The 63638-nt window shown below is 49.4% G+C and overlaps 2 protein-coding genes across 2 annotated transcripts; both read left to right on the forward strand.

The window, feature by feature from the left end:
- Positions 1 to 11239: 11239 nt before the first annotated feature.
- ZRANB2 (zinc finger RANBP2-type containing 2) lies at positions 11240 to 22322 on the forward strand (the record flags this gene model as incomplete). The annotated part of the gene is made up of 10 exons (XM_079535533.1): positions 11240 to 11295; positions 11540 to 11592; positions 11691 to 11799; positions 14643 to 14725; positions 15840 to 15916; positions 16474 to 16611; positions 17026 to 17198; positions 19566 to 19652; positions 21501 to 21665; positions 22206 to 22322. 10 exons carry the CDS (start codon positions 11240 to 11242, stop codon positions 22267 to 22269), a joined length of 1005 nt encoding a protein of 334 aa, XP_079391659.1. The 3' UTR covers positions 22270 to 22322.
- Positions 22323 to 25064: 2742 nt separating this feature from the next.
- On the forward strand, positions 25065 to 32565 carry PTGER3 (prostaglandin E receptor 3; the record flags this gene model as incomplete). Its single annotated transcript, XM_079535739.1, has 2 exons — positions 25065 to 25889; positions 32278 to 32565. 2 exons carry the CDS (start codon positions 25065 to 25067, stop codon positions 32563 to 32565), a joined length of 1113 nt encoding a protein of 370 aa, XP_079391865.1.
- Positions 32566 to 63638: the final 31073 nt, after the last annotated feature.

The raw sequence follows: 63638 nt of genomic DNA on the forward strand, positions 1-63638 counted from the left end.
ACCTCAGAAATAAATCCAAAGACTTTCAAAGCCATATGGATGGTTTATTTTTGTCTTGAGTGTGTTGCCATGCAACTTGGAGAGGCATCGGCTCCCTTGCAGTGATTGCCATGAAACTTCCATCCAATTCACTTCATTGTGTTACTTGATACGAGTTTGGGATGACCTCACATCCATCTGCCCGTATTCTATTTAGTTCTCTTCCTTCTAAACACGCAAACCAGAACATCTTGACCTTTCTTTTAGAGTCGCTTCTCCTTGGCAGTGCTATTGAAGGCAGTGAAGCTAGACTACTGCTTATGAGGACTATTAAATCTCAAGAGTACTCTTGATTCTTATTTTATTGATGTTACAGCACCCTGCTCCAGAAACCAAAGAGATTGACAGGATCTTTGGGAATAAAAATTGGTTTTCTGAGGTATTTGGATCCAGCGAACAAAGAATAATGGTCCGGTACCTTGAAAATAAATGACAGTACACAATCCTTAAAAAAAAACAAATATTGAAACGGAGGAGCAGGAGATGGCTTGTTCTCCATCCTGAGAGGCCTCCAAATCAGAACTGTGTGTCTCTCACAAATAAGTGCACCCCTGAAGAAAGTGTTTGGATGGAATGCAAAAGTCTGTGGGTGTCAGTTGGAACAGCCTGGGCCAGAAACAAGGCTGGGGAAGAGTGCTAGCAGGGGACACTGATTAGGAACAGTCACCAATAAAATCAAACCTATTCAGCATCCAGGAGAAGACAGGCTGCATGAGAAGAATGTTTGCCAGGAAAATTATTCTTACACGAAACAAATATCAGAGAAAAGGGAAGTGAACTCTCTGGTAAATCCTTTTTGTAATGAGCTGGGACCAAAGGGCAAACTGCAGTGCATTTAACTCTGCTGTTCAGTGCCATCACGTGGATCTGCACCACACCAGCAGCAGCTGCAGAAAGAGAAGCGGTTACCAATCTATTAATTGGCACTTTAAGTGGACAGGTTCAAGCACAGTATGCCTTGTTTCACAGAGCATTCACTGGGGAACTGCTATCGTAATCCATGGTTTGTGGTTCCAGGTAGAATATGTAACGTGCATGAAGGTGGTCCCTGTAAGAAGGTACACCCAGCACCTCTAATGAACCTGGAGAGGGAAGGGCAGCTTCCATCTTCTGGAGACATCGGGGAAAGCTGCAGCTCTGCTAAAGGCTGAGAGCAGATCCATAGCATCACAGCAGCAAATACTCCTAGGTCGTGCATCACCTCTTGGCGCTGCTACTGCCAGTGCTCCATTTCCTAGGCTTGTCACAGAGCTTTTCCCCAGTACATCCAGCTAGTTTTTCCTGCTTCAGCTGTGTCCTGGAAGAGCATGGTGTTATGCTTAATAATCAGATGCTCCCGAGCTACAAAAAGCATCCTGAATATACAGTGAAGCTGCTAACTACAGTGACTTGGTTCTGATGCACGGCTTCTTTCCGTGGGGAGAGCTCACAGAAAGCACTGCTGAGGCTGCTGCTTGGGTCTATTGCTAGGAAAGGAGGCACCCAAACAATGCCACCTCCTGGAGCCTTTCCTTTTTCTTCTTTTAATTCAGTATATTTTAATATGAGATAAAAGTCAAGCTTAACTGTCTCTCCAAAATGTTTGTTCGAGAGCAACATCACAGAACAGGTTTAGGGACAGCGGGCAGCCAAGCAGAGCTGCATACAAGGCTGCGTGTCAGCAAGGGGAGGCGTACAGGAGAATGAGTCTCTGGTTGTCATTTATTATAAATTCCAGTGAAAACAGAGAGCAGAATTTTGATTTCTCCTTTCGGAGCTTATGTAGAATTTTAACCGGGGCTTTTTATTAAAAAGCAGTCTGAGTTATGAATCATTCATGGCAAACGAGTGACTCCCACGCCTTGGCACGACGACCCGCGCTTGGCTCGTTCACCGGCAACAAATAAAGCGGCACTTAATGAACCCAGACAGGTTATCCTGATGGCTCTGAGGAAGCAAAATCAGGTGCATTTTAGGATTCAGAAAAGATACATATTTTGTCAGGATCTCATTGGTTTGTTGGTTTTTTTTTGTTGTTGTTTTGTTTTGTTTTTTGTTTTTTTTTTTCTTTTTCTGAATAAATGAATGGAGTTGTTTTAACGTAGTGTTAATGCTGGGAGTGCTGGGTGAAGGAATTCAATTGAAAGCCTGTCATTGGGTGCTCTTGTTTCACTGACAAGAGTTGTCATGTTCCTGGGACACCTGACATGCAGAGCACCAACTGATAAATAGCTTAAAGATGAAACTGTCAGTCACCATTACCTCGCACCAGCAATTATGGGAGTGCTGCCCTGGGGAGCCTGCAGAAGACCCCGCGCCCCTGCTGCTCCAGGAGCAGCCCCCTCACCCTGGAGCCATTCACAGCCCGTGCGTGGGCTCTGCTGAAGGCTTGCTGGCTGATATTCTGGAAATATTTCTTCTGTGCTTACAGCCCAGAAGGGGCCAGATAAGGTTATGACGTTCAGAGTAGGAGCTGATGAAGGAGAGGGGAAAGGTAAGAGAAGACAGGTATAGCTTCAGCTTGGCGGGGGAAAAAAGAGCTGCACGCACTTAGTCCCAAAGTTTTAGGTTGGATTTCTCCCGGGAGATAATTTAAATCGAAGATTCCAGCTGCAGATGAATTTTATATTACTCAGAAGGAAGGTGATGCCAATAACCTAGTTTGCCACCCTCACTCTCCAGCTGACAGCAGGGAACATCTGAAAGGCAGAGCTGCTTGGAGAGGATGCTGATCGACTTTCATACCATCCCTTGGATTTGTCTCATTTCTGGCTACTTCTGGAGACTCCGAGAATGGCTGTGCTATAACCATAGCAACAGTTTTTGCACAGCATTCAAAATCTCCGCTGTTAAGAAAAAAGCAGAGGTGCTAACTCAATAAGGACAAAGTGAGTTTCTACCAGCGTGAAGTGGAAGCAGCTGGGTTGTGCAGCCCCGTTTTGTTTCTGCTGAAGCTGGGGCTGGAGCTGCAGGCAGCACAGCAATGAGGCCGGGGTGGGAGCTGCTGGGCAGCAGTGCAGCTTTTGCCTCATCTGCAAAAGCACTAAAAAGCACTACAGCACCTCCAGAACCCCCTTCTGTGTACGTATAAATATATATATTTCAGAGCATTGAAGTTACACCTTCGCTCCATTTCATCACTCACTAATAGGAAGTTTGCTTTGAATTCAGTACCTGATGGAAAGGTGGGATCAATACATTTCAGAAAGCTTTCGGAAGAAAGAACTCTTCTTGCTTGCAGAGGTGCAGAGCAACCTGTGCACCAAACAGTCAATTTGTTTGGCAGTCAGCACATGGAAGTGCCCAGCTTCTGACAGGGCACCCAGCATCTCACAGGTGTGAGCTCTGAGTTTGCACTCATTTGGCTTGGATTGGTTTGGTTGGAAGCATGATGTGAACTGGAAATGCCCTTTTAACTCCCTATTCTATTTGTAATTGAAATTTAAGGACAAACCAAGTTTATTCAGGAGTTTTCTTCTCCAGTGAAGGGAAGGAAGGAAAAAAAAATAGAATTCCTCTACTTTGTGGCTATTCATTTCTCTTTAAATAGGACACTTGTCAGAATGATTTTCTGTGTCTTATGTTACTGTAATTGAGTGTTCTGGAAAAGGAAGGAGACTGCCTTCACTGAAATGTGCAAATTTGTAGCAGAATTGACTGTAAAAATGAGGACACCAAAATGCTTTTTCATTTGGCTGGTAAGCAGAGATGTATGAGCAGTCATGAATTGTCTGATAGCAAAGGGAGAACCGCGATTCTCCTTGGGCATGGTGAGGATCAGGTTGTGTGAATGTGCCTCTCAGAAATGAGCTGCAAATGCTGGAGGGCGCTGCTGCCCGTTCCCTGGGTGTGGGGGTTCAGACCCTGGCCTGAGCCAGGTTCAATTCTTTCTTGTTTTCTTTTGTGAAAACAAAATCTGGAGAAGGAGCCATGTATTTCATTTCAGTGAGAAGCAAATCAAAACCATAGAAAAGAACTGCAGCTGTAAGAGTACTATTCTGAAACTGCAGGAGGGGTTGCAATCCTAATTCTGACTTTTCAGAACTCTAAACTGGTGTAATTCAGTGTCCATTAACATAGGTACAGTTGAGAACAGCAGTACTGTACCTTAGTAGCAAAACTTTGAGGTTCATTCTTCTGTTATTGACCCTTTAAAAATATACTACTGACATGTTTCCACCAAGTGACACGTGTCAATGGATTGGATTCTCTGCATGGCTGGGAGTGGCTGCAAACCTCTGCACCCCCAGGCACTGCCGTGCTCCTTCAGAGCAACAAAATTCAGCTGAACGTCCGCAGCACTGAGCTCCATGGCACCCTAATTAGTGATGATGCTGCGCAGCACAAGCAGAGTGGAGCAGGATGATCATGGCAAAGGTTAATCACGCCTTATTTGCTTGACAGTGACTCCTTCAAGGATGAACCTGGCTTTAAAAAAATACGTATTAGATCTTCCTTATGCATGCCTCACCTTTCGTTCCGAGTCGACTGCACTTGCCCATTAAATGCTTTCACTCGTATTGAAAATAAGCTTTCATGAACCACGGTAATTATAGCTGTCAGTGTGGATAAGGGGCGTTACTTATTCTGCACCTCACCTACATGGTGCTCAAATATACTTTTTGAGCCATGATAAAGATTGGCTTATTTACGTACATGCTTCTCAAACATCACCTTCAGTAGGCAGTGGGTGCTGAGGATGCGTGCTCTGCTCCTCTTGCTGGGAGCCTGATGTTCCTTTGTGGACACACAGCACAGACCTGCCCACAGCATCCCTCTGACCACCTCACATCACTGCACCCCAAGGGAGGGTTGAGCCCTGCAGCTCCCTCCCAATCTCACCACCACGATGCACCAGGCACAGCTCCCTTTCTCCAGCAAGTCCTTTCTTGAACCAAAACAACCTTTCCGTAAGTTTCCCAAATTCCATCTTAAATTATTTAGAATCTCTTTCCCCAGCTTTTAATTGAAAAACTGTAACAGACCTTTATTTCTTGGATGGCTAGGTGCCTTTTTCTAATTTCTATCAAAAAGTACTCATAGAATCATAGAATCACAAGGTTGGAAACGACCTGCAAGATCATCTAGTTTAACCACCCTCCCATTCCTATTAATACCACAATCTACTAAACCGTATCTCGTAGCTCCTCATCCGGGCGCCTCTTGAACAATTCATAACTATTTGATCCTGCCATTTGTCCTCTAACTCAGAGAATCCTTCTCCTTCATTTATATTTACCATCTCTGAATGGTAATAAGGAATCACCACTGCTTTTCTCATCTTGGCTAGGGCATGGCAGGTTCTTTTCATCTCCACCCATCAACATTTAATTTCCCCTATCTATTGGCTTCACTGGACCTTTCAGCAATTAATATTCACCTTTATCGTATTTGCTCTTAGGGGCAGCTTTTTCTTTCCCCTGCTCCTCAAAATGTCCCTCTTAGAACTGCCCAGCTCCCTCACGTTGTCTGATGGGGGATCCCATGGCCACGTCCTGCTGCATCACATCTGGCTCACGTCCTCTGCCATCTGCCATCTGACCTTCCTCTCACTGCCAAGCTCAGCTTCTACATCAAGATCATCTACCCTTTCAGTGGGGCTGGTTAGCTCCCCTGGCAGAGGAGAAAGGCCTCACCAGTGGTGTCTGACTCGTGTGATGAGCTCTTGCCTCCAGCCAGCAGGGAGCTGGTTCTGTTCAAACATCCCCAGTGTGGATCTGTGAGGATCACTGTCTGGAAATACATGGCCAATCTCCATCCTGGCTTTCAATCTCTTCGTGAACTGCTCCAAAAATGCATACATTGAATACATATGCAAATATGCATATTACATTCTGGTTCCACAGATCCTTTGCATCCACCACCAATGTGTAGTTTAGAAATAACATTGGAGTTTTAATAGATAGACTGGGACAATGAAAATGGACTACGTGCTATGGTTGCGCTTTCATCCCCAAACACTACCTGGTGCTCTTCCAAACTGGGTCCAACTAAAAAAAAAAAAAAAAAAAAAAAAAAACTTGGGAAAATTGTATGAATTTTAAATTAAAGAACATTTCTCTGAGTTGTTCTGAAGGAAAAAAAATAATGTACTCCATATCCCCAATTATGTCAGCTCTGACGTCAACTTGCCAGATCTAGCTAACTATTCAGAATATTCAGCTGCTGTTCTACAAAGTCTTCCAACACTTGGAGATACAGCACCAGGACCAGTGCAGCTCATGGACCTGTAATGTCCCCTTCCACGCAGGAGGAAATGCAGCTTTGCTGGATAGCTTACTTCTCCTAAATGATATGGTAAGATCATACTTTATTTTAAATCTGCTTTGGAGATTAAGTTTAAAAACTCAACTATGTCTCCTGTGGCTCTAAAAAAGCCCTTAAACTGTATTGCAAATGTCAACACAATTGTGGGCAAATATATGTTTGGATTTTCCTGTCAAAAGAGTGACGTGCATCATGAGTCCCTATTTATTTCTGAGAAGGAGCTCTGGAACTAAAACAACTGTCTGACAGGTAAAATCTGCTGGAGGAAATAACGCATCTGTATCACAGCTCTGAGTGCAGGGAAGGATGCTGTCAACACCACCGAGAGCACAGTTACAGGATATATTGTTATTGTGTTGGAATAAAAATGTAATGATGAAATATGATCCATTTTCATAATCCCTGCACATCTGTCCATTGACACTCCACATTATTGCAGAATTACAAACTGGTGGTGGATGTGGAGGCTCAGAGCACAACACGCAAGGTGTCAGGCAATGGCCATGCACAATTTTCCTTTTAAACCTGAGGTGGTTTCACACACTGCTTTGGCAAAATATTCCCATTTTTTGCTTTAGCAATGACATGTAATAATATGTAATATGTCACAATGGCATAGTTCCAAAGAGGATACAAGGTTTCACAACATGGGGATATGGTCACGTTAAACTTATTTCATTCCATTCAGCTTCTCCACCACACAGGAGGAAAATATCCAGGTATGACCTACGTGCACCTGAGGAGCATCTGTGACCACCTCTACATGACATCCATGTGCATCCATCAAGGAAATGCAGTCCAGCTTCAATCAAACAGCAAGCCAAAAGAAATCTGAAGGACAACACAGATATTCAGAGTTACCTTCATATTTGGAGAATCGATCTCAAATTAATAAAAATGAAATTTAACTCAGACCAGGTGCAAAGTATTAGACTTGAAAGGGAGAAATCAAATACGCAAGCCTTAAACTGGAACAACATGTAGAGCACTGCAGAAAACACTGATCTGCACTGAGTCATAAACAAAGCACAAATTCATGATGTGATGATTCTCCTGGAAGAAATTACCTCCGTGTAACCTGCACAAGGAGGAGCACTGCAGGGCAGCGAAACGGATTGGAGCTGCGTCAGCACGGTGCCAGCAGCAATGAGGCAGGCAGACCCTGCTGTGGGGGAGTTGTATGGGGGATCCGTGAGTGCAGAATGAAGATCTGGGGAACACAGCCTACCAGGAAAGGTTTAAAAGTACGTATTTGTTTCAAATATGGAAAAGAGGAAGGGTTCCTTTCCAGACGCAAGAGAACATCAATAAAAGAGAACAGAAATCAGGGAGGTGGATGCAACAGCTGATGGAAAGGAAAAAAGAGGAAACATTTGGGACTACTACTCGCTGCTTGGCTGCAAATGAGAGGCTGGGAGGCAGGGCAGCCCACAGAGCACGGCTGGGGAACCTCGGGCTGTGGGTTGAGCTGAGAGCTGCCAGAGCAGTGCCTGCAATCAGCAGAACCTCCAGCAGCAGCAGTGGGCAAAGGGGCCTCTCCAAGTCCCCAGTAATCACACCCTTGTATGTGTGAACGAGCATTGGCCAACTTCACTCTCAGCAGAACAAACACCTCAAGTTTTGCTTGTAACATTCATACTGTGATTTTACATACTCCTGGTGAGCTCAATATACTCTTAATTATTAAGTTATTAAATGACAAGCAATGTTTTACCCTCAGTAAAGGTCACATTTGAAGAAAATCTTTCCTCCAGCGGCACGTCAGTTGAGTGACATGACAGCACCCATCATCTGCTTGAAAAATTCTATTACAAAATGTCCGTCAGTCATGAAAATTGAAACAAACTTTGGAAAGCAAACTCTCCAAATGCTTGGCATGTCCTAAAACTGCTTTCCAGCACAGCAATCTTTGTAATGCATTGTACATCACAGACCTGCGAGTGTCTTGAAGAGAGGACAGCATTTGTGCTTTTCAACACAGGGACTGCATTTTCACTGCCTCCTGCTAAACAATATCTGTCAAGTTATGATGTTCTCTAAAAAAGAAACAGTCAAGCGCTATTTCGTGTACATTTTTGTTTACGTCCAACTCCATCAACACAAACAGATTTTCACAATTGTTGGATTTGACCTGATGGAAGCACATCGCTCGCATTTAACTCATAAATTTGAAATTGTTATTGCTGCTACGTCTTGGAGAGCATCAATAACTATTGAGTGCTTTAAAGTGATGCTTAAAATCCTAGGTGCCCCATACTGCTTAATAAAGTGTGGCACGCAGACACTGTACTTGGAGGCCACAAAAACAGAGTGAAAGAGCAATGAAGCACGGGCAACCTTCCTTTAATTACCTGGCTTTGATCTCAGCTGGCCTTCGTATCATTTAGTTTTTCTTCAAGAAAACTGATATTCCCTGCTGGTTGGTGGGAATCTGCTGTTTAGAGACAGGCCAATTAAGTCGTTTTCTATACATTTTTTCATGCTCAACTGTTCAGTTTCAGTATGTTAAACTGAAGGGCAATGTATTTCTCATTTACTTCGTTATTATCAGTCCTTATGTATACTTGAAGCCAAAATGTATTATGACAGAAACAGGAACGTAATACAAATGTCCACAAAGTGTCTTGAAATGAGAAGTAGATATTTTAATGGAGCTTTGCATAAGAAACATAAGAAAAGAAGATGAGCATATCAAAAAACTTCAAGCAAAGCTAACTGGTTTATTAAGAAAAGGGGGTATCCTACATAGTCACTGAGCTGAGCTGGCTGCCTGGTCACAGTGCCCTCCAGGCCTTCAGATCTGGTCCACTTGGGTCTTGCTCCATAAATTAATTAAGATATTCATGAATTAAATAAATTTATTCATCAATTAAAAAATAAGCCGTGTGTTTTTTCAGTCCCCAGTTGGCTTTTCAGTTTTTAATATAAGCTTTGAAGTAAATGGGCAGGACAAACAGAAGTTATGGCAATATTCCCTCTGCATATTCAGGCAAAGGTCTGATTTCCAGAATGTGGCTGACTGCATCCCACCTCTGCCTGGCCAGAGGCTTCTCTGGGGAACTTCCTTCAGAAGAAGGCAAACACCACTGAAATATTCTTCTCATTATTTTTGGGGGAAGTTTTAAAACATTTAAGCCTCAAATTATTACCAGGTGAGTTGCGATTTTGCCCATGCTTATTTTTAAAACAGAAAGTGCCTCTTCTGATTCATTTCTTGATGTAAAATTCAAGATTTACGTGTCTTGATTTCCCTTAAGAGAAATCCAGGGATACGGAACAAACTCCTGCCCCTGAAGTCATCCACAGGGGGCTTTTTTAATGACCTGAACAGCACGAGGATTTTGCTGCTCAAGTTAGAGCGGTATTCTCTGTTCTCATGTTAAATTTTGTTGGCCAGAAGTTGATCCCCGCTTGGCCCAGGAGCCACACAAAGGTGATGAAACCTGAGCAGGTTCTGCCTTCACTCCTTCAGGGCTTCAGGGAGACCCCAAACCTGCACTGCAATGGACCCATAAGCAGCGACCTCAATGGGAAACCAGGATTCCAGAGCGGCGTCTTTCCTAAGCACGTTGAACTTCAGTCCAGTTCTTCTCTAGGCCAAGATGCTGATTTTCTTCTAACATATTAGCGTTGCACAGCCTCTGCTTTTGGCTTTTCCCCGTCCTGCAGAGGAAGGAACGGTGCCCTGCCTGCAGGAGGTCTGGGTGAATGCACGCTCTGTGAGATCCGGGCACACCCTGGCAGCTTCACCTCCTGCACCATGTGCAAGGCAAAGATAGTCCTGCATTCAATTCCCAGCACCGATCACACAGGATGACAGCGATGCTGTTTGTTTTTGTTTGTTTGTTCTTTTCGGGGGGAGGAAATAGCTCTATCAATATATTAATATTTAAATTCTCTGCCTTCAATGTCACAACAAAGCAGATCTCTCTTTTTCAATAGCAGCGGCTGGGAAAACGATCCGCGTTACCAAAGTGCCACCTGCTGTACAGCATCCGATGGCGACAGTGCATCTCCCTCCCCAGGCGCTCAGGGCAGTAACCGGATTCTCCAGATCTTTTATTTGCTTTCATTTACTCTGTTTCACTTTTATTTACTTCGTTGTAAGGATCTGCGCTGACGAAGCGAACACAGAAGACGTGTTGCCACCTGTGTCGCAGCGCTAAGACCGATCCTCCTTTTCAGCTCGGACTGACGGGTGCAGTGAAGGCTTGCGGATCAGACCGAAGATGGTTAATGTGGGTTAGTTTTTTTTCCTGCTGTGTGTGCCGGAAGGCGATGCTCCACGGACCGTCCTGTGCCGTGCACCCAGCTGCCGCTGAGAGCAACGGGCGGGCAGAGCAACGGCCGGAGGGATCGCACGGCCCCAGGCAGCAGCTTTGGGGTGCTCGTTAAAGGTTTATTGCAAAGAAATAAAATAAAATAAAATAAAATAAAAAAGCATTTATTTGGAGTTTTAGCACTGCGTTCACGCACTCGCAGCTCAAACCGTCCCGGCGTTCTCGTGGGACGTCGTTACGTTGCTCACAGCAACCGCCGCTCCCGGCACGAACGAGACCGCAGCCGCTCGCCCCGCGGACGCACACGGGTACCGGGCGGCTACCTGCCCCGCTACCAGCCCCGCTACCAGCCCCGATATCCGCCCCGATATCCGCCCCTTCCCACGCCGCTCCGCCGCTCCCGCTGACGGCGCCCCCCGCGGCCCCGCGCGCACGGCGGAAGTTGCAGGCAGTCCTCCGCGCCGCTGGGGGCGCCCCGTCCTCCGCGTCCTCCTCGCGCGGCCGGGCTGAGGCGGCCGAGGCGCTGCCTGACCGGAATCCCGCCCGGCGCGGGCACGGCTCGCTGAGGCCGCAGGGCGCAGGCGCGGCGGGCGGCCCGGCCGGCTCAGGACCCCGGTCCTCTTCCTCCTGCGCGGCGGTGGTGGCGGCGCTCGGCGGGGCTGTGCGGGTCCGAGATGTCGACCAAGAATTTCCGCGTGAGCGACGGGGACTGGATCTGCCCCGACAAGAAGTGAGCGCCGGGGGGCGGGCGGCACAGGCCGGGCCGGGGCTCGGGGCTTGGGGTGGGCCCGGCCCGGTCGGAGGCCGCTGCTGACGTGTGTCCGTGTGTCCGTGTGTCCGTGTGTCCGTGTGTCCGTGTGTCCGTGTGTCCGTGTGTCCGTGTGTCCGTGTGTCCGTGTGTCCGTGTGTCCGTGTGTCCGTGTGTCCGTGTGTCCGTGTGTCCGTGTGTCCGTGTGTCCGTATCCTTGCCGCAGGTGTGGGAACGTGAACTTCGCCAGGAGGACCAGCTGCAACCGATGTGGGAGAGGTGAGCTCGGCCTGGCCCGCGCCGTTCCCTCCTGAGAGAAAAACGTTGGAAGTTTGTAATCGGCCGTAAACGTGAGCTGTCGGTGTGTTTGCTTCCAGAGAAAACGACCGAAGCCAAAATGATGAAAGCCGGAGGGACGGAGATAGGGAAGACCCTGGCAGAGAAGAGCCGCGGCCTCTTCAGCGCCAACGACTGGCAGTGCAAAACGTACGGAGCGGAATGGCAGCGCCTGCAGGGCAGCGTCCAGCTTGTGGGGATGTGATCTAAGGGTGCTTATAGGGGCCGCTTCTATTTAACACCTTCATTAACCGTCTTGGTGAGGGCATTGAGTGCACCCTCAGTAAGTTAGCAGGTGACACCAAGTTGGGAGGGAGTGTTGGTCTGCCTGAGAGGAGAAAGGTACTGCAGAGGGACCTGGATAGAATGGATTGATGGGCCAAGGGAAACTGTGAGAGTTTCATTAGGGCCAAGTGTCAGGTCCTGCATTTTTGTCACAACAACCCCAGGCAGCCCTATAGGCTTGGGGAGGAGTGGCTGGAAAGCTGCCTGACGGAAAGGGAACTTTGTGTGCTGATGGACAGTCGGCTGAATGTGAGCCAGCAGTGTGCCCAGGTGGCCAAGAAGGCCAGTGGCATCCTGGCTTGGGTCAGGAATGGTGAGCAGGACTGGGGAAGTCATCTTGCCCTGTACTCGGCACTGGTGAGGCCTCACCTGGAGTTCTGTGTTCAGTTTTGGGCACCTCAGTACAGAAAGGACATGGAGGTGCTGGAGCAGGTCCAAAGAAGGGCAACAAGGCTGGGGAAGGGCTTGGAGAATGTGGCCTATGAGGAGAGACTGAAGGAACTGGGGCTGTTTAGTCTGGGGAAGAGGAGGCTGAGAGGAGACCTGATTGCTCTCTGCCAATAGCTGAAAGGTGATTGCAGCAGAGCGGGGCTGGTCTCTGCTCACTGGTGACAGAACGAGGGGAAATGGCCTCAAGTTGCACCAGGGTAAATTTAGGTTGGATATCAGGAAGAACTTCTGTACTAAAGTGGTTGTTGCCCACTGCAATGGGCTGCCCAGGGAGATGGTTGAGTCACCATCCCTGGATGTGTTTAAAAGCCAATTGGATGTGGTGCTCAGGGACATGATTTAGCGGAGGGTTGTTAGGGTGGTGTGGTCATGGTTGGACTCGATGATCTTTAAGGTCTTCTCCAACCTGAGTGAGTCATGCAGGCTGGTAGTGAAGGACGAGGGAAGGGCTTTAAGTGAAAAGATGGGAGGTGTAGGTCAGAGGTGAGGGGAAGACCTTTACTTGGAGGCAGTGAGGCCATGGCACTGCTGCCCACAGCTGTGGGTGCTCCAGTGCTGGAAGTGCCAAGGCTGTGGGTGGGCCCTGGGCAGCCTGACATAGTGGCTTGCAACCCTGCTTGTGGCAAGGGGTTGGAATGAGGTGGCTCTTAAGGTCTTTTCTAGCCTAAGCCATTCTATGGTTGTGAGAGTTGATACTGATGGGAAAACAGTGCTAAAACACCCAGGTATTCCATTAAAAGTGTTTTACTGTGAGGACAGCGTTCATTTCTGCTTGGCAAACAGCAGGTCCTTAAGTAACATGGCAGGAGAAATGTAACAGAGGAGAGAAAAAAACAAAATAAAAAGCTCTGATTTTTCTTTGGTAATCCAAGATGCTTCCCAAGTTTGGAACAGACATAAGTGGAATTGCATCTTCTTTACAGTATGATAGCTTATTTTTAATATTCACTGAGTTTTTAGTGAGTAAAATTGGACACATAGTTCACTACGTAGATGATTTTGCAGGCAATCGGTTCAGAATGTGAAGTTTTAAATCAAAAGATGATTAGTAAAGCACTTTTTTTTAAAAAAAGGAACTTCCAGGAGGGCTTTGACGCTTGGGATTTGCTTGCTGACAGAGCCTTCTAACCAGTGAAACCTGGCTGTGCTTGGCTTGCATATGCTGTGACCCAAACAAAATACCTGCTCAGTAAAACAAAGTGCCAGCAGCAAGCACATCCATTTACACATACTGTTGCAGCAGACTTTCTGATAGTGAGAAAATATGAGAGGCGAACGCCTGCGTGTCCGTTTGGCAGCCTTGGGATAGCTGAGTGTTTAGGAGGCCCCTCTTCACAGCGCATCCTGTGCATGCAGGCAGGGTAGCAGGGAAGGCAGCAGCTGCCTCAGGTCAGGCCCAGCTTTGCTCAGTGCTGAGGGCAGCAGTGTGTGTGAAGGAATCCTCTCAATTGCTTGTTCATGGCTGCACCGGGTCCTGCAGACCACCTGCTCTGCTCTTTGGGATTGAGCAGCATCCTGATGGTAGCTTTAAGGGTAGGGTAAATGTGAGTGGTGTTTTGGGGCGCAGCAGGACAGGAAGTGCAGAAACTGTAGCTGTGCAGCAGAGGATGACAAGGCTTGCTGGCCAACAGCGTTCTCCTTGTATCACCTCCATTAACTCCTCAGAACAGTGAATGCCACTAGTGAGAAGTAATGAGAAATTTGTATTATTTCATTTTTCAGTGAATGGTAAACCAGGACTGTGGTGTCTCACCATGTAGCTACACGAGCACTGGCCTTCTTTCCCTTTTTTTTCCTTTTAGTGGCAATGGTATCTGTTTCCTCTTTTTCCTTGCATACTGGAATGCGAATCTGATAGCACCAGTGGTTCCTTTAGCAGTTATATCCATAAAGGATGCTTGCAACTGCTTTGCCTTTAGCTGCTTCAGAATCATTTTGTTTAAATATCTCAGCTAAAATATAACTTTAATTGTATGCTAATGCATTTTGGGCAGTCTTCTGTTATTTCTTTTCCCTTGGTTTGCTTAGTGTGGTCCACATCCCATCATCTTCATGCTGTCAGTGTACTCACAGACTCCTTGGTGTCTTGGTGGCCATCTGCCTTGGTCTTAATTATGCCATGTTAGTGACTGCAAACCACTGCTGCAGCTTGTCACTTTTGCAACTTCTTAGTGTCACCTCGACACTTAAACTGTGAAATTTGAAATAAATTGTTTCTTATTTATACTTTTTTTTTTTTTTGTTTCCCCCCTCTGAAGATGTGGTAATGTGAACTGGGCCAGAAGGTCAGAATGTAATATGTGTAATACTCCGAAGTATGCTAAGTTGGAGGAGCGGACAGGTGAGTTGTGTATGGCCTTAAAATACTGCAGTTGTTGCAAGAGACTTCATTTTATAATTCAGGGTGATCTGATTTTTTTTCCCCACAGTATAACTGCTTTTTCTTCTGTGAGTAGATCTTGCACTTCTTACACTTTCAGTACACAGAAAGTAAAGCATGTGGTGGTTGAATTTGGAAAATCATCACATGTTTGGCTTAAGCCACAATATTTGATTTTTATATTGAGAAGCTTGGAAGGAGTAATGCTACATTTTCTTCATCTCCACGAACCCTAGTATATGCAGTGCCCATTTCTTAGTGAAGATTTGGTCAGTGATGCATTTTAGGTTCCTTCTGCTCTAACAGCACAGCCCAACCGTAACTAGAACAACGGATATCCTTACAGTGTGGGCATAACACGGATTCATTTAAGAAATAGAAAGCAGGCAGAGAAGAGCACAGCTTATTATTCAAAAAGAAAGGGAGTATTTCTGAACTCCTTACAAGTTCAGGTGTCCTTCGGAGTAAATTTGCAGCTGCACGTGGGGCACAGCACACTGCATGCAGCTGTGGGAAGTTACAAAGTTAGCTGGCATCCAAATCAGTTTGAGTTCTCTGCTTGCATTATGAAGAGGAACAGAAAGGTTCTTGGCACCTGTGCCATTTAATTCAACTACAGCACGGTCTTGTTTGTGTTTGCCTCCTGAGGGTCTGTACGATTTAATGCCACAGAGCAGTTGCAATATGGGAGCAGACTGCTGTGCCCAGGAGCCACAGTGGGGGCTTGGTGCATGTGAGGGCTGGACGTGGCAGAGGGGCTTCAGAAACAGCAGCTGGGGAGCAGTTATGGAGCACTGCCTTCCCTGCCATGTCCACCGACTGCTTCCCTGAAGTGGCTGCTCTGTTGTCTGTGTCATTTGTGTTCTAATCACTTCTCTCAGTTAGATAAGCTGAGGGGCTATTTTTAATGAACATGTAGGGATAACCTTCTTGAGCTCGTACTACATTCTTGTGGCGTGAATTTGTGTTGCCACTGAAGACTTCTAGAAACTGAAAGCTTGTTGTAAAGTTTGTGCTTAACGTAGATGAATTTGGTACATCCCAAAAGACTGTTTTATTTTACCACTTTTTAAAGGGTATGGAGGAGGATTTAATGAACGAGAGAATGTTGAATATATAGAACGTGAAGAATCAGATGGGGAGTATGATGAGGTAAGATGAGATAATGTGTTGTTTGGGAGAGATGTATTGTGTGACCTGTGCTTGGGATTCCTGTATTTGTTATATTTAGTTCCCTGATGGGGAAAAGTGCTAATGAGTAACACCTCGTGGTGCAGCTCTGTCAGATGCTCGAGTGCAAAAGCTTTGAGCTGAAAGTAAATGCATCTGTATTATATTTTGAGGGCTGAAAACTTCAAATTAAACTGTTGCGAGCTGTGTTTTTCAACGTGCTTAATTGGTTTCAAGAGAAGGCATGTTTTCAGACATGTTTAACATTGTTATGTAAATATACTCCATAGACATAAATGCAACAATATTCTTTTATTAAATTTGGGTTCCCAATGATTTTGTCTGAAAGCAGTAATTTTATCTGACAAACATCTCCCTGAGAAGTCTCCTAACTGACATTTCCTTGCGCATCTCCCTCAATTTGAACAATACCTTATTTAAATCGATGCATATTTATTTTCTCAAAGAAATCTGAGGAAGGAGGTGGCACTGGGAATGACTTTTCATAAATCACATACTAATGCAATGCAATTTCTTAGTTTGGTCGCAAAAAGAAAAAGTACAGAGGAAAACCAGTTGGGCCGGCATCTATCCTGAAGGAAGTAGAAGATAAGGAATCTGAGGGGGAAGATGAGGAGGATGAGGATGGAGATCTTTCCAAATACAAATTGGATGAGGTACTGTGTTTCATTTTGTGGATTGGTTGGGGTTTTTTTGTTTGGTTACTGTAGAGTAGTTTAGTAGTGGGTGACGTTTGGTTGGTATTTGATACTTATACACAATCATAAGGTTGTGTAGAGGAGTAGCTATCAGAATAACGCCTGCAGCTTCTGGGAAGTATCTGCATGAGATCTGTGCTGTTCTGATGGCTGCAATCGAGGCTGGGTAATTTTCTTTAAATGAGAAAAAGCACTGAAGTTTGTCTGAGATCAGAATTCAAGAGTTTGAGGTTTAAATTGGAGCTTTTCAGTCTGGCAGCCTTACAGAGGGAATGTTCCTGAACTTCGAGGCTTTCAGAATTACTTCAGGTTTAGCTATAAAGTGGAACGTCATCAAATAAGGGAACTGAGTTTTGTATCGGCGTTTTCCAGGATGAGGATGAAGACGATGCTGACCTCTCAAAATATAATCTTGATGCCAGTGAAGAAGAGGACACTAATAAGAAAAAGAAACCCAATAGGCGCAGTCGGTCCAAGTCTCGATCTTCCCACTCACGATCTTCATCACGCTCATCCTCTCACTCAAGCTCAAGGTCTAGGTCCAGGTAAACGGGTACAGGTCAAGGGTAACGCCAGGCAAAATGTCAGTATCTAACTTCTTTATTTACTTATTTTCTTGATTGCCTTACAGTTTTAGTTTAATAATGTTGACAATTTTATGTACAGAATTTGCACAGGTAGATGATGTTCTGTTCTGGCCTTCCATGGTTTCTCAGTAGGAAGGCCCTGTATGTCTTGCTGCTTGCTTAAGTGAAGTTAATATTTCAATTGAAATCTTCAAATAAATGACTGAAAAAAGCTTATCTTCCAGTTTATTTTAGACTCGTTAGCCGTAAGCAATTCAATGAATGTGCTTTTTCTGATGATGCTGAGTAGAGTTTTTGAACAGAGAAATAGAAGAGTGAGATTGTTAAAGGAGGCAGAAGGGGGCAGTGATGCAGTCCAGACAGATTCAGTAGATGGACAGAATAGAAGCTATCCTGGAAATAAAAACAAGAAACTTGAACTTTCAATACAGTGGTAGTGCAGTCAGAATAATACTAAAGATTTATGAGGAGGATTTTTTTTCTTTTTATGATGCAGCTGGCAAGGCAATAGAGCAGGTTTCCCAAAGAAGCTGCGGATGCCCCATACCTGGAGGCAGTCAGTGCTGGGTTGGATGGGCTCTGGGCAGCCTGCTGTGCTGGAAGGTGGCTCTGCCCCAGCAGGAGGTTGGACTGGAGCATCTTGAAAGGTTGCATCCAACCTGAGCCATTCTGCAGTTCTGTGATGTTGATGGTGGAGTCATGAACCAGTGTCTGCTGGGTAGATTTAGGAGCTCACTTCATTATTTAAATTTAATAACATATAAACAATTCAATGAATGTTTGGTAATCACATTGTGATCAATCTCAGCTGCCTTGTAATTAATACAACCATAATACTGATAGGTTGGAAACCTGAAATTGCTGCCAACTCATAGAACCATATATAAAGATTTTATACATGAAGTTCAAGTTTCTTCTAATCTTTGTAGCTTTGTAACTGCACCTCTCTGTTCTAACCACTCTGATCACTGCCCGAGTTCTTCATCCCCTCACACTAACCAGATATGAGCCATTCTCTCTGTTTTGTCCTTCTCCCTGCTGTTACCATGCTTTTTTTTTTTTTTCATGCTGCCTCTTCTATGAGAAATGTTTTGGGGGGAAAAAAGAAAAACCTGTTCTCAGCCTCCTGGCTCCCTCAAATGCCTTCTTGACTAATTGCCATATGGCTGCAAGGAGCAGCACTTTGAGTAACACTGACTGAGCTGAATGCCTGTCAGCTATTTTGGTAAACGAAGTGAGCTGTGTAGGAAGTTCCCATCACTTCTTTGAGGAAGTGGCTGCATTGCCCTTATGTGGGGAAGTTGCATTATGCTGCTGGTGTGGGCTGCACTCAAGTGCAGTCCTTTGGTTTAGGTGGGAAGATCAAAGGAGGCAGAAGTGTTCCATCTGGCTGTAATCTTCATAATTTGCAAATGTTAGCAGTGAGGCAAAAAGTAGTTTAACTTAATTAAATTTGTTAGCAGTCGATCAACGCTTGTAGTTACCAATAATTTATTGGCAGTGGGTTGGTTGTTTTGGTTGTGGTTGTTTTAAGGTTGAAATGTATATTTTCAGTAGTTTAAAAGGAAATTTTCATGGTGCTTTTGTTTGGCAAAGCAAAATGAAAAAGACATGGTAACAGTACAAACTGGGAGATGGGCAGCATGTGTCTTCTGTCTGAAAAGATGATAAGGATTTGATTGCAAAGCCTTCTTTTCACAACTGTTACTGCAAGTCGGCTGCCATTTTTGCATATCTCTTGTTATTTGTGCTTCAAAGAAACTCCATCAACGTGGCAAACTTGAGAAGCTATCTGAGCAGTTACAAGTAGTGTCAGCCCTGTCTGCATTTCAGCCCAGAATAAAATGACTGCTGAGTTTTTAAATCATGGAGAAATTAGTGCAAAAACTGAGAACTGTTTACAAACTGCCTGTGAGAGCAGAGTTAGGCAGTTTGAGTCCTAGTACTCTTACCTCATTTGCTTCTCACAGAAAATGGTTTCCAGCTAAGGCACAAATTAAAACCTCAGGCGTCGATGTCATGAAATCATGGTTGTGCAGTTGCTTGACTCATTCTGCAAAACAGCTGCAACCCTGTGTAATTCCTGCACCTTGTTGCAGGAAACGTAATGAAAAGCTGAGCTGTGAGTTACTGAACGCACCGTGTGAGCACGTTAAAGTTGCTCTTGGCAAATACAGCGTGCAGATATCGGGAGGCAGGGGGAAGCTGTCAGCATCTCGTGAATGTAATCCAGTTGTCTTGACACATAATTGTCTCTGCTGTGTACAGCAGTCGTTCTGCTGAGTGCAAGGCAAATACTGGAAAAAATCTTCCATGTTGTTTCAGGTCCCACTCAAGAAGTTCTTCCAGTTCCAGATCAAGATCTCGTTCCAGTTCCAGAGAACACTCTAGATCTCGTGGGTCGAAATCAAGGTGAATGAGGTAGCACCCTCTCCTGCAGAGAGGAAAAAAGGGCGGAAGAACTACTTGTTTATTGCACCGTAAAATTATTCCGGTCAAAAGCATGAACTCATTTTTATCTCGGAAATCAGAATTCCTGGGGTCTTTGCACAAGAGTGCTGCCACTACCGATGTATTTCTTGAGATGCGAGGTTTTGTTGGAAGAGTTTAATTCTGATCTAAGCTAGACGAGTGGACGCCACGCATCTGCACTTTGGAATAAGAAGAATCTGAGGGCACGTTCTCTTGCTTCAGCACTTTTTGCTGCTTCCACCTCAGCTACTTGTTGTGGAAGAACAGCAGAAAGTGTGCTTTGCTATTTCTGTGTTTAGAGATAATGTAATTTCCACTAGATAGCGCTGCCACCACCTTCATAGCGTGTGGGGACTGTTTAAAACTCATGCGCAGTAAGTGGTGGAGACTCTTAAAATAAGGAAAGACAGCTGGAGTTGAGAAGACATGTCCTAAATGCTGCCACTGCTCTGTGGTGGCAGTAATGTTCTGTGGTGCCCACGTGAGGTTCAGAGATGGCAGCCGTGCTGCTAGGAAGCAAAAAAGCCACGTGTGGCTGCAGCAGGTGCTGAAGGGCTTCTCAGCTGAGCAGGTTATTGCCCTGTGCTGCACACATCTGCTGAGGGCCCTGGTGGAGTAGCTTGCTTGGGATAGGACTGCTTAATTATTGACAGTGAGAACCCTGGGAGCACTTCACCAGCAGTGTGCGCTGTGGTTTTCTTTGAAAACGTTTTATTCAGCTCACTGAAAAAAAAAAAAAGCCTTGTTAGGTGCTCTCACATAATTCTGGACTGGTGTAGGACTTCCCAGCGCTGTTACACTTTCCAGAGGTGCATTTATCTATTTTTTTACATGATGAGATTTTTAAGTGCTTGTAAGTGAAGCTGGATGTCTTTGTTTGTTTGTTTGTTTTTAAGAAATGCCACATTAACTGATATTCTAAGATACTGTATCAACTCTTTGAAAGGGTAGATAACAGCAGGACAAGGGGAAGTGGCTTTAAGTTAAAGGAGGGAAGATTGAGGTTGGATGTCAGGGGGAAGTTCTGTGCTGTGAGAGCGGTGAGGTGCTGGAACAGCTGCCCAGAGAGGCTGTGATGCCCCGTCCATCCCTGGAGGTGTTCAAGGCCAGGTTGGATGGGGCCCTGGGCAGCCTGGGCTGCTGTGAAATGTGGAGGTTGGTGGCCCTTCCTGCAGCAGGGGATTGGAGCTTCACGATCCTTGAGATCCCTTCCAACCCAAGCCGTTCTGTGATATTTCTGTTATATTGTTTCAGTTGCAGAAGGTCTTGCAATCTACCCATATTTATTTTGGCACTTGTAAATACCCCTCCAGGGGTTTTTCCTGTTCTAGTAAGATGAGGAATACATTACACTTGAAGTTTCAGCACAAAGTATCCCTTACTATGAAGTGAAACATTGTTAAATTGGTATTACAGCTGTAGTTTCTGAGCTCTTTTGCTTTGTGAGCTTAACTACGGGGGGGGTCTTCATATGGCACCCTGCTGTCCCAGTGTCCCACTGCTTTTTGTCCAGTCACCTAGCACTGGTGAAGGCTGGAGAGAGGTTTCCAAACCACTGGTGGCCTGCATATCTGGAAACTCAATTTAGCAAAATGTATAGAGAGAGATTCTATTGCAGTCTGTGCTGTCAGTTAACTCAAGAGTAAGTATTAAAGGATCCTCAGTCCTCTGATAGAACACGTACCTCGTAGAGTAGGAGTGCTGACAAGAACTGTCTCGTTTTGTTCTTTCTTGGCTCTTTCTCTATGATCCCAGGATTAAATCTCATTTATTTCTTAATCGATAAAGATCCAGCTCCAGGTCCTACAGGGGGTCTTCAACCCCAAGGAAAAGATCTTACTCCAGCTCTCGTTCGTCCTCGTCCCCCGAGAGGAGCAAGAAGCGGAGTCGCTCTAGATCTTCTTCATCTGGTGATCGCAAAAAAAGACGATCGAGATCACGGTCACCCGAAAGGTTTGGGTTTATGTAGAATAAGAATGGCTGTATTGAAACGTGTGATTATTTTTGTTTTTTTTCTCCTCGAAGGACAGAGGTTCGCTAGGAAGCAATTGAATTCTGATGCTAGCAGTAGTTTTCTCACTTCCCCCATTTTGTTCCCATTAAAACCTCTTTATTTGTTTTGGGTTTTGTTTGTTTTTTTCCTCCTCCAATGAAGCTCCCTCCTGCTAGGAGCACGTTCCATAGAAACACTTGGGTCACCGTTCTTGCAGTGTGCAAAACTGTTAATTCATATGTGCATTATTAATTTGTTTTCATAAGTGAATACTGCATTTAGAAGTTATGTTCTATTTTCAGTATTAAACTTAATGTGAATTTAATTCTAGAAATCCGCATTTGTTATCTTAAAGTGGTCTGAAGTTTTTTATATTCTCATAAGGCCCCTATCAGATATACTTGGCTTCCAGCTATTATAGGATGCAGACTACTCTAAGTGGATGCTAAAATTGATTTCAACTTATTTGTTTGCATGCTTTCTCCCTTTATATCTTGCAGACGCCGCAGATCATCATCTGGATCTTCCCATTCTGGTTCCCGTACAAGTTCTAAAAAGAAATAATGTCTTAAAGCTCACACGTAGGGAAAAAAAAAAAAAAAAGAAAAAATTTCCAGTCAGTGCATGAGACATTTTTAAGAAGTTGGTGTCTTACTTGGTCAGAAGTGCTAAATCTGCTAGTAGAGGTGCATGTCTGTCCTTGCTTTCTGGAAAACTGCAGCTTTGTTCATTCATGAAACAAAAAGTGAGATAGCATTTTAAGCCATAAACCCCTCAGAGGAGGTGCGAGGGTTTTTTGTTTTGTTTCTTTGAGTAAGAGGGGATTTTTTTTGGTTTGTTTTGCTTTTATTTTTTAAAGACTCAGTTACTCAGCTCCTGGCTTTCCTACGTATGAGCAGACACGGGTTGGATACGCTCATACACCACCCTGCTCTTCACGTGGCAATGGCAAAAAAAAGCACCTGAGGATGTCGGAGGAGCCCACGAGCTTTCTGCACCTCGGGAGCTTGTTTCACGTAGCTCTTGTGGGACCACAAAGATTAGTGTAGCTGTAGGGCTGTTGTTGCTCACTGGATCAAAGTCGTGAGTTCCTGGGTCTTTATTTTTCTGTGCTGTAGTATAGGTGCTTGCCCCCTTCTCTCTCTTTAACTACGCCCAGAGCAGAAATGCTGCTAAGTCTGGAGCCCACAGTATGGTCCTGCAGAGAGCATGTAGGGATGTCTGAGACGTGGGCACTGCCCTCTCCACTGCTCCAGCCTTGCAGCTGCCCGTCCTGTGGCTGTGGAAAGTGCACTTTCTGCAGTCGGTGCTGGGTTGAGTATTTTCACGTGGGGGCTCCTGGGCTTTGCAGTCCTTTCTTTGGGAAGGATCGCTTGGGAGCTACTCTTGAGGTGGAGAAGTGATGGAAATGGCTTCTTGGAATGAAGGGAAGTTTCTGCAGCCCATCTGTAAAATTCATTTTCGGCAGACAAATTTTCCAGGTATCTGAATTTTATTTATGTTTAAAAACCAAAATAAACCGTAGAAAGTCCTAGCATCACGAATGTGTTCTTCATCATTCTTTTTTTTTTCCCCAAACGTATAATTTATGGCTTAAAATGCTTTACAGAACTTATTTCGCTAGTAATATCACACTGAAACTTGGTCTCTCTTGAGCTCCGTTTGGTTAAGAAAGATTTAAGTGTCTTCGGTGCCATCACAAGGTAAGTATGTTGAGGAAAAGTCTTTGTAAGCAAACAGACAGCAATTCTCTGCAGTTATCTCCGCTGTACGATTTCAAACCCGTAGTCTACAGCTGATTTTTCAGATGAACTCACCAAAACAAATGGAGCAAAACAAAAAACTACATTGTTTTCTTTTCCAAGACTCTTCTTTCAGACTGTTCTGTAAGCAAAATTGTTTTGGTGTAGAAATATTTCTGTTAATCTTTTAGCAGGGAAAAAAAAAACAAAAACGACCTGCAGTTTCTTCTTCAATGCTTTCTTTCCATCTGATTTTCGTGCTGAGTGTGTGTAGGTTACACAAGAGCAGGTTAGTCTCATAACTGTGCCTCTGGCACCTTCCAAGTCCAACTACTGCAGTGTAAAGAGCAGATCTGATAGCCGCTATGTGTTACCTTCTTTGACCTGTGCTCTGTATTCCAATTGTTGCTGTACTTACCCGGATGAGAGTTTTTACATTTAGCGAGTGGTGGCCTACAGACAAAAGAAAATTATGGTTTCGTTTGGCTTAGATAAAATGTAAGGCAAAATGAATCTGTAGACGAGTGTAAATAAAAGCTGTGAGTCAACTGCGTGCTGAGTGCTTTCTGTCCAACACAGGCACGTCCTGACAGCCACTGGGAGCTGTGTTACTGCAGTGCAGGAAGGGCAGCATGTGCTCTGTGTCCTCAGCTTGTGGTTATTAAATAGTGGGAAAAACCTTATAACCATAGTGCTGGTTAAATACAAGTCATCTTTTTTCTGCTACTTCAGGATAGTTTGCACACCTTCCCTGATTTTGGAAGGGCTTTCAGAGGAAGCAATGTCTGAGCTGTTTGCATGGCTGCTTTGTAGTAAGGTGCTGGAACAGCTGCCCAGAGAGGCTGTGATGCCCCGTCCATCCCTGGAGGTGTTCAGGGCCAGGTTGGATGGGGCCCTGGGCTGCTGTGAAATGGGGAGGTTGGTGGCCCTGCCTGTGGGGGGGTCGGGGGTGGGTTGGGACTTGATGCTCCTTGGGGTCCCTTCCAACCCGGGCCATTCTGTGGTTCTGTGCCAAGCACGGCACCGCGGCATCCTTCGCAGCGCCTGTGCAGCCTGCTGTAGCAGCGGAGCGATGCGGGACGGTTCGGCGCGGCCGTGTGGCGCCGCGCGCAGCGCTGCTGCCTCAACGCGGTGCTGTAGGCGTTTGTGAAACTTTTCTACATCTGCGCAGTGCCGTTAGAGGCGTCGGGCTACAAATGCAGCCGGCTGGTTTTCAGCAGCAGCGGTGCGTTATTGCACACAGCCGGTAGCTTTCAGCCAGGAGCGCGAAGGGTGCGAAGCGCGGGTGCCGGCGGGCGGCGCGTGGGGGCGAACCGCAGATGCCGCTCCGCCGCGAGGGGAGCCGCACCGTGCTGGTGCCGTGCCGTGCCGTGCAGTGCCCGTGCCGTGCCGTGCCCCTGCCGTGCCGTGCCGTGCCGTGCCCCTGCCGTGCTGTGCAGTGCCGGTGCTGTGCAGTGCCGGTGCCCTACCGTGCCGTGTCCCTGCCGTGCCGCGCCGTGCCCCGTGCCTCTTGTCCCCTCCCCGGGGGCGGTTCCGCCTCTTAGCGGCGGAGCCTCATAGCGGCGGCTCTCCGCTGCTCGGTGCTGCCATGGGCCGGGGCCGCTCCGCTCCGCCGCCATGAGCCGCCGCCCGCTGTGCCAGCCCGGCGCCAACGGCACCGAGCCCATGCGGCCGCGGGGCAACGGCACGGCCCGGCCGGCGGAGGGCTGCGGCGCCGTGTCGGTGGCGTTCCCGCTGACCATGATGATCACGGGCATCGTGGGCAACGCGCTGGCCATGCTGCTGGTGTCCCGCAGCTACCGCGCCAAGGAGAACCGGCGCAAGCGCTCCTTCCTGCTGTGCATCGGCTCGTTGGCGCTCACCGACCTGACCGGGCAGCTGCTCACCAGCCCCATCGTCATCGCCGTGTATCTGTCCGACCGCGCCTGGGCCAACGTCGACCCCTCGGGCCGCCTCTGCACCTTCTTCGGCTTCAGCATGACCGTCTTCGGCCTCTGCCCGCTCTTCATCGCCAGCGCCATGGCCGCGGAGCGGACGCTGGCCATCCGCGCCCCGCACTGCTACGCCAGCCACATGAAGACGCGGGTCACCAAGGCCGTGCTGCTGGGCATCTGGCTGGCCGTGCCCGCTTTCGCCCTGCTGCCGCTGGCCGGGCTGGGCCGCTACGCGCTGCAGTGGCCCGGCACGTGGTGCTTCATCAGCGTCGAAGGGCAGCGCCCCAGCAGCGCGCTCTTCGCCTCCGCCTTCGCGGGGCTGGGGCTCTTCTCGCTGCTGCTGACCGTGGCGTGCAACCTGGCCACCATCGAGGCTCTGGTGTCCCGCTGCCGGAGCAAGGCCGCCGCCTCGCGCTCCAGCAAGCGGTGGGGACGGATCGCTACCGAGACGCTGATCCAGCTGCTGGGGATCACGTGCGTCCTGTCGGCGTGCTGGTCGCCGCTGCTGGTGGGTGCCGTCGAGGGGTCCGAGGGGAGGCGGTGCGGGTGGGACGGCGCGGTGAAGGAGCGGCGGTCCCAGAGGGCAGAGCGTTTGGAAAGAGACGACCGAAACCTGTGATGGAAAGGAAGGATGAGGAGGAGAAGGGGGGGGGGGGGTTGTAAAGAAAGGGCTGAATGTGAGGAGACGGGGCTGGGGTCGGCGGTGCGGGAGATGGACGGGTGTGCGGGGGGCCGGGGGGAGGCGGCGCGCTGTGCAGCCCGGCGGGTGTGCCGAGGGGCAGCAGAGCGGGGGCCGAAGGCACAGCGATAAGGGAGGCAGAACCTCCCTGCTCCGTGGGGCCCTGCGTGCCCCGTGGGGTGGGAAGGAGTCGTTCTGTACTTTTTATTTGCACTCTTTGTAGCGAAACTGACCTCCGTGCTCTGTGAGAAAAGGTGCCGTGTGTGACTTTGCAAGCGCCCTCTGGTTTTCAGCAGCTTGCTCTCTCTGCTTATTTAGTGTCGTTTTCCTTGATTTTAAGAGCCCTTATCTTGCTCTCCCTCTCTCGTGCCCCGTTTTGGCGCAGACCCCTCCCCGTGCTGTAGTAGAAGGGACTGCGTCCACATCTGCTGCTTCTGCATGGGACGAGGGAGCACCCGAGAGTCCAGAGCCCTTCATTGTGCCATCGGAGGGCAATGTGGTTTGGGAACAGTTTGTACTGTTTGGAATCCTTCAGCAGGAGAGGGGCGAAGCTCGCTTCCGTGATGGGTGCTGGATGGCACAGGGAGGATTTTTCTCCCTTCTGTGCACAGAGAGCTCGAGCTCTGTGATGGAAAGGCTGGCAGAGCTGGCAGTTCACATGGCCGAGGTAAAAAATAGAAAGTAAATTAATTTATGAATATTATCCTTGTAAAATTCCATCAAATCTCCCAAACAGCCCTGCCCCCAAAAGGAACTCAGAGGCATCAAGTTTAGAGATGATTAATAGCTTCTGATGGAAGTAAAATGTGATCTCTGCTTTAAGTTGAGTGAGAACTCGAGCTCATCCTACTTCTGGAAGTCCGGGGGTCAGAGCTGGTAATGCTGGCAGAGCTGTGCTGCTCTTCCTGTGCTGCAGCCCCAGCAGCATTTCAGTCGTTCTACAGGAGTTAGCTGCTGCATGCTCGTCCGTAATTAAAAGGATAAAAAAAAAATGAAAAGAGAGTTATTAAAGGCAGGAAATGCATTTCCCTCTCAGTTCTTGTTCTCATATTCTTCCCATCCGGATGTGGGTGCTGCTCTGTGCTCCCCCAGCTTGCAGAAGAGCTGCTGCACATAGGCTGGTAGAGCAGAGGTGCCTGAGCTGGGGGGTATCTGTTGTCCTCCTTTGGGACGTGGATGCTCAGCAAATTGATGACAGTGCAGGGATTCCTCGTGGTGCTTTGCTTCCTGTACTGCTCAGAAAGCTGAAGCACAGAACCGTGGGGGCTGGAAGGGGCCTCTGGAGCTCCCCCAGTCCAACCCCTATAAGCAGTTTTCCACTGCAGGTGCTCCAGCACCTCTCTGCGCTCTGTGCAGGGCTCTGCTGCCCTCCGTGTCTCTGATTTATGCCATGTTTAGAGGAAGAGAGGAACTGTGTTCGTAGTGCAGGCGCCAGGTCTTTTGGTGTGCAGTCAGGACCTTGCCTTCAGCACGGAGAGCCTGAAAAATGCTCCACTTCCATAAGGCACTGCTTTAGTGTAAATGGCTTCCAGTGTGCACTGCCCTGGTGCTTGTTTGGTGCTCGGCTGCTGAACAGAACCACTGAGGGAAACGAGCAGCAGACCGGGGCACTCCTGGGGTGACGGAGACGTCATTCCTTGTTTGCTCACAAGCACAGCTGCACCCAGACTCTCATTCTCACAGTCATGCTTTAGCAGCTCCAGGGTGCAAACTTACTCACTGCCGTGGTACTTTCAAGGCTATTCAAGCTGAAACACTCAGATATTTTGCTGCTTTTCCTTTCAAATGTGCAGAACAGTTCCAGAAAGCACTTTTACTGAGAGAAGGGAGGCAGCGATGTCACTGCTGAGGCACTCATCCTGTATGGAGCAGCACCGCGTCCTGCAGCGCTGGAGGCTGCCCGCTTCCATGCCCTGCACACAGGGTGCTGCAGCAGGGAAGGCCCAGAGAGGCTGTGATGCCCCGTGCATCCCTGGAGGTGTTCAAGGCCAGGTTGGATGGGGCCCTGGGCAGCCTCAGCTGGTATTGAATGTGGAGGTTGGTGGCCCTGCCTGCAGCAGGGGTTTGGAGCTTCGTGATCCTTGAGGTCCCTTCCAACCCAAGCCATTCTGTGATTCTAGGATTCCATGACCTCCTGCAGCCAGGGCGCTGGATTTTGCTGCACTATATTTGTCCTACATAAGACCACATCTGGACGTTAAAAATGAGACCATGTGCTTACTGCACGTGTGTGATTCCCTGTGTTGCTGCTCTCCTGCTAATGTGCTCACCTCGTTGAAATCCTCAGCCTTCCCTGTCAGTTTCCAGGTGGACTGCAGGTGATTTCGGCCACGTTTCACAGAAACAGAAGGATTTCTTTCTGGTCCCCTGCATTACTGGAGCTGAGGACTGCAGAGTGCACAAGAGGTGTGCAGTTCTGCTTTGCATGCTGGCTGCAGGTGCTTTACTGGAGCAAAATGACAATTCCGACTCCAAGATAAAGTGGTACGCGACTGTAAGTATTAATAGATGCTATCAGGAAAAATCATATCCTGGCTTCGTTGTGGTTCACCCACCACAGCCGCTCTTTATTTCATCTGGAGAGTCCTGTATTCCTTCTGCAGCTCTCCTTGCTTTGTGGGAGAGAATTATTGAGGCAGCGGATTAGGGCTAATGGGGGAGGAGAAGCGGTGTAAACAGATAAATCTTCCCGTCTTCACGATGCGCGGAAAACACGTTTGGATTTTTGGAAGCTATCTGATGAGAAGATTCCGCAGTTTGGACCAGGAATTTCACATCCGATTCTTGCCCCGCATTCCAGAGCAGCCACTCAGCCCTCGCGTGGCCTAAAAATACACACCTCTGAGCACAGCAGCTATTTGCTGTCCATCTTGGACTGCGGATAGCAGCAGCGTGGCCACGCAGAGACCAGAAAATGCCCCCTGAGTGAGGCGGTGCGGATGGGCTGCTGTGAGCAGACAAGAACACGCCGTAACCCCAAGTGCTGCCCTGCAGGAGGGACTTCTGTATGGCAGAGAATTTCTGATGGTCTGTCATCCAAAACTGGTTCCTACCACCCATGTGAAACAGAGCACGGTGCCTGCTGGGAACCCACACAACCACCCCGAAATTCTCTTGTGAACTACAGTCAGACTTCACAGAACGTCCACTTGTTGGCTGCGAATGCCGCAGCAGTGGAGGCTTGGTGCTACTGCACAGCTGCACTCAGTGATAGCTATAGACTGCTATCTAATTAATTGATTAACTTGCCCATTATATTGCTCTCGGTGTTCTGAGCCCAAGGTTTGTTGGCATGGATTGTATGGTTCTTCTGACTTTGCTCCACCTGACACTGTGCCTCTTCTTTTTGCATTCTCTCTCCTAATTAATTTAGAAGACCAGTACAGGCCACGATAAACAGTCCCCAAGGACACCAGAAAAAATTTCCAGTGAGGCAACTGATGCTCCAACAACTGTTCCATTATGTAATGAAGACCAAAATAAGCAGCAGTTGCCTGCTTGAGAAACGTATTTTATTAGTCTAATATTTTTGTAGCTCCATGGATTCACTCGCGAAAGAACAAAACGATGAGGTCTGCAAAGTTTGTATAGGGCTCCCAGAAGACGGCCCTGAAGAGCGGATGGAGGGACAGCAGTGCTGGGAGTGATGGGCACGGCTTGGTTCCCACCGGCTGCAGCCGGGGCGCAGCGGCACACAGACAGGAGCTGCTCGGTGGGCACACAGGCAGCAGGATGGTGCCAGGGCCCTCGCTCAGCTGGGGAGGCAGAGTGCAGAGCCAGGGTCGTGTGGGCACAGTGTGCCTTGGGCCATTTGGGGCGCTTGGGATCTGTACCCACGTTCTACAACCTCTGTCTGACTGTGGTTGCTTTTCATTTTCGAGTGAGTTGAATGTAGCGGATGGAATCCTCAACTGCTGCTATTTAAAGAAACAAAAACAATTCTACTTTGCTGTCGGAGCTGCCCTGCTGTCTGGACTGCCATGTGGAAGTCCCATGCGAACGTGGGGCGGAACATGTTGATTTTGAGGTTGGCAGAGCCCTGGCACAGAGCCCACAGAGGTGGGGGAGCCCCCTCCAGGGAGATTCAGAACCCACCTGAGTGCTTTCCTGTGCAGCTGCTGTAGAGGTTGGACTGGGGGATCTCCAGAGGTCCCTTCCAACCCCTACAAGTCTGATGATTCTGTGCACTCTTCCAAGCCTTTCCCAAGGCCACAGTCACTGATCTGGCACCCAGAAGATCCCTTCAAGCAGAACACCCTGCAGGCAGTCCTGGACCCTGCTTAGGGCAGCCATTCCCTGCAGCCCAGCCATTGCCTGGCCATGCAGTGCTGCTTGAAGGCAGCACTGTGCAGAGCCCCGGCTTGGGGGGCCCCTTCTAGAGGCTGTTGCAGAGAGCTTTCGTAGGGCTGTCAGTAAGTGGCCAGGCCTCGTCCCCCAGCTGCTCCTGCCTGCTCAGGCTGGGTGCTGCTCAGTGCCCAGTGCCACTGACCATCACTGACGTGGCAAGCCCTCCGTACAGATTAGAAGTGACGTGAGAAAGCTGTAGGATTGGATATAGAGTTGGGCAGATCCTGGAGGTTTGAAGCCACGTCGTGGTGATAATTTCTCTGCATCTTGGCTTATATGGGTGGGTGAGTGAGTGAGAAGTTGGGTAGGGTTAGTACAGTGCTTAGTGCAAAAGACATGCTGCACTGCTTGCTGGCATCCACACCACAATTGGCAGACCCGCTGCATTCAGTTCCACTGAATTTCCAGACAGCCAAAGCCTTCAAGTCATGCCTGGAAAGGATTTGCATGCAAAAAATGACTCGTCCAGGAAAAGCCACGCATTCAGCTGCCCGGTCCTCCGGGCACCCATCCCTAGTGTTGGGTGCCTCCCTGCTGCCACGGTGCAGGGACCAAGCCTGCAAACACAGACAGCTGTCCCTGAGCTCTCCCCAGCTCTGGCTTCCCCTCTGCCACCGCACCATGGAGCATCGGGAGCCGTGCTGCACACACAGCCAGGTGCAGGAGCACAGCACCCTGCCCATCACGCGGCCGACACGCGTCATTTGGCAGCGAGCTGCAGCCCTGGGGCTGCTCAGAACAGGTTTGGATCCCCGTGCTTATAGGCCTCTGGAGAAGGCTGCAGCACAAAGTGTGACGTAGCTTATCTGCAGAGAAGCGAAACGCCTCCAAAGTAATGTATTTAAAACGACGGTAGTTGATACAGAAAGGTCAGGGGAAAACTTGAGACATACCAACCAACCACCATGGAAAATCAAATATGTCTGAGAACTTTCAAAACATGATTCACGTTTCTCCTGGTTACACATTGGTATATGAGCATCCCAGCACCCACTGCAGGGCCTGATGGGGACAGGCTGGGAGCCCCAGCACTGCTCACTGGAGAAGAGAAGGCTGAGAGAAATCTGACGGGTGCTGATGGATATCAGAAGGGCAGGGATCGGGAGAGGGGCTCTGTGCAGTGATGGCCAACCTACAGCAGATCCCTACAGCTGTTGCACAGGAAAGAATCCTGGTGGGATTCAGCTGTTCCTTGTAATTGAGATAATATGAAAATGAGAAGATGAGTCCCTTTAAGGCAGTGTTGCAAGGTCAGTGCTTTCCCTTTGCAGTCCAGGACTGGATCTGGGGCAGGGAAGCAGCACGTGCTTCCTTGTGTTGGCATCAGACCTGTGACTGTTTGCCTGGCAGCAGGAATGCAGTGGTGTGTCTGCCGTGGTCCTTAGACACAAATGCACAGACTGAGCTGCCTGCCCAGAGCTTGTGCATAGTTTCTGTGGTCGTGGTTCGAGTTGGACAAGGGGAGGAAGAAATCCCTTAGGGAATCATAAAACCATAGAAGCGTTGTGGTTGGAAAAGGCCTCTGAGCTCTCCAAGTCCACCCCCAGCCCACCTCATGCCCACTGCCCACGTCCCTCAGTGCCACCTCCCTAAAGCACTGAACCCCAGGGATGCTGACCCCCCACCCCTGGGCGGCTGTGCGGTGCTGAGCGCTCTTTGGGGCAGAGATGTTCCCCAGCACCCAGCCTGCCCTGCCCTGCACAGCGTGAGCCGTCACCTCTCATCCCATCGCTGTTAGCCAGGAGCAGAGGCTGACCCCCCCCACCTCTGCCACACTCTCTGTCAGGATTTTGTCTCTGGGGGTATTTGCACATAGTGATGCAGAGATGGTCTCTTGACTGTGCCATTTTCCCCTTCCAACTCTCCACAGGTAATGATGCTGAGGATGATCTTCAGCCGCACATCTTTTGAATCGTGCAAAGACTTCTCTGCAGAAACCCAAAGCTCAGAACTCTACAAAGAGTGCAATTTCTTCTTGACAGCTGTGCGCTTGGCCTCCCTGAACCAGATCCTGGACCCGTGGGTTTATCTGCTGTTCCGAAAGATCCTGCTCCAGAAGTTCTGCCAGGCGGCCAGCGCTGTCTCCAAGTGCTCCAACAACGAGTGGAAGGAGAGAACCATCACGTTGTCAGATGAAATCCGACGGACGGCGGCGTGACGGAGCGCGGATCCGCTTGCATGGAGACTGCTTTGGCCAACACGTGGCTTCGTGTCTTACTGTGAATTGGGCATCTGTCGCATGCTCACATCTGCGTAAACAGCGGAAAGCGGCAGGGCTGAGCAGCCTTAGAGTGCCAAATAAGTATTTATCCAATGTGCCAAAAATTCTCCGATGTAGACAGAGGGATTGGTTTTCATAGAATCGTAGAACCATAGAATGGCCCGGGTTGAAAAGGACCACAGTGCTCATCCAGTTCCAACCCCCCTGCTATGTGCAGGGCTGCCAACCACCAAACCAGGCTGCCCAGAGCCACATCCAGCCTGGATGTTGCTGAATTCTGTTGCTACTGCGATTCCCAATGGAGCTGCAGAATACGACTTGTTGTCTGCCCAAGTGGAGCTTGGAGGGGCTTTTTGGTCTTGTGTTAAGGTCGGAAAAAGTGATTTTCCCATCAGGGGACACTTGGAACAGATTCAACAATTATGGAAGAGACCCGCTCCTATGTGTAACCTTAATGCTTAAGATCATTTGCTTCAGAGAGTCTTTCGTCCTTGTTTTTTTCTGGATAGGCAAGGAGAAAAAAATGGCAGACAATGCATTAAGATAAAAGGAGGAGTTTTTATTTGAATTTGCATGGCTTTGAACAGGAGGTTGAGTTGTAGCAGTGATGGTGGATCATCTTTTGAGGATGAAGGAAGCCTGCACCTGGTGACATGCACTGTCCTGCCGGATGCTCATTCTGTGTGGATGCTGGGCTCAGCTCACTGCAGGGCAGGGTGCAGTGCTGGGCAGGCAGCAGCAGTGGGAAAGCTGCACTGCTTTGCTTTCTTTTTTATAGCAGCCTGTGAAGCACCCATATGTCACTCAGGTTGCTGATAGCAGAGCCCACTATAAAACTACTTTGCACAGATGGAGAGAGTGATAAACAGGTCGTAAGAGGCAGAAAGCATTCATCTTCCTGTAGATTAGGGCAGAGGTTTACAAAGGCAAAAAGACAGCTTTTGTATGGGTGATTTTATTTGGAAATTTGCACATCCAGGAACAAAATGAATGTCAAACGAGTCTGAAGCCTCTACATTATCGAAATGCCCTGCAGAGTGTACAGGAGAGCAGCTCTCTTCGTTCTTTCTCTCTTCTTTCCTTCATAAAGATAAATGTTAAGGATATGGCAGCTTTGGGAATTTTTAAAAACAAAGCAGACTGGAAGAGATGGGGAGAAGAACATGCGTTTATCGTGCCTTTCCTCCAGCTATTGTTCAGATTTTATTGGAAAACTGAATCCTCACCCTTTGTTAGAACATCTGAGGCTTATTTTCACAAGCACTACATTTCTCCCCACAAGAACTACATTTCTCCCCATTTTCTTTGCCTTTGTTGTAGATGATGGTCCATAATGTCTCCTGCTTAATGGCCTCTTAGGCAAAACTACATGCAATTACAGTATATCAGGTAGTTGTCCACCGTGTGCTACGTGCCATGTAATACTGAATATAGGGGCCTTAGTGGCAAGTGTAATCCTGCATCTGCTGGGAATCTCCGATACAGAGCCTTGATTTTTGCTTTTCTGCCTTTGCTTATAAGAGTACACCAAAGAGAGACTGCTTTTCCTGTTCCGCTGCAATGAGTTGCTATCGCCACATCAGGCAACAGTATCTCATCTGAGGGCAGAACCACCAACTACAGAAGTCTGCTGTTGTGTGGACGGGCGTTGGAGTGTGGCTGGAAGCTGAAGCCCTGCTTTCTCCAGGAGCCAGCATAGAGCTGTGCTGGGCACCTGGGGGCAGGAGGATGCTCAGTGCTGCTCAGTGCTGCTCAGTGCTGCTCAGTGATGGTCACTGCTGTCTGTGATGTCACATCACTGCATCAGTGATGGTCAGTGCTGGTGGTGCCCACATGCTCCTTGCAGCTAGGAGCATGGCAAGGGGCGCAACTGGAAGCAGCAGCTGCCCTGGGGTTCTGGGAGGTGCCTCACAGCAATCACACGTTTTTAAGAGTTATGTTGTAATCTACAAGCCTGATCTTTTGTCCAGAGGATTGCTGTTGCTCAGGCTGCGTGCACAACATGCCCAGTGCCTGCACAGTGTGTCAGGACGACCTCAGGAATGGGGCTGTACCACTGGTGAGCTGCAGGGCCGGAGCGTGGGCCTGCTGGGGCTGCACGTGGTTGGCAGAAGGGTGACTCACAGCCTCCTCTGTCAGCCCCTCTGCAGCCACAACAGGAAAATGCTGTTCTTTCCTTTGATAGAGTGCAAAGTGTGGGGCAGTGGTCAAATGCATGTGGTCTTGTTATTCATAAGCAAGTCGTGGATGGTTTCACCTTTCCCTTAACGTAGCTCTGTTGCTCCATGCTTTTCCATAGTAAGCAGGACACCTCTGGGTGTGGGTAAAGGTCATTCTGTTGGTCTCTGTGTCTGCAAACATGAAGAAGCTACTTTAAAAGTCAGAAAATGTAGGAGAATGTCTGCTTGCTTTGTTTGCAGCCGAGGAGTGGGAGCACCATTTGCCAGCCATGCTGGCCACAACACGGCATGGTGGGGGAACGCACTTCAGGAGATGGATTCAAAAGGCTTGAGCAGAAATTGAAGCTTTTCTTTCCCGTCACTTGTTTGAGTGGGAAGATGTATTTTTGTTGCATTTCTTTAAAGATGCCTTTCTATGTGATGTATTTAAATTCCTCTGTGGAAGCATTCCTAGTGCCAATTTCAATACGTTGTACTTCTGTCAGATCTTATGGAAGGAAGTGAATGGGAAAACTATTTTGAGATCATTTGCCTTAAAAACAAGCTTGTTTGTGTGCCAACTCAATGTGCATCGTATCTGTCAGAATAAAAGTGCAGTAGAATACCTGGTCCTGAGCCTGGTTCCTTTTGGAGCCCAGAGGAGGCCATGGGTTTCTTGGAGTGCAGCCACTTTGCCATCCCTGGGTTCTTCCCATACAATTTCCTGCCCCAGGAAAAGAATCAGAATAAGGCTAACGTTGCCTTATTAAAATAGAGGGACTACGTTATTTGCATTATTTCTTTTTATTCTGTCACGTGTTGTAACTTCAGGTCAGACCTCTGGAGTTTCTGAAACAGTTTTGTGCAGGAGAGCAGCACAAAGCCATGTGCTCTGTGGAAGTCCTGCTGGCACACAGCACCCAAATCCTGCTCTGGTGAGTCACCACAAGGCCGCCGTGCAGTAGGCAGCCTTCAGAAGAGACACGGCAACTAATTACATGCAATTTTCCCTAATTTCCAACATCCTGCCTGTTTCCTTTGATGCTCCGTAGCTCTGCAGGGATTGCCATGTGGCATCCCCACATCACGGCTCTGAGCATGCCTGGCGGCCCTTAGAAAGCATAATGCACCCAGCAACACTCACATTTCCCCATAGTTTGTTCCCACCATCCGTCCTGGCCACTATTTGGAGGTCCTCCCGAGGAAGCAGCCCTGCAGTGGGACACAGGGAGCTGGGGAGCAGTGGTGAATCTCCAGGTGCGGGGAGCACAGAAGGGAGGCACAGGCACTGCACACAGAGTGACAGCGAGAGGAGCTGCACGGGGCAGGAGGAAGCTGGGTGGTGATCAGCAGCAAGATGTGAATCCTAGACGAATAGCAAGAGTGAGAGGTCAGAGAACAGAGCAGTTCTGCTATGGGGCCAGGATGAGGGGTTGGAGGTTATCTCACTGTGGCCATCAGTACCTGAGGGGAACTTAAAAACAGAAGGAGAGTCTGATGGCACGGTCTGATAGCAACAGAACGTGGGGGAATGGCTTTCAGCTAAAAGGGGAGACTTGGGTCAGATGGAAGTTGTTCACCCGGAGGCGGTGAGGCCCCAACACTGCTGTCAGAGCTGGAGGTGCCGAGGCCACGGATGGGCCCTGGTCAGCCCTGGGAGCTGGAAGGTCCTTGTAGCCATTCCAGTTTGTGACGCTGCTTCTGCAAAATGCTGTATTCTGTTTCTTCTGTTCACTTGAATGAGCAATGCTTTTAGATAAGATAATATTAATTTAGAATAAACACTTGAAAGTACTCTGGGGACCAGTGAAGACGATGACAGCTGGCAGACAGCACCAGAGCAATAAAAGCCCAACATTTTGGATATGCCTGTGTGAATGCAGCCCCAGACCCATCCCCACGAGCACCATTGGCACAGCCCAGCAGTCAGCAGCCCTGAGCCCACACTTCAGCAGCTGCCAGCAGCCCTGAGCCCACACTTCAGCAGCTGCCAGCAGCCCTGAGCCCACACTTCAGCAGCCCCGGGGCTGTTTTGGGGACAGTAGAATCACAGAATCCCAGCATGGTTAGGTTGGAAGGGAGCAGGAATCAGCAGGGCCCCGGGCTGCTCTGTTCCGCATCTGAACCCTTCAGATTCTTTGGATCTCTTCTGAAGAATGCTGGAAGAGCTCCGGCACCAGAAAGGTATTTACTGCAAAAGCCCTGAGGGTGGTGGCTGCTTTATGAGGACAGCATTTGTGGAGCTGCTCTCTGTGGTTCATGTTCCAAGGACCGGTGCCTGGAGGTGAGCAGCTCAGCCCTGCTCCTTGCGACGCTCCTCATGCATTCCCAACCTGCTGCCACCCCATCCAGAACCGTGGTTATAAATTAACAGATGCTGCTTTTATTCCTCACCACATTTCTCCCCCAGGAAGCGTGGGAGCCTCATGAGCCACTGAACACATTTGGTGGTTTCACCGGCACAACCGGAGCCTTGTGGCGCTGCGGCGCTGCCACCCCTGGCTGCCTAAACCAGCTGCCAGGTGCCCGAGGGAGCCCAAATTCACCCAATGCAGCATCCATCTAAAACTGTGCGTGGTGCTGGGCCTGCTCACAGCACTGACACCGTGCTTCTGCTCCTGCTGGAAGGTGCAGGCATCCGGAGTGCACCACTGGGTTTGCTCTGAGCCCCCCAACCTCCCAATGCATGGCCCAGTGCACCATGGCAGCACGCTGGGCACTGGCCCCAGAGCTCACAGCGATGCACGGGGATTCGGCCCTCATTTCACTCCACTGCAGAAGATAAAAGGGCCACTTTGAGTATAAATATGTTAGATATGTTCAAAAGCATTTTATTAAAGACAATGTATTTATACTTGGGGCAGCTCTGTTTTGATAATAAATTGTAGCAGAGGATAGGAGCCCCGGTTATTATGACTTTCTCTAAACACAGCCATCTCACAGCCCTTGCCTGCCCTTCAGCACGCCGCTGTTTGCACTGAGCGGAGCTGCAGTCACCACACACACAAATAAATCCAGTGCTTATAAAGGCTCGTGGCCCTGCGGATGAAAGGAAATACACACCCCATCTCAGAGGGACTTTATAGTGTGAAGCATCAATTCCCAGCAGTTTTGCAATTTATATGCTGCCAGGTTGAAGCCAGCTGGAGTTTTGCCCGATGTGTTTGCAATTCACTGGCTCTGGATGTGAAGAGGCTTTAAAGAACAGAGACAAAAACTCACCCAGGAACCCTTTGTCCCCTTTTGGGCATCATTTTTTCCCATCCTGACAAGTGAGGAGAAGGTCACTGCTCGCTCTGCCTCATCCCATTGCCTTGCTCCATCCCATTCCCTGCTCCATCCCATTCCCTGCCCCATCCCATTCCCTGCTCCATCCCATTGCCCTGCTCCATCCCACTGCCCTGCTCCATCCCATTCCCTGCCCCATCCCATTCCCTGCTCCATCCCATTGCCCTGCTCCATCCCACTGCCCTGCTCCATCCCATTCCCCTGCTCCATCCCAGTGCCCTGCTCCATCCCAGTGCCCTGCTCCATCCCATTGTCCTGCTCCATCCCATTCCCTGCTCCATCCCACTGCCCTGCTCCATCCCATTCCCTGCCCCATCCCATTCCCTGCTCCATCCCATTGTCCTGCTCCATCCCACTGCCCTGCTCCATCCCAGTGCCCTGCTCCATCCCATTGTCCTGCTCCATCCCATTCCCTGCTCCATCCCACTGCCCTGCTCCATCCCATTCCCTGCTCCATCCCATTGCCCTGCTCCATCCCAGTGCCCTGCTCCATCCCAGTGCCCTGCTCCATCCCATTCCCTGCCCCATCCCAGTGCCCTGCTCCATCCCAGTGCCCTGCTCCATCCCATTCCCTGCCCCATCCCATTCCCTGCTCCATCCCACTGCCCTGCTCCATCCCAGTGCCCTGCTCCATCCCATTGTCCTGCTCCATCCCATTCCCTGCTCCATCCCACTGCCCTGCTCCATCCCATTCCCTGCTCCATCCCACTGCCCTGCTCCATCCCATTCCCTGCTCCATCCCATTCCCTGCTCCATCTCAGTGCCCTGTTCCATCCCATTCCCTGCTCCATCTCAGTGCCCTGCTCCATCCCACTGCCCTGTTCCATCCCATTCCCTGCTCCATCCCACTGCTCTGCCCCATCCCATTGCTCTGCTCCAGCCCCAGCTTGCCAGGCTGTGTATCCATGCAGAGCTGCATCTTTTAGCTCAGATGTCAGTCTAAATCTTTACCAAAATTTAAACTCTTTACACTATAAGGAGTCTCTGAACTCCTGGTGTCTTGTATGTTTTTGTACCACAGAAGTGAGGAGATGCAGCTGTCTGCAGGGCGCCTCGCTGAACCCAGTGAGTCGCAGTGGCTCAATGCTGATGCCTGGCAGCGTCTGATTACAGTTAATGTGCTGGGTGCTTGAAGCAGTAAATACAGCCTTAAACAAACCCACACGACACAGAGGAGTCTCCATCTCTTGGCATTATCCAGTTGTGGCCCAGCTCCTCGTCAGGTCACACCAGGGAAGCTGGAATTCTGCTGCTGGATTTGCTTGCCCAGCCCTTTGTGGCTCCAAAATGCTTCAGATTTTATCTTCAGTGAGCGTTACTGCTGTGCACCTATGGCTGGGGGCACAGCTGGCCATTTACAGGAACCACCATGGCCAACAGTCCGGAAGCAAAAGCTTTAGCATAGCACAATTGGGGCTCATCCCTTCCCAGCCCTTCATGCCACTGCACTGAACTGCCCCAGCAGGTCGCTGTGCTGGGAGCAGCACTGCCCACTGCCCTGCCTGGTGCTCTGCATAATGATCCCCAATGGGCACTGTGCTGGGAGTGCTGCTGGGAGTGGTGGGACCCAGTGGGACGAGAAGGGCAGCATAGGGCTGGCTGGGCAGGGCAGGGGCTGCGGGGCAAGGACTGCACAGAGCAAGGACATGTTTCCTTCATGCATTCCTCAAGGAGATGTTCCTAACTGTTAATGAAAAAGATCAACCCAAACTCAAGCTATTCCTATTCACTTAACTCAAGTGTCTCCTGCAGAGGGGATGGGAATGTTCCAGCCACGCTTCCCCAGGCCCAGGGGCTCCATCCTGGGGTCACCCAGCAGAACTCTCATCCACAAGGAGGTCTCACTCTGCAGCAAAATGTATTTCTAATTCAAAAGCAGCCATTCCACAGCTTCATAAACTGACCAGAGATTGAGAAGAGATAACATTGCAGTCACCTTAAGGAAGTTCAATAAACTGAGTGCTATTGATTATCTTTCTTATTAAATAAATGCACAGTCCTACACTATCTCTTGCTGATATGGATAATCAAAGCAAGCGTTTGGTGTCTGACAATGCCAATATATTCCAGTGGCTCAGCCCATGGCAGTGTCCTTTTGCCACCAGCAATGGGCATAAGGGGTAAGGGATAAGCTGCTGCCAAATCCATCCCCAGAATCTGTACCCAGTGTCTGAAGAGCTCAACCCAAGCTGTATCTCCCAGGTCATAATTGCTCAAGGAAATGGCCTAAATATTGCCCCTGCTACCCGTGTGCTGGCTGTGGGCTGCAGGGGTGTCTGTGCCACCTGGTTGTAGGACATCACTTGTTGTGCAGCCAGGCACATGTCTGTCTGGGGACAGCAGAACCCACAGCGCAGTCCGTGCCAGTGGCTGGGCACAACCAATTCTCTCCTTTTCTCCTCTTATGCTTTTCAAACCCACCTGCAAAGCCACCACAGGCAGGTCTGGCCCTGCTCCCCCCACCTGTTCATTTATTGACCCAGCAGCTTTATCTAATGTCCTGGAAATGAATTAGTATTGCGGCAATGTCAATAAATTAGCTTGATTACAGTAACAATGCAAAAGTTAATAATTTAGCTGATATTTTACTGGACCCATTTGCAGCTATCAATTGGCTTTATGTGAACATTACTTGCAAGCAAAGCACGTGCATGGCTGTGACCACCCGGTGCCCACAGAGCTGAGGAGAAATGACCCACAGCCATCACAAGGCCCTTGATGTTTTGTGACGATTGCTGACGAGCCCACCAAGGCATAAGTTCCTCCTGCAGCCCTGCTCTGTGCAGACAAGTGGATCGGCAGCTTTTTGAATCACATAACCATAGAGCCATTGAGGTTGGAAAAGCCCTCTAGGATCCCCAGCCCACCCCGGCCCACCTCCCCATGCCCACTGCTCATATAACTCAGTGCCAAATCTTCACAGCTCTGAAGACCCCCCAGGGATGGTGACCCCCACCCCTGTGCAGCTCTTTCAAAGGAGAAATGTTTCCTAATGTCCAACCCAAACATCCTGGCACAACAAAAGGCCATTGCTGTCGCTTTGCCCACATGCCAGCACACAGCCCAGTGCCCAGCAGCATGGGGACAGACACTGGTGTGTCTGGGACTTGTCATAGCCCAGAGCCCACCTGCACCAGCAGCCTTAGGGTGGTTGCACAGCCCCTGGAAGCCAGCCGATGTCTGCTGGCAACGCACCCAGATACCCTGGGCATCTCATTGTCCTCTTTGTTCCTGAAATCCCTGGGGAGAGTGATGTCCCAGGGAATGAGGGCTGTTTGCCAGAGCAGGATGGTCACCACCACACAGCCTGGGACCCACTATCCCTCGGCCCCCTGCCCAGGGGCTGCTCAGCTCAGCTCCCTGTGCTGGCAAAGGGTGTCAGAGGGATGGCAGCGGTGTGCCAGGCACAGCCCACCAGCACACTTGGCACCAGCCCCACATCGCAGCATCCAGAGAGCACTTGTAACACACCTGGAAACCTTATCGGTGGCACTGGGCACTTTCAGATGCCCTACAAGCTGTTTTTGCAGGTCGGTCGGGTGGTACAGGCGACACAGGAGAAGGTCTGGATGCGTCTGTAAGGTCAGGAAGGGCAGACAAATTGCAGTCAGAAGAACAATCTCTGCACGTCTTCCACTGATGTCTCCTGGCCACTGGGGGAGCTTGCTTCTAACTTTGCTTGTCAGCAATCTTTTCCCTTTGGAACACAATGTTACTTTGGCAATGCTCCTCAGAGGGATCTCTGCTGAAACACTGAAAACATTTCACAATGGAGCCTGGCGAGCTCCGCCAAATGCCAGTTGTGTAATGAGAAGGGCGATTATTAATTACCATCCATGCAAGATGTGTGGGGGGATCAGCAGGCTCTGCTCCTCTGTAAGTGGTGGCACATGGCTTTAGGAGTGAGGGGCAAGGCGAGATGAGCCTGGATGTCCAGCAGCACAGTGCCATCCCCTGCTTCCCCATCACCTCCCCACCACATCCTCACCATGTCTCCATCACATCCCCACCATGACCCTACTGCGTGCCTAGCACTGTCCCCACCATGTCCCCCTGCTCCTGTGCCCAGAGCAGTGAGCTCAGCCAGGCAGTGGGCACCTTGCTATAAAACAGCAGGTGTGACTCAATGATGCCTTTTTTTTCCATTATGAAGATCTCTGCTTCCTAGAAACCAGTGCTTTATGGTAGAAGGGAAAATAAAGCAATGACAGGAGTACAAACAGGAAAAGAACTTTCAGAATGTCTGGAGAGCTGTTGCAGAGCATGTAATAAAATCTGTGTGGCCAGTCCCAGGTACACTAAATGGAAATGGATGGCTATTTGCTTTCCCCCAGCCAATACTGCAATACCACTGTGTGGGCTCTGCAGTGCCATTCGGGCTGCACAGCCCTCAGCAGACACACAGCCCCTGGCTGGGCTTCGGCAGCTCCTCATCAGCAGCACCTTGGCAGTGGTGGGGATAAAGCAGAGAGGCAGAAACCAAAGGAAGGCTGCGTGCATGAGAACAGCACAAAGTGATGATGACCACAGCATTTCAGTAAGGACGTGGACAAGAGCCATGGGAATGTGGTACTGGTCAGTGGGCAGAGTGGGTTGGGGTTGGACTTATGGATCTAAGGTCTTTTCCAACCATAACGCTACTATGGTGCTATGACTGCCAGTTTTTTGCAGAACTGCAGTGATCTTGGAGCTCCAGCTTCTCTCTCCTTGTTTCCCCATCTGTCTGTAACCACACAGCTCCTCCCCACCTCCTCCTGAGGTGTAAGTGCTTCCCAAACCACCTTAGTAGCTGGCAAACACCATGGGCCATGCACAGACCCATCAGTGACCATTACAGTAATGATGCTGATATGGCAGCGGAGCCATTGCAGAATTGTGTCACCTCCAGGCACTGAAGATGGGTCCTGAACCAGGCTCTGCTTGTTCTGTCAGAGGTCACTGGTTATCGATTTCTTCCTCATGAGCTGCACCTCCTGAGCTGCCCCTCATCAGGTGGGATCCTTGGAAAGGACCCAAGTGTCTGTCTGATAGGGCAGCTACACCATATGCCAACAGGCAGCATCTTCCACCTTCATTTCCTTGCTCGTTCCTAGTCTCCACACACACTGACGTCCCTATGGCCTTCCTGATCCTAGCCATTTCAGACTTGACTTCTTTCCAGTTTTCTGCTTGATTTTCTATATTCTACAGTGGTCTGCCATAGAACATATGGTCCTTTCAAGCACCTTCTTCCTCCCTTTGGCACTGCAGCTGTGCTGTCACAGCACAGGACAGGAGTAGCTGTGAAGGGTACATCTCAGAAGCCTGACAGCACCATAAATCCAGCACAACAGCAATGATTTGTTCCTTTTCTGGGAAGCTTCATACAAGGAATTTGTTATCTCCACATCTCTGCTGCTCACCTTCCAGAAAAAAACCCTCCCCTGCAAATGCACAGAGCTGTGCGCAGGAAGACCACGCTGCAAGCTGCCTCCTAGCTCTGGCATGGGGATGGCAGCTGCTGCAGCCCTCAGACCCACAAGCTGCCAAGGGCTGTGCAAACCCAAAGGGACGTGGAACAACAGCAAGCACCGGAGGAAACTCCTGAAACATCCTGCCAGAGGGCTGCCATGCAGCATTGTGCAAGCCTGGCAAGGCTTGGTGAGATTTTGTAGGATCATAGAGTTTGGAAAAGCCCTCAGAGATCTCCAAGCAAACCTCCTCTGCACCCACAGCCACCTCTTCCACTGCTGGCCCAGCGCTCACCTCCTGCGCACCCGCGGTCACCTCCTCCCACCTCACAGAAGCTGGGTGCAGTGCTAACGCAGCACCCCTCGCTCTGCCTTAGCCAGGAGGGCTGCAGGGGGCTGCTTTCACAGCAGAGCAGCCACACGTTTACTGAGTGACCAAATGCATTTAGGGGGAAATTAAAACGTAGCGGCGCTGAATTATTCTATCAGGCAATTTCTGCAGCTTAGGAGACACGGTTACCCTTCCACTTGCTTAAAGCTATTAGTAATTCCAAAGAAAGAAAGCTAAAAGCTGCTCTTGCTGTTTATTTGAAGGCTGAAATTAAAGCTCTCTTGAATGCACCAAAGAAAGATTAAAAAAATATTTTCTTTTAATTTTCATTTTCAGACATAGCGTTACAGTAAATATTGGCTGAAGTGAGGTGGGCTTTACTAAAACCATTGATTCATTCCCTGTGTGGTACAGAAAGGAACGTCCTTTGTATATACAAAGATAAAGTCTAAATATCAGGGCAAGAGCGGACCGACTCCCAGATTCCCTTTCTCTTACTATTTCTATAAGCACACTCTCAGTCTCATATCTCATATCACATTGGAGCATGTGCAGTCATTTGGGACCACACTGCACTTCAGACATTCACAGCAGCTGAATCCCTCCTGGAAGTGCAAAAATCATCTCAAAAGATGAAAGCAAAGCTCATTTCTTCCTTCGGTCATTTGCAGTGTGCAGCAGGAGGGGTCTGGCAGCCCCGCTGGCACGAAACATGTGAGTGAACGCCATCCTTCCTTCCTGCAGCTCTGGAGGTGTCTCTGAGACAACACTGGGCAGCAGAGCTGCTCAGCTCCAGCAGCTATTTCATAGCTCTGCTCTGCTCATCCCGGGTGAGCGATGCTTCTGGTGCAAGCAGAATACAACTGCACAGAGAAGCAGCACTTGTAACGAGATGGCCGACAGCCAGTGGCCCTTAATGAGCACATCCATCTCCCTGCAGCGCACCCAATGCTTGCCAATGGACCAAAGGCACACTGCCCATCACCACCCCATGGGCTGGAGCTGGGGCTAGTTTCTTAAAACTGAACCATGAAGATATAAATAGGAGAGCAAATCTGGCCCATTAGCCTCTGAAGAACGAACAGGGGAATATAGTGAAAGCAGTGCTTGGTTTGGAGAGCAGGATAAGGAAAAAACGCTGGGGTACTGCATCATATAATAACTGGAATGAAATGGTGCATCTTAAGTGAGTCACATAAAACAAAGCATCCCTCAAAAATCACATCAACGTTCTGGAAGGAGTTGACCAGGGCAGACAAAAGCCCCCAGCTTCAGCCCAGGCCTCACCACACACCACATGGAGTTTGGCCGAATTTTCCACTCTGTCCACAGCACATTGAGGGATTGGGGGTGGAGAGAGCAATGCAGGTTTGCAGTGATGAGAAAACCCTGATTTGGAGACAGACAGTGAATCAGTGCTGAAGACACATGGCAGTAGCACTGCCCAGCATGTCTGGAGGTGGGGGTCAATGCTGGGGGCCCAGCAGTGATGTGCACAGCAGTGGTAGTCGCAGCACAGGGCTACAGAGAGGTTGAGATCCCTGTCCAGGGAAGGAACCTGGGCATCACCAGGCACTGCAGTGAGCATTTCTGAAGAGACAGCTAACGTGGCGCTTAGTTATTTCCATATGCTAGAGATACATGGAGAACACACTGAAAATTTATGCTGCTTGCACAGAAGACCAAGGAACATGCTGACCTGGGCTGCTAACATGGTATTCCAAAGGGACAAACATGAAAGGGTCCGGAAATAAGCACCGAGATGATTAATGGGATGGAGGGCTCCGGAGACACGAGGAATGGAGGAATGTCTCCTCGGGATTACCCTGCCTTTTTAAGGAACACCAAGACTCAGGCACGGGGCCGAGCCTGAGCAGTGCACTACATCCATCAGCAAAGGTAGGGGATGCTCTGCCACTAAAAAATGCCACCCGGGGATAATTCTGTGAATGCCTGACAGGACTTTTAGGGAATAGTTGCACATTTCTATTCCCACAGAGCCCAGACTGCCTCAGCCCTGTGCTATTGCTGCAGAATTCAACCGTGGGCTCATAAAACTTCCAGACGAGTCTCCTGAAGTTAATGAGTGACCGTAGCACACATGGAAAACAAAGAATCCAAATATTGCTGCTGCTAAATACTGGGTTGATTGCGCTTCAGTCCTCTCCTGTTTTTCCACTCCTGTGGTTCCAGATCTCTCTCCCAAGAGTTAAACCCTATGGCTGAGAGCAGTGTCCCAGCGCGCCCTGAGCTCAGCAGCTCAGGGCTGTCCCACTGCCTTGGGAGCAGTGCTGGGTCCTTCTGTCACACCAAGCAGAGCTCAGCGCTGCCCCTCTGCTACCTGTGAGGGGCTGTAGAGCCATGAGGGGCTGTAGGGTCACCGTGAGGAGATGCACGGCTGCCATGATGGGCTGCATCACCTACACCAGGCCACCCCTCAGCCTCTTCTCTGAGCCAAACGAATGAGGGCCCTCAGCTGCTCCTCACACCTGCTGCCCTGCAGACCCTTCTCCATCCCCACAGCCTTCCTTCAGACCTCGTCTGAGAGCCTCCCATCCTCCTGGCATGGTGGCACCCAACCCACACCCTGTGCTGGAGGTGCACAGGACAACCCGTCCCCCCATCCGGCACCCAGGGCACACACTGCTGCCCCGCAGCAAGCTGTCACAGTAATTAGGTGTACTAAGCCTTATGCAGTTTTATTTCTCTCTTTGCATCCAAGCACTGAAGTCTTAAAAGATAGCTCGAGCAGAGGCACGTTGCCCACATCTCTACTATGCACACAGAGGTATCGATTATTTGGCAGTTACCCAGTTGCTATGACACCAAACTCCACCAATCCACCAGTAAACAAGTGCTCTCCCCCATAGATCATAAATACTAATTAGAGGAGAGCAGCTCAAAATTTTCCATTCAGAAAACATCTTCTAGTTTCTCCCCCATACGACACAGTCTCTCCCTATACGACAGTCTTTGCTTTTTACAACTTCCCTTTTCACCTGCGCCCACACTGGGACTGGGCTGCAGCGTTCAGTGAGCTGCCTCATCCCAGGGCTGCCCTCAGCCTGGGATAAAGGAGCTGGCTGGGGCTGGAAGCATTTAACAGCATCTAGACAGAGCAAAACACCCAGAACTAACAGTGCTGGTGCTTGGGTTAAGGCACTGCTGCTGCAAATGGTACCAAAGTGGCTACACCCTCTGGTTTAGAGCTTCCCACTGGCTGTACCATCAGCTTTGAGTTAAATAAACAAACACCAAAAAAAAAAAAGACTCGAGATTTGAATTTGAATTAGAGGTGGATGTGAAATTCAAGTGACTTCTGCATTGTTTTTAAGTTAAGAGGAAAGCAGGGAAAAGGCCATTCCTAGCAGCCCAAAAAGCAGGGCTGGGAGACTGAAAGCCTCACTGACAGACGGAGCTGGAGGGATGAGGGCAGGACATGGGTTTGGGGGCTGATGCACAGCTCACAGCACACACACAGCAGCATGCTTCTCCTGGATGGTGAGCTCAGACCTGTCAGCACAGACATCAGTTGCAGCATCTGGTGAAGATTAAGTCAGCCCTACATCTTGCACCCTCTGATGGCTACATCTGTGTTTTCCTCAGTTTCTGGTCAAAGCTGAATGTTGGATGACCTTAACTGGCATCTGGATCAAGCAGAGGATGGGCAGAGAGTCAAATAAAGAAACAAGCAAACAAATAAAACCCAAGCACAAGGTGCAGCTCCATCCCCATCTCCATTTCACCTCCCCTGAGGCCATCTCAGGGCTTTGGCTCTGACTCCATTTGCAGCAGAAGCTGCTCACTGTGCAGCACACACAGCGCAGCCCAGGCAGTCCTCAGGGACAGAAAGCTGCAGGCATGGAAATGTAAGGCTGCCATTCCAGATCACCCAGCCATATGGAAATGGCAAGCTGGTGCACGTGTCCTGCCTTTGTACTGAAGACTGAAAAACCATCACGTGAACAACCACATCAGCACTGACCTGCAACAGTGTCCCACAGAAGGACCTCCATACAGCTTTTAACCCGCAGCCTCTAACAAATGATATAACTTAAACTCAGTAACATAAGATAATCTTTAGAGTTTATTTGGACAGAGGGAGTCAACACGCCTCTCAGTCCAGACTGGAAGAGCATTGCTTCTAATTTTACAAGATACAGGATGGAGGAGGGGAAGTGAGGACTCTGTTGACATAAGAATTGTTTTAAAGATACTCCAGGGCTGTGTTCTGCTGAGGTTCAACCTCTTTTTTTAAGCACTAGTAGATTGTTTTCATCAAGTTACGAAACGGCAGCACAGTATTTGGTGCACCAAGATCTGTGTACAGTACTGCTGATGGAAACCAGTGGAGAAATTTGTTTAAAAAAAAAAAATAATAATCTCAAGCTTCTTTTTTTTTTTTCTTTTTTTGTTCATACTGGTAGCAAGCCAGGTTATGCTCTCTCAAGTATCCTCCAAGATATACAATATATGATAGTCTTAGCTTCCAGAAATTCAGGAGACACGGCCATCTGCAGCTCTGCTGTGGCCTGAGCACATCACCGAGCTCACGAGACGCTCAGGACCTGCATGGACTTGATGGTGACCCACACACCTGCAGGTGCCCTCCCAGCTCAGATACCACGGCCAGCTGAGGAGGAAAGCAAAGGGATCGCAGCCACATTTCTCCTTTCAGCTTGTTTGCTTAGCTCTGCAAACACTGCTGCAGTTGCCCAGCTCACAGACAAGAAGCAGAGCTCCCGGTATTCCCCCATCCACCGCCAGTGTCCACACACAGGGTTTCCCCAGGTTGTGCTTCATCACCTTGCGTACACTGCTGGGGCTCCAGCAGGACTGTCCTGTGCTGCACGGTGAGCACTGCTGGGTTGGCAGCCCTGGAGAACAGGCTCAGAGCAAAACTGCAAACTGAGGCTCCTGCAAACATGCATGACACAAGCAGGGCAGCTGAGAGCAAACATCCCACAGGTCACTCCCTCCCCAGGGACCAGCAACCAGCCCAGAGAAAGCATCTGTCCCAGCATTGTAGGACATGGAACAGCTAAGTCAGATATTCCCACACTTCTTAGTTTCCCAATTCCCCATTCCCAAGGCAAATATTCGCTTTATCTAGAGAGGAGGAGGAGCTCAAGCTGCCCTGGTGGGCAATGCAGGCTCTGCAAGGATACAGCAAGGCCCATTGGTGATACAAGGCTCCCCATTAGCTGCTGCTCCAAACTCACCCCAGCGTTTCGGAAACACTCATGCAAACCAGCTCTACCTTCCTTTGGCTTTTGAAATCAGACACTCGTTGTGACAGTGGGAGTGCAGAGAGGAGCTCAGAACCAGGGCTCACCACTGAGGAAAGGGGTATGTGTACTTATCAGAAGAAACAGCAAAGGCACACAAACCCTCTCAGTTCTGTTAAGCTCAGTGAGGTCAGCCCAGAGTCCAGATGCCCATTTTCTTTGAAGGTGCCAATTTTTCCACTTGCTCACTGCTCTTCCCAACTTCTGCAGCAGGCAGAGGTCAGCTCAGTTTGGGCTAACCAGGGCTGAGAGAAATCTACAGGTATACCAGATGAGCTATGCTGACCCTCTTGACATAAGCTGGGAAGTGAGAGCCAAGCAGCAGGACAAGTCCTGGCCCCAGAGAGCCCAGCAGGAGCACCCTGGGCCATTGCTGGAGGTAAAGCTGCACTACTGCATGGGCACAGCAGGTGCTGGCAATTGGCCTCAGGCCCTGGGGCAGCATGTGTGCACCTGTGGGTGGCTGCCAGGAGAGGTTCATCAGCTCGTCCTGCTGAAACCTCACCCGGATGCCAACAGCTGAGCCGTGGACATGTTCTGCTGAAACCATCTCCAATACTCTCTGTGCAGTGCATGTTTCAGAGCACTATCAGCACGAGCACTTGCTTAAACACACAGTAAATCTGAGCAAAATGTTGTTCCTATTGAGACAAGTTGAGAACAACCATAAACTCCGAGAGGCGACACGTGAGATTGCACAGAGGGACCAGACCCTCATATTTCATCAGCCCCAGCCTCCCCACCACGGCTGCCAAGCAAAACTACAAACACCCCGACGTGCTCAGCCGCAGGGCCTTGGAACTCCAGGGGTTGCCAAGTGTTGTGCATGGACAGCTGGGCACAATGAACTGTGGGTTTTTTTGTAGAGGAGGAGAAAAAGAACAGCTTGAAAAAGAGCAATGAGGGAAAATAGTGTTCCCCTTCAGTGATCAAACTGAGGTCAAGCTTTGCACAAGCACTGCAGCTTCTCTGTGCCGTGATGTTGCAGGATGTGCCCGGCTCTGTGGGGCTGCACCCCAAGCACTCCATTTGCCCCCATTTCCTACAACTCCAGCTTGCAGCTTGCAGGAGGAGCTGCAGGAGTCTAAGGCAAGCAGTCGCCTGCTCTCTTTGCATGGACTTTCTCCCTATAAACCTTAACAAGAACTTTGGGTGTGGATCTGCACTGGGGCTCCTGAACACCCATGCAGGAGGAAGGCAGCAGCACGGTGCTCAACCTGGGATCGAAGTCACATCCTCCTAAATAGAATTCTGGTGAAAGTGTTTAAAAATCAGCCATGTGTGGAATAAATATCGACTTTGGCACTTGCTGTCTCCCAGCGCTGTTTGCCAAGCTAACAGAAGTGTGACAAATTCCTACTTACATGTTTGCAACTTGGTAGCCCCAAATCCAATTGGTGAGTTATCAGGCTGCAAAATAACGAGGCGAAGGCGAGGGCTGTCAGCAGCTTCCTGCACCTGGCCAATAGGAACTTTAAGGTTTGCAAAAGCAGAATCAATCCCTGCCTGAGCAGAAGGCATTGCACAGCAGCAGGAGAGTGGACATAGGGGCAGATCAGGCCAAGCAAGTTCTGCTGCTTTGCTATGATTTTGCCTTCAGAATCGAACAACAAAGACTGAAAATAGCTGTAAGGTATTTTACATGTGCTTAAGGGCATTCTGTACATGAACACATCCATCTTTACCAGCCAGTATTGATTTCTGTGGGTCTGTCAGCATGGCGTGCCGGTGTTGCCAGTATGCATTTGATGCTTAATGTCAATCAATACAGTTTTACAAAGCTTTTAAGATAGGCTTCTGAGGAAAAAAGAAGTCACTCAAGGAGGTGGGTAGGAATGGGCACGAGACACGGCGTGAGCACGGCCTGCACCCCATCTTCTGCTCAGCTGCTGCCCATGCCCAGCTACACGCAGCGCCTGCCCATGCCCCCTGCCTGCCTGCAGCAGAACCCACACAGCCCTGCAGCTCTGCTGCCACCAGGAGAGCACAAAGATTCCTGTAATTTCCTCACTTCACAAAGCACAGGTAAGATGAAGGAAAAAGCACCTACCCAGCCTGGACAAGAATTATTTGTGTGCATGAGTTTTCCGGGTAGGAAGAATGATGGAATTTGGTGATGCGACACTTGATGCATTTGGTGTTCGCAGCAGAAAATTTTCAAAACAACTTTGACTTTTATGAGAGGACGAAAGTTGTGAACATTTCTTATTTTTTAAACAAATCATCTGTTCCTCTTCCAGTCCGAGTCCTTAGAGGCAATCTATAAGTACTGTCAGAGGATTTGGGGAGCTGAGAACCGAGGGTCCATTCGAGATGCGCATTTCAGACCCGTGGGGCAACCAGTCAGTGCTTAAGGCTGGAGAAGTTGACTGACCATGCAGCCGCTCCTCTGCACAGTGCTGTTTGGGAGGATGCCTTCAGGCACTTGAGAAGTGCTCTGGTGAGCGCTGAGCAGGAGGCTGGGCTGGAGCCCTGAGGCACGGGAAGCGCTTCCCGGACAGCAGGGAGGCAGAAGTGTGCTGCTGCGTGCTGTTGCGCTGTTCAGAAGCACTCATTTTTCTAAACAGCACCTTGACTAAAACCATACGAAGTTAGCTTTGCTCTTATTTCATGCCAAATATAAGGTTCCAGCTTTTTACTGTGGATCATTTGACCAATGCGCCTTATCCCACATCCTCACCCACGGTTTGGGCCAAGCTGTTTCTGTGCTGGGATAGCAGCTCTCAGCACTGAGCTCACTCACATCATGCTGCTGCGTAGCTTTATCCTCTCCCTCCACAAGCTCAGTTTTCCTGGTTCAGTTGCATGCCAGATATCTGCCCCGTCCTGTTCGTGCTCCCTGCAGCAACTCAGCCCACCAGGAGCCTGCAGACCGGCACCCAGCTCAGAAGCAGCCAGAGGAAGGCTGGAGTGATGGAGGGCAGCGCAGACAGCCCCGGGTTTTCTGAGCTCTCTGCAGACGGCCTGGGGCAAAGGCTTTACCAAAAGGTTCATATCACAAGCAGTCTTTGCCCTGGCCTCGTGCCCTGCTTTCCCGAAAACACAGCCCATGGGTCCTGAGTGGCCGTGCGCTTTATTCTCCACTTGGCACCGGCACGCAGCTCCAACATGGTCATTGCACTGTTGTGTGTGTGTGGCCATGAGCTGAGAGCTGGAGGGCTCGCACCCGCCTGCTTCCCACAGCTGGCAGCTCGCACCCTGCCTGCAGAACCAACGGCTGCCTCCCAGCACGAGTGAGGCTTATTGCATTACATCTCTAACAGCTGAGTCCAGATGCCCAGCACTGAAATGAAAAGAAAAAAAAAAGAACAAACAACAGAGAAGAAGACAAACAGCCCTGCTCAGTGTTCCATGGAGCTGCAGAGCCACGCTGCCCAGCGCTGCTGCATCCTGCTGGAGCTGCGGGGCTGCACTGTGCAGCCAGGCTGCTGAGCCAGGCTACTCCACGGCTCCAGCTGAAGAGGAGCCAATAGCTGCTCGGGACTGATAGAGTAAACATTTTAAAGCAGAAAGTACTTCTGCTATTACGTTATGAAGACGTTCCTCCCAAAACACTGGTCACTGGAGGTGGGCTGTGGGCTCTCTGTGGCTGCAAATTTCAGTGGCTTTGCAGCAGCGCTCTTCTGTTAGAGCCATGGGAACAAACAGCCCCTTGGAGAAGTGCAAATTAACGGGAAAATTTGTAATAAAAAAGAACGATTTTTCTGTCAGAGGGAGGTGGTGGTCAGGAATCAGCACAGGCAAGGGAAAGCACTGCGTAAAATACAACCAAATTCATCAATGCATCAGTGTCCCCCAGCACTGCTCCAGCACTGCTGTCTCATCCCGCTGTTGAGCACTGCCCTCGTGTGCCACTTCCAGAATGCCCCAGGCCCACAGCCCCAGCCTGGCACAGCCCCACGAGCCCACCTGTGTGCCAGCAGAACCGGGCAGGCTGGTGGCTGAACGCTCAGCTCTCTGGTCTGCCTTTTGGCCTGAGTTACGTGTGATATACAGGCATGTTAGAAAAACTGCTGTGCTCCCAAAGCCACAGCAAAAGCAGTGAATTCATCAGTGCATTCCCCTGGCTTTGGTGCGCAAGCCATACCAAATTTAACTAAGATGTCTGCACTCGATGTGTGAGGTCAGTCAGGAGGGCAGTAAATACAGATCAGTGCTTAAAAGCTGTGATAAATGTCTCTGGGATTACATAGATGGCTGTTGACAAAAGCGAGCATCCAGCCCATCTGAAGCTTAGGGTATTTATCTCGTGCGTGTGAAGAATGCCTCGCTCTCTGTTCTGTTTCATCCTTCTCCCTTCACGCTGTAAGAAGACAATTTAGAATCACATGGGCAGCAGGATGCTGGCTGCAGGACACCAGCCGATGGGCACTGGCTGCAGGACATGGGCAGCAGGACATGGGCTGTAGGGCACGGCTCACATCCTGCAGCTGGAAAACCTCCTGGCCAACATCCCTGGGAGAAAACCTCGCAGCCATAGCGACAGGGCAGGATAAACAGCCTGACCTCTCCTGGAAGGCAGCTGAGCTTCCCATTCAGCTCTGGAGAAGCAGAGAGAGGAAAGTAATGTTAAGGCACAGCCCATCATAGGAAATCTTCAGTGCTGTGCTCTGTATTAAGAGATGGTGACATAGAATAAGAAGTGGTCATTAGTTGTGGTCATCCATGTTTGTGGGATTAAATTTCTCTACTCAACCAACAGAACTCAACCTAATCTCAAAAAAACACTCAAAAACAGTTTTCCATGTGAAATGAAGAGCTTGGTTTCCTTCTGAAAAGCGCCAGTGGCTTCATAAACTCCACAAATAGCCCACCTCTGCTGGAAATGGAACCAGCAGCACTGTAAAATCATAAAAATAGATCAGTCGTGGTGAGCAGGATGGGAGGAGAACTCGATGTGCCTTTGGCCTCCGATATTACACAGCTGCAACCAACAGCCACAGGCTGTCATAGAGTCATCATGGAATCATTCAGGTTGGAAAGGCTCTCTGAGATCCCACCCCAGCCCACCCCCACCCCCACTGCCCACATCCCTCAGTGCCACATCCCCACAGCTCTGCACACCCCCAGGGATGCTGACCCCCCACCCCTGGGCAGCTGTGAGGTGCTGGGCGCTCTTTGGAGCAGAGATTTCTGCTGATATCCAAGCTGACCCTGCCCTGGCACGATGTATGGCCATTACCTCTCACCCTGTTGTGCCTTTAGACTCCAGCTCCATGCTGGATGTGCTGCTGTTACCCTGCTGCTGAGCTGCTGAGTACGTTGTGTCACAGCCACCCTGGCACTGTGGGGCTGATGGATGTGAGCACATGGCTGCTGGCTGTGCCTCCTTTGTGCAACCCATCGCAGGCTGGATGTGTGGCATCACGGTGCTGAGCATGCAGTGAGCAGAGGTCACAACAGCATCCCTCACCCTGCTTACAGGCAGCTCCATCTCACAGCCTGTGGGTGAGGGACCGGCAGAGCTTAACGTTGTTTTCTGATCTGTTTATTGTTAACGGAGGAGGAAAGCTCCACCGCTACCTTCTTCCTCATTTATTACAGGCATTAAGTTAAACATCGCTTCCTCTTCAATTCAATCTAATCAAATTAATATCAATAATGCACCGACCCAGGCTAATCTAATTACTGTCAATATTTAATATATTTTCTGCAAGTTGTGCTGGGAATGAACTTCTTCCCTTCCATCATGAAGTCTGGAAAGAAGGAATGATATTTTCTTCCAGTTGAGGAATCCATACCACATAATTGCAACAAGGAGCCTGGTGAACCCAGTATTTGCTGTATTGGCCCCTCTGCTCCTGTCTGTCTACATTAGAAACGTTCTGCGAGCCACAGAGATCTGTCTGCCCAGGCTTTGGGGTGAGTTTTCTTGGAAAATGACAGGAAAACAAAACCAGGGTGCTGGACTGGGTGATCTGAAAGGCCTCCTCCAGCTCAAACTGTACCGTGATGCTGTGAGTCTGTGGTAACCACATCATTTGCACACAGTCAGGAACAAAATATTCATTTCAACAACCTGGTGTGGTGGGATGGGATGGGATGGGATGGGATGGGATGGGGTGGGGTGGGATGGGATGGGATGGGAGGGGGTGGGATGGGATGGGATGTAGGATGGGAGAGGATAGGATGGGGAAGAATGGAATGGGATGGAACGGGATGGAAAGGGATGGGATGGGATGGGATGGGATGGGATGGGATGGGATGGGATGGGATGGGATGGGATGGGATGGGATGGGATGGGATGATGTGATGGAGGATCCATCCTGAGTAGATCTAGAGAACTCATGCAAATGTGATCCTGCCACTGCACCAGGTTTGCTTTGGGGTGTCCTTTCCTCCTTGGAGACTCCAGGCTCCTTGAGAACTCTCAAGGGTGCCCAAACCCAGCAGCACTGGCTCTGCCCATGTAGCACTGGGGAAGACCCAGCATCTGGGATGCAGAAAAGCTTCAGAGCTGCATCTGCTTGCAATTCATTTCCTGGGCATTAAATACTCATTTGGAAAGTGGATGCAATTTTCAGTCAGTGGCAAACAGGTATGGTTAACAACAAAAGTGTTCCTGAACTCCCCAGTCCCCGGGCAATGAATTTTCATGCAGTCTTATTTCATTAGTGCTTTAAAGCCATAGGGGAGAAAGAAATTTCTGCAAGTGATCACCTTTATGCAGCACATCTTCCTTCCCACAAGTGCCAGCAGCCATCTCCAGTCCCATGGCTGAGCATTGGACGCAGCAGGAAAAGCAAGCAGGGCAGACAGCTGCAGTGTGCAAATCACAGGCATCCTGAACACCCTCTGCTCCAGCAGGGAGGCTGGGAGCAGTCCTGTGAGCTGCCTAATCAGCAAGGCAGGAAGTGTGGGGTTCTCTTCTGTCGGCGCTATGGAGAGCAAAGCAAGGTGCAGGAGTTACTGTGTACAACAGAGTAAATAAATACACCAAGTTTCCCAAATGTGCACAGTGAGCACATTAAGAGCTATATAAGGAGTTGCACCCCTGATTACTGGGTAGAGCTGTGGTCCTTGCTGCAGCAGCTGTCTAAGGGATAAAGCCTATTTGCGGTGCAGACTTTTGGGAACACTCTCAGTTAATGATTTCCTACCACACTTCTAAAATAGCTGTTATTTCATACCAAATCTCCCCAACTTCTAGGCAGAAGGGGGGCAGCTCTGCTTTCCCTCCCCCCATGACATGAAGCCCTTGCCTCCCTCCCAGGCGCTGCTGGGCTCTGGAAGAAGGGCTGAGCCCACAGAGCCTCCTGGCACCCGGCGCAGCGACCTGGGGAAGTTCTGCAGCTGCATAAATATTTTTCCTGCACAGTCAAACACAGACACTTTATCCTTCCTCGGCTCGGTGATAAAAAGCATGTTTTAAATAAACACAGCTTCGGACGGATGGGCTGTGTTTGCATGCTTCACGCCTCCCTTCATTCACTGGAGCACCGCAGGTGAGATCCCCCTGCTCAGCTCATCGTACACATGTGCAAAAACACACTGCACCATCCCAGACCCTTTTATGCAGTTACCTTTTGTTTTATAAACTTGCTGCTTGTTAGAAGACAACCTAGAAGACAACTCTGGCTCTGCGTTTTCCTCATCCCTGGTGCTGCAGGCTTCTGCTCCCACCGGCTGGAAGTGCTGCAGCCCGATATGAGCAGACACGCTCCAATTACAGACAACAAATTGGTTACTTGAGGAAACAGGCTTTTTCCACATTAAGGAGATATTCACAAACTGCTGCACATTTCAGAAAGTCTATTTATTTTCAGTCAGCAGCTGCAAAGTGATTTGCAAACAAATTTCAGCCTCATGTATGCTTGCAAACTGTTAAGTGCCAGTTCACACCAGGCGTTGTCCAGCAGCACTGTGCCAGCTCCGGTCACAGGCTCAGATCTTTGCACATCACTGCCATCAGGTATTAATGTAGATCTTTATATGCTTGTTTGGCAAAGAAAGCCTCCATCTTGCTCATGTGCCAAGATGAACACGTGCCAGCTCCAACAAAGCAGGGAAGCTAGCATTAGCACTGAGCAGTGAAGCATATGGCTGCGATAGGGGTGAAGATGTGGCTTTGCATCTTGGGACAGTCCTGCACACATTTGCACCGCATCTCTGAGGGCAGAGGAGGTGTAGCCTCGTGTGAAAACTTTAATCATAGAATCACAGAATGGCCTGGGTTGCAAAGGAGCACAGTGCTCATCAGTCCCAACCCTCTGCTATGCGCAGGGTTGCCAACCAGCAGCCCAGGCTGCCCAGAGCCACATCCAGCCTGGCCTTGAATGCCTGCAGGGATCACAAACCTCCTTGGGCAAAGGATGCTGCAGAGCTGAAGGAGGTTTGGCTGGAGAGCTGAAGAGCCCCTGCACAGCTAATGAGTCAAGGGCAGTTAAAAAACAGCTGTTACAGCAGTCCTTACTGTGTTATTAGGGCATGAATAGCCCTGGATAGAAGACTGGGTAATAATGAGCACTGAAGATCTCCTTAAACATGCTGTTTGAATATTTCTGTCTGAAACTACACCTGTTTTAATACCTATGTTGAAATATATCAGTTTAAGTGCTACAAATGGCATTATGAGGATGGGGCATCCACATCCAGACGTGCCACAGACATCCCCAGACCATCAGGCTGGGCAGTGCACGCAGAGCTGGGCTGCAGCCCTGGAGAGCCCAGCGGGACTTTCAGGAGCATTTCCATTACCCTGAAATAGAAGAGAATCACCGTGGGCTCCCTTGGTCTGCTGACACCAATCGTCTCATCTCGAGTGCTGCAGACCAAGGACAGCTGCCCAGAACAAACAACTCCTGTTCCAATAGATTTGAAGATGAATCATCCGCATTATTTTTAGCAGATCATTAAGGGCTGACAGCAGAATTTGCAAACTGTGGGTTTCTTTATTCATCTTAGCATAACCTTTTAAAGAAAACATTAACTGGGATTTAGTACAAAGGAAATCCAAGGACTGGAAATAGCACTTCTGAGTTTTAAAATGGCAGTGAGATTCGACAAAAGACGCCTCGTGCCAATCTCCTGCTCACCACTCCCACTTAGCTCATAGCTGAACCAATGCAGGTGAGAGGCTTTATGCAAAAAGCACCAGGGGTGGGATTCTTCTTGGTGCCATCAATGTTCACTCGTCTTGCGCAGGGAAGCTGCACCAGGTGGGAGATTCCCAAAATGAGTTTTACAAAGACCCAATAAGCTGCTTATTGAATAATTCAGCCCAGAGAAGAGGATGGTGAGGGGAGGCTTCATGGCAGCGCTACAGATCTTTGCAGCCCTACAGTTCCTCATGGCCCTACAGCTCCTCATGGCCCTACAGCCTCACAGGGAGTGCAGGGGCAGCGCTGAGCTCTGCTCTGTGTGACAGCAGCAGGGCCTGAGGGCCACAGTGTGGATCTGTGTCAGAGGAGGGTCAGGTGGGGGTGAGGGTGCTGGGCACGGCCTCGAGCTGCTGGAGCTCAGGGATCACTGGGACTCCGCTCTCAGCCATTGGGGTTTGGGTTTTGGGAAGCTGTGCACGGAGCTGGGGTTTGGACTCGATGTGCATCCCTTCCAAGCCAGGATGTTCTTTGGTTCTGTAATTCCTGGAGTCTAATCATCTCTCAGCAGCCACTTCTCTTTCACCACAACTTGGCGCTGTGAATGCTGTTCTCAGAACAAAACCCAGCAGAACATCTGGTGAATTGTCTGAAAGCTGAGCAGGGCTGGCGCAGTCCCAGGGCCCTTCCAGCTGCCCCACCACCCCACCACTGAGCTGCTGCCCCGTTCCCTGCTTCTCAGCCTCCCAATGGAGCACACCGTCCCCTTCACTAATGGGACCACTGCAACTCGCTTCTCACTGGGTAATTAACAGACTGCCTGCCCACAGCAGTGCTGACAATCGATGAAAATCCACACCTGTCATCCCCTCTGCGTCCCCATATTTCATTATCAGGATCCCAGCACAAACACATCCATACATGGATGCAAACAGCACTCTCTGCACAATGATGGAGTGGATGGCACTGCTCGTGACGGGGTGGTGACACTCCTTACAAGAAGCAGACACGGCCACACAACACTGCTGGGACCAGGCTGTGCTGCTGCCATGGATGGACACACACCTTTGTGCTGTGGGTGGGATGTGGGAGCTGCACAGCACTGGGCCCTCCTCTGCTCCAAGTCTTGTGATGGCTTTGGGGGTTTTTGGCCTCGAAGGATGGATTTAACGTGGAGTAAATTGAGTGCATCCTTTGCTGTAAATGCAAGCATTTGTTTGTTTGAGCCCCAGGGATTTTTCACGAATTATATTGGGCCCAGTGATCCAGCTGGCATGGAGTTTGCTCAAGATAAAAGAAAGCCAGACATAGACTTCAGAATGGTTTTCATTAAAAACAGAAAGAAAAAAATCATGATTAGGGATGAGGAGTGACTTTTCCCTTCTGAAAATGATGGGTCACCTGCTGAGAGCAGTGTGGGATGCACTGCCACAGGGATGTGGGAGCAGGACAGCAGTGCCTGCCAGGGGGTGGGCTCCCCACGCCCCCAGACTTGGCCAAGAACACCAACAAGCACCAAAGGCTGCAGCCTTCCTGCTGCAATGAGGGCTGGGCACTGGGAAATCTGAGCCGGATGGAGAGAATGGAGGTGGATGGAGGGACCGATCTGCTCATGAGAGCTGCGGCTGTTGCTTGCAAAGATGTCACTTCACCAGGAAATTCAGCAAATTGCTTTTGGTGTGGAAGCCCTCAAGTAGGATTTGATATGAAGAACTGAACCTGTATCAAAATAAGCCTTTGGAAAAGGCAGCACCATCAGCTAACAGCCATGGCTGAAGGAGGACAGTAGCAGAGTTCTCTGGGTACGGGCAGCCCTGGATGAAAGGCAGGGAGGAACAGAGAAAAGGAGGCAGCTTTGCCTGAGGGTTTCAGCATCCCAGGTTAAATTTTGTGTCACTTTAAACAATAATGGATTTCTTTGGGGAAGGCAGTTCTTAAGGGGAGGGGAGTGAATCAGTTTCTGTGGAAGCAAACAGGTGAGCTCCAGGTGCTAAGCAGAAGCAATAAGCAGAGGGAACACCCACAGAGCACGCATGGCACCTTCTGCTGCTGAAAGAAAGATGCAGCTGCTTTGTGTTTGGCATAAGGGAGGCTCAGCAGCTTAGAACAGACATTTAATAATAACACAAAGTGCATTTCAGAGATGAAAGAATAAAGGGGATTTAACAGAGCTAAGTCACAAAGCTCTGTAGCTTCATTTTTCATGCGAGGTTGCGGCATGTGAGACATGGGTGACACAGAGGCTGCAGGAGGAAGCAGAGAGAGGCAGCTGTGGAGCCAGGCCAGGCAGAACGCCTTGCACTGATCATCGTTCAGCTGCTATGTCATGAGAGCAGTGGGCAGATACAGACTCCAAGCTGAACCTGCAGAAGACCTCAGCTGCCTCAGAACCTGAAGCTGTGGGGTGACACAGTGAGTCTGAGGGGAGCAGCTCCCATCTGAAAGGCAGCACGCTAAAGTTCAGTGAGCAAAATACTGGGAATCTGCGAAAGCTGTTAAGATTTGGGATGTTTGATTGTTTTTGCGTGTCCTTAGGTTATTCTCTAACTTGCTTCCATCCGTAATCACCCTCTTTTCTATTTTGCTTACAAGCAGAAGCATCCCGATTTGACTTCCTAAGATAGTTCACACTTCAGGCAAATGTTTGTTTTCATATCTCAAACCTTCTGAATTTTATATTGAAGCTTCCCATTTCCAGTCTTGACACATCGCTGAGACGAGCTGTGAATTTGCTGCTGGCTGAAATCACTCTCCAGAAGTAAGCACACAAATCCTGACATGGAGCCTGGGAACAGACAGCACTGCCGTGCCTCCGGCGGGTCTGTTTCTGCTCTTCTCCATGGATCCGAGTGGAAGAATTCCTTTTACGTTCATCTGTCCTCATGGAAGCTCAAAAGAGGAGAAGAGAGAAATGATTAATATAATCTAAATATAAAGATTTTCTTCATTCTCAGAGCCTGTGACACGCTCTCTTGGGAAATGCTCCCATGTGAAATGGAATTTTGTTCCATTCTTTGGAAATCCAGTATTCTTTTTGTGAAACGTGTGAAGTTTTCAAAGCCAACTTCAAGCAGTAATTACTGTGTCACTCGTGGTGCCATGGTGAGAACTCAGCAGATGCCTTGGAAATACAGGCAGACATGCAAACATCACAAACATTATGCAGCTTCCCAGCCAGCAAGGAGGGAAGCTCTCCAGCCCAAATGCGCTCCCATTCCTTGGGGCTGGGCTGCAAAGAGATGCTTTGCCTGCATATCACAAGGAAACCTTGCCAACCTCTCACAGTGTCCAGAAACAAGAACAGTGTGATGAGACTCTGCTGAGGTTGCGTGGTACCTGCTCTTTAAATGAGGCTTTTAATCAGACCAGGGGGCTGTGAGCAGTGGGCATGTTCCTATTCCTTATACGGGAGCCATGAGGATCCTTTCCAGCTCCTCTGCCAAAGACGAATCTGCAATGAGTTTACTGGTGCAGCACAAAGGCCTCAACTGCACAGAGCAGGCTGCAGCAGCACTGTTTTACTGGGTGAGAGTTGTGAAAACCCAAATAAATTGATTGTGGGCAGTTATATGAAGCAGTTCACAGCAAAGTACGTCTGAGAGACAGGCAGGATTTGGTCCTTGCTGCAGACGGCAGTCTGAACATTGTGCTGCTGGGACTTGAATAAATATTGCCAAAAGCACATCACATTTCTTAATAGGTAGAATGCAGCTCCGACCTGGATTTACAGCCTGGCACAGGGAGCAAAGGTGCCCCATTTCTCAGAGAACCTTTCATCTGCATTTTCTTGTGCTCCTTACAAAATTACAAGATTTGGGATCCAACGAAGAGTTCAGAAATACACTTTAAAAATTTTCCATAGTTTTAATAACTCCAGTCTTCTTAAATCATGAGAAAGATGCCGATTTTCCCATTCAGGAGGTCTGGTAATTTACAAACCAGCTCAATGCTGACACGAGCCAAGGAGCTGCAGGGACACAGCCCAGAAGAAACCCAACCTGAGCCCTTCTCTTCAGCTTCTTCAGTAATTCTAGATAGCAAAGTAGACGCACCACTGTAGATTTGTTAAGAGCAGCTTGCTCACCGCTCCACATTCACCCTACATTTCTGTATTTTTGTTGGCCCAACCTATGAAAAGAATGAGAGGAAATGGCAGAATCCTCTATGATTTCTGAAGGCTATAAATGTCCCTGCTCATCGCTTCATTGAATGGCCTGGGTTGCACAGGAGCACAACGCTCATCAGTTCCAAGCCCCTGCTGTGTGCAGGTCAAACCAACCAGCAGCCCAGGCTGCCCAGAGCCACATCCAGCCTGGCCTTGAATGCCTGCAGGGATGAGGCATCCACAGCCTCCTTGGGCAACCTGTTGCACTTCCAGCTCATTCGTATTCACTCTCCCAAGGACCACACACACTTCTGCAGGCAAACGAATGCTCAGTGCTGATAGATCAGGTACTCTATCCCTCCCACTTGACTTCCTTCCACTCTGAAGCACTGCCACAGCACTGCAGGGTTCCACGCAATGGGATGGGGACACAGCTCCAATCCCAAGCTCACCCCACGCAGCACCTGGGCCCACTGACCTCAGGGTCCCTCAGCTGGTGCCTGTGGTGTGGGTTTGCTGAGCTGTGGCTGAGCAACAGCCTGCTGCTGCCATCCTATGCTGCACAACCTTTGGGCAGGACATGGGAGGATGTTTACCCAAAGGGAGCTGACAAAGTGAACATGGCACTGGCAAGTCAGCTGCCATGCATGACAGAGGGTAAAATAATTATGAAGTGCTTCTCGGCCTCATACTCGTTCTAGGGTTCCCCGAAGGCAGGGCTGCAGCAGTGAGCAAGCTATGCTAACACAGGACTGCCCTCGCCTTGCTGGAGCAGACGCCCATGGCAGCAGTGAGCAGTGAGCACGCAGGATGCTGCACAGCAGCCCTGTGCTGCCCTGAGCTGCAGCACTGCATGCAGGGGGTCCTTCGGGCTGCCAGGGCCTGTGCTCACTGAGCATCATCATGGAGATGGAAAGTATGCACTTGACGTTTCCTACATATATGAGTTTACATAATTATGACAAATAGCAGATTTCAATTACGGCAACTTTCCTGTAAGTAAAAGCTTGCAGTTTCTAAGAACTGTTCTGAGTAATGTGCTGCGGCTCTTGGCTGCGCTGCGACTGGAAAACAAAAAAGCCCTCCATCAAAACACTGCAAATGTGACAGCGGCCAAAAAGCACCAAAAAGAGGTCAAGTTTGGGGAATCCGGGGCTGGGAGGGAGTGCAGGAGCTGTGGGCTCCTCTCACAGCCCCAGCACTGAATGCTGTGCAGGAGCACAGGCAGCAGGGCAGGACAGGTCCCCCACTTCGTTCCTAATGCCATTAGGCCGTTCTGCAGCACTCGTCTCCTCTGCCCAGATGCTCTCTAATTGTCCTTGTTCTTAGGGCCAAGCTCTATACAATCATT

Source organism: Tetrao urogallus, assembly GCF_951394365.1.
Source record: "Tetrao urogallus genome assembly, chromosome: 5".
Lineage (NCBI taxonomy): Eukaryota > Metazoa > Chordata > Aves > Galliformes > Phasianidae > Tetrao > Tetrao urogallus.